Raw genomic sequence first — 72,089 nt, forward strand, 5'->3', positions numbered from 1 at the left:
CAGGGGGGAGGGGAGATGCAGCTCTGCGACCTGCATGCACCATAACTTAACCCCATTATGACCAGGGGGTACTTTACGTCTTTGTGACTGAGATGCTGGCCAGAGTTTATCTGATTCTGTATTTTTTTTTCATTTGGCTACTAAATGATTGGACACAGTGTAGCAGGCTGTCTCTGTAAGTAGGTGAATATCCGCGCTCAGTTAAACTTAAACAACTAACAGCAGCTGGACGCAGATAACCCAGATATTGGGCACAGAAATGCAAAGAAAAAATAAAGTGCAGCGCTTGTTCAGTAAATAATGATTAAATAATCACACAAGTGAAACATGCAAAAATGGTGACAATCCAAAACCAAATTAAAGTGGCATTCAAACTAAATCAATATTAACATATAAATGTGCAATAAAAAAAATTATAAAAATGAATTCATATGTAAGTCCATAAATCATAAATAAATGTCCATAGAAATATCAAAAAAATCCAACAGATAGTGTGACTTGATTGAATAAAAATAATAATAATATACTTGACCACGTGGGACCCGTCGCCTTTAATCACCACTAATAAGATGGGGGCTTACCATCCCTGTTTAAGGGAGGTCAATCAGCGCGTATAATGTCACAAATTCCGGCTCCAGACGACCAGATGTGAAAAAACAGACTCCATGGCAGCCAACATGTGGGTTTAGTCCCGCCTCCATTACCCTATAGGACAATACTCCCATAAATCTTTGCTCCCTGCCAGAGGCTGTGTTCTTTTTTTGTCCTCCTCCAAAGGACCTAGCATGTGTCTTTTTGTACCCTGAAGACTTGCATTTTCTTCTGCGATGCGGACCGGCCGAGTGACTTGGAGTCGCATATTTCCAATAAGCTCTAGCTACTAGCGGAGTATGGAAAGGGGCATATGGAAGAGGCGCTGAAGAGGTGTATTCCTGGTCACTGACAGGTTAAACCGCGTTTTAGTCGTGAGCCTAGCTACTAGCGTACTTTCTCTCACGAGTCCACTTGGACAACAACGAGTGGACCCTTCACGAAGATGTCTTTCAGTGGGTTCTAACCCTGGGGATTTCTCCAGAAGTGGAAGTGGATCTCTTCGCCTCCCGTTACAACAGGAAGCTAACAAAGTTCTATTCGAGGTTCAAGAATCCGCAAGCCTACGGGATAGATGCCCTAACAGAGCAGTGGTGGTTCCAGAAGGCATATGCCTTCCCTCCAATTCCGATTGTTTTTCAGTTTCTTACCAGATCACCAGCGACCCCTGTTTAAGGGAGGTCAGTCAGCGAGTATAATGTCACAAATTCCAGCTCCAGGCGACCAGATGTGAAAAAACGGGTGTCTCCTATCTGTAGACTCCGCAGCTCAGGTGATCAGTCACCGCAAACTTCCCAAACATTTGCCAGCGTGAAGGCTCATGCAAAATAAAAAGTGCTCCGAATCGTGTGATATGGTTTAACACCAAATTTTTTTTTCTTTATTGCATAAAGTCAGATGCTGTAAAAAGGACTCCACCGAGTCTCCAATGTACAGATAGCGTTTAAAATACAAACAGCGTTGAAAACGAAAAATAAAACTGCTAGCAGATAAAAAAAAACCTGTATGTGGTTTTAAATTGCGATTCAGAGAACTTTTTATTTTGCATGAGCCTTCACGCTGGCAAATGTTTGGGAAGTTTGCGGTGACTGATCACCTGAGTTGCGGAGTCTTCAGATAGGAGACAATAGAAAATTTATGTCAAAATACTTACCATAATTTTCCTTTCCTGATGGACTCCATGGCAGCCAACGTGTGGGTTTAGTCCTACCTCCATTACCCTATAGGACGATACTCCCATAAATCTTTGCTCCCTGCCAGAGGCCGTGTTCAGTAACTATCCTACTCCAGCCATTTGGGAGGGAACTCCTGCTGCCATGGAGTCCATCAGGAAAGGAAAATTACGGTAAGTATTTTGACATAAATTTTCAGTTTTCCTGACAGACTCCATGGCAGCCAATGTGTGGGAAATAACTCGCCAAAACACACCCGGGTGGGCAAAATGCTGAATAAACAAAGATTTATTTGACACCGTCAATCGACAAAACTTTAACACCAAAGTCAACTGAGGATAGAGCCGCCGACTCAACACAATAATGAGACATAAAGGTGTGTATTGAAGACCACGAAGCCGCCCTGCATATAACGTCAGGAGCCACATGGTGAGAGGCCGCCCACGAGGTAGAAAGACTTCTGGTTGAATGCGCCGTTACCGCCTGAGGAGGAGCCAAGCCCTTTTCTCTGTATGCCCACTGGATTGCTTGAACTATCCATGCTGCAATTGATCTGACTGATGCCCTGGTGCCCTTGTTCTTCCCACAGAACAGAACGAACAGGAAATCCGACAGACGGAATGGAGCTGTAGCTTCCAAGTATAGCTTTAATGAGTGACCAACATCAAGCGGCTGAACCTCCGAGGAACCCGAGGACCTGAATGTGGGCAGAGAGATTTCCTGATTCTCGTGAAAAAGCGAGGTGACCTTAGGGTTTGACCCCAACATTGGAACTAGGACCACCCTGTCCGGGAAAAATGTTAGAAAGGGTTCTTTGACTGCTAGAACCTGGATCTCTGATACCCTCTTTGCCGAGGTCACCGCCACCAGAAAGGCAGTTTTCAAGGTGAGTTCTCTGATGGAAAGAGACTTATTAAAATGAGAAAAAAAGTCCAGAACTAGTGGTAGGTCCCATTTAGGGAACCTGGGTTTCCACTGGGGTCTCAGTCTCACTGCGCCTTTGAAGAACTGTTGGATAAGGGCATGCTTGGCCCACCAAACCCCTGTAAATGCGGAGATAGCAGATACTTGAACCCGAAGGGAACTAACTGACAAGGGTAAGTCCAAGCCTAATTGCAGAAAACCCCAGACGTCTTAAACTGCAGGTGATGCATAGGAATTAGTTTTGAAGGACATATAGGATACAAACTTAGCCCAGATCCGTTCATATACTTTATTAGTGCTTTGTCTCCTTGCACTTAAGAGAGTAGGAATGGCCTCCTTAGGACAGCCTAGTGCTTCCAGCCTTCCCCTCTCAAGAACCAGGCCCTCAACTGTAGGTGAGCCGGACATGGATGGAGAATCGAGCCTTTGGAGAGCAGATCCCGTCTGGATGGGAGAGGAACCGGGTCCCAGAAACTGAGGAAAGATAGGAGAGGAAACCAAGGCCTGTTGGGCCAATGCGGAATTATTGCTAATACCTCTACTTCTTCCCATCTAAGTCTCCTCAGAAACTGAAAAAACAATCGGAATTGGAGGGAAGGCATATGCCTTCTGGAACCACCACTGCTCTGTTAGGGCATCTATCCCGTAGGCTTGCGGATCCTTGAACCTCGAATAGAACTTTGTTAGCTTCCTGTTGTAACGGGAGGCGAAGAGATCCACTTCCACTTCTGGAGAAATCCCCAGGGTTAGAACCCACTGAAAGACATCTTCGTGAAGGGTCCACTCGTTGTTGTCCAAGTGGACTCGTGAGAGAAAGTACGCTAGTAGCTAGGCTCACGTCTAAAACGCGGTTTAACCTGTCAGTGACTAGGAATACACCTCTTCAGCGCCTCTTCCATATGCCCCTTTCCATACTCCGCTAGTAGCTAGAGCTTATTGGAAATATGCGACTCCAAGTCACTCGGCCGGTCCGCATCGCAGAAGAAAATGCAAGTCTTCAGGGTACAAAAAGACACATGCTAGGTCCTTTGGAGGAGGACAAAAAAAGAACACAGCCTCTGGCAGGGAGCAAAGATTTATGGGAGTATCGTCCTATAGGGTAATGGAGGCGGGACTAAACCCACATGTTGGCTGCCATGGAGTCTGTTTTTTCACATCTGGTCGTCTGGAGCCGGAATTTGTGACATTATACGCGCTGATTGACCTCCCTTAAACAGGGATGGTAAGCCCCCATCTTATTAGTGGTGATTGAAGGTGACGGGTCCCACGTTGTCAAGTATAATATTATTATTTTTATTCAAACAAGTCACACTATCTGTTGGATTTTTTTTATATTTCTATGGACATTTATTTATGATTTATGGACTCACATATGAATTAATTTTTATAAATATTTTATTGCAAATTTATATGTTAATATTGATTTCATTTGAATGCCACTTTATTTTGGTTTTGGATTGTCACCATTTATGCATGTTTCACTTGTGTGATTATTTACTTATTATTTATTGAACAAGCGCTGCACTTTATTTTTTCTTTGTTTCATTTTCTGGCCATAAGGAGCAGAGGAAGGTAGATTTTTATGTAGAAAAAATGTCTTTCAATGCTTGGTTGTCAGTTGATCACAGTCAAATGACAGTGATCATAAGCTAGAATAGGAAATCTTTGACTTGCAGCACCTTCACTGTAGCTTTGCCTAAGCCAAGTTCTAGAACAGGGATAGGCAACCTAAGGCACAAATTCCAGGGAAGGCATGCAATGCAATTTTCACTGACACCTGGAAGATCGTCACATGGCATATGTGCAGGCTCAGACTGGCCCTGCAGCAGGACACTGGTGATCCTCTGCTCCCTAAAAATACAGCACCAGTCCTATAGGCTCACTAGGCTGTCAGTTTTACAAAGCCTGGGCAGACCCTCTGCTCTTGTAGCTTACCCACCTCTAAGACATTTCAGAGAGGCCCACCTGATGTCACTGGAGTTCATTTGGGTGCAACTTCCTCATCCTAGTGGAGCTGTCAGCTGCAGAAGATATGGATGTCAGACTCCTGAAATTAGGGCTGATTTGAGGTCTGTTGGTGCAGTAATTGGGGCTGATCTGAGTTCTGAAGCTGTAGAAATGTGGGCTTATATGAGGTCTGATAATGTAGGAATTGGGGCTGATTTAAGGTCTAATCGTGCAGGCTTTGGGGCCAATGAGATATCTGAAAATATATAAATTGATCTGATCTAAGGGTGCAGAAATTAGGGCTGATCTGAGGTCTGGAGGTGCAGGAACTCAGGCTAATCTGGGGTCTGTTGTTGCAGGAAATGGGGCTGATCTGATGTCTAAAGGTGCAGTTATTGGGACTTATCTGAGGTTTGATGATACAGGAATTGGAAGTGATTGATTTCTGAAGGTGCCAGAATTGAGGCTGAATTGTGGTCAGAAGGTGCAAGAAATGGGCAGATCTGAGGACTGAAGGTGCAGGATTAGGGACTGATCTAAGGTCTGAAGGTGTAGGTATTAAAGCGGGAGTTCAGCCATTTTTTTGTTTTTAAAAGTCAGCAGCTACAAATACTGCAGCTGCTGTCTTTTAAAATAAGGACACTTACCCGCCCAGCGTGCCCGCGATGTCGGCACCCGAAGCCGATCGCTCGATCGGCTCTCGTGTGCTGCCACCGCCATCTTCGGTATGGGAATCAGGAAGTGAAGCCTTGCGGCTTCACTTCCCGGTTCCCTACTGCGCATGCGCGAGTCGCGCTGCGCAATAAGGATGGTCCCTGCTGTCTCTGGGATCCGTGTGTTTCCCAGCAGACAGCGGGGGGCCCACAGGAAGTGGCGTAAATACCCGCAGAATCTGCGGCTATCTATGCCCGTAAGTGGGTGCAGATAACTGTATTATACAGGTATCTGCACCCCCCTCTCCCCTGAAAGGTGCCAATTGTGGCACCGGAGGGGGGGAGGGTTCCAATGAGCGGAAGTTCCACTTTAGGGTGGAGCTCCGCTTTAAGGCTGATCTGAGGCCTGTTGGAGAAGGAATTGGGGTTGATCTAATGTTTAAAAGGTGGAGGAATTGAGGCTAATCTGAGGTCTGATGGTGCAGGAATTGTCTAAAGCCTCGTGCACAAGGGCCAAGTGTCTGAGTCATCAGCCAGTTAAAAAAAAAATGGCGACATTCCACCCATGTGTATGCTACCCTGGTCGACAGAAGCTGGCCAGCTTCTGTCAGATGAGCATGCTGGAAAAACCAGCAGCCGATTGACTCCCAATCAGAACTCAGGAGGGGATATTGCTATACTACGTTCATATAATTAGTACATTGGCTCCGACCGCATAGTACCAGGCTTAAAGTGGTTGTAAACCCTTACAACACACTTTGACCTACAGGTAAGCCTAGATTAAGGCTTACCTGTAGGTCCAAGAAATATCTCCTAAACCTACATGGTTTAGGAGATATTTGCCGAAAGACAGTCACCGCTGTCTACGCACTGAGCGCACCACGGTCAACGGCGATATGCCGCGAGTGGCGGCTCCCGTGCGCATGCGCGGGAGTGACGTCATCACGGCTTCGCCGAATGACAGCGGCGGAGCAGCGAGACCCACCGAGAAGATGGATGCGCCGGACTACAGGGGACAGTGGTGACTTCGCTGTCTCCTGTGTCAGGTAAGTCACACATAATGGACTACTATGTGATGCATAGTAGTCCATTATGCTTTACCTTTGCAGGGAATGAAAGAGGAAGTAAACTCATCAGGGTTTACTTCCTCTTTAAAGGTGCAAGATCTGGGGCTAATCTAATATCTAAAGGTGAAGGAATCAGGGTTGATCTGAATCCCAGATAGCAAACAATTGTGCTACAAGTGTGAAAATGACTTGCTAAGCCATTGCTAGACTTGTCAGGCTTCACAAGTTTGTTGCACAATTGCAGCAAGTCCGCATTGCATGACTCAACTTTCTTTGCAAACATTCTGCAAGTCGGCTGCAAGTTCTGGTTCAGTTATGTTGTGCAATAGTCATGCCACCACAGGGGTCATTGTGGCTGAATTTTCATGCTTTAGACTTGCAGAGCTCTTGCTGTAAACTCACCACTGCAACTTTTCTCTTGCTAGAGACTTGCCATGAAAATTAGCTTGAAAGGGGACAACTAGAATTTGTGCTTCAAGTGCTCAGGAAGTGTACAACTTGCCAGTGAAAACGTGCAGCAAGTTAACAGACTTACAATTCAACACTGCCTCAAATTTGTGGCAAGTTATCCTTTGTATCTAGTAGAGATGAGCTCAGGCGTGTTCTCATGGTCCACGTGCAGAGCCCGCTAGGAAGTAGGCACAAGCGCTGCGCTAATCACAGGCAGTGAGACATTGCCCGATCTCTGCAGCTGCACATTGGGGCAATGTCTTACTGCCTGTGATTAGAGCAGCACTGTGCCGACTTCCTGGCGGGCTCAGCTTGTGGACCATGCAAATACCTCTGAGCTCATCCCTAGTATCTAGGATTCTGAAGGTGCAGAAATTAAGGATGATTTGACGCATGCGTGGCACTTTGTGCATCGGAATTGTATACACACAATCGGATTTTGTTGTCGGGAAACTTTAGATCCAGATCTCAAACTTTGTGTGTCAGAAATTCCAACGGAAAAAGTCAGATGGAGCCCATACACGAAGGGAATTTCCATCAACACAGTCCGATCGTACATTTTCCATCGGAAAGTCAGACCGTGTATACAGGGCATTATGGTGTAGGAATTGGACCTGACATAATATGATTTATTAAAGGTGCAAGAATTTGAGTTGATCTGAGGTCTAAAGGTGCAGGAATAAGGGCTGATCTGAGGTCTGAAAATGCAGAAATTGGTGCTGATCTGAAATTTAAAAGTACAGGAACTGAGATCGATTTAAGGTCTGAAGGAGCACAAATTAGCGTTAATCTGAGGTTTGGAGGTGCAGTAATTGGAAATGATTGAAGGTCTGAAGGTGTAATAATTGTAGCTGATCTAAGGTCTGAAGATTCAGGAAACAGAGTGGGTCTGAGGTCTGATAGCACAGAAATTGGAGCTGATCTGATGTCTAAGGCCGCGTACACACGGGCGGATTGTCTGTCCAACTTAGTCCGCTGAACCGTGTTTCAGCGGACAATCCGCTCGTGTGTGGGCTTCAGTGGACTTTTTCAGCGGACTGTCTGGCGAACAAAGTCTTACGGAATTTCCGAAATTTTGTCCGTTCAAACTTGGTTTTGTCCGTCCAAACTTGGTTTCAGCGGACAGTCCGCTCGTGTGTAGGCAAGTTGGACGGACTAAGTATGGCGCATGCTCAGAAAGGATTTACACGGCCGAAGGTTGCATTGCAGTGTATAGGACGTCGTTTTTCTAGTCCCGTCGTACGTGCTGTACACATCATCGCGCACGCTTTCAGCGGACTGTCTGCTCATCGTGTGTGGTCAAGTACGTTCATGCAAATTTTGAACGGACTGTCTGTCGGATTGTCTGACGAATCCGCCCGTGTGTACGCGGCATAAAGCTGCAGTAATTGGGGGCTGATCTGAGGTTTGAAGGTGGAGGAAATGGTGCTGATTTGAGGCACTGCATTTTTCCTGCACTGGACTGTACTGGAACACTGTAAAAAGCATGAAAAATGCACCAAAAATGCACTGGAGCACACATGTCCTTATTTAAGGTTAAAAAAAAAAGAGGGGGGGGGGAATGCACTGGACTGCATCGAAAACGCACCAAAAATGCACTAGAATGCATTGAAAATGCGTCAAAAATGCGTATGCAGAAAAGCATCTAGAACGCATCTGGACTGTGTTTCTATGGTGTGAACTAGTGCAGAAAAAAAAATTGCATGGAAATGCATCTGCTGTGAACTGGCACTTAAAGCAGAGATCCAGCCCCCCACTAAAAAATTAAAAGTCAGCAGCTACAAATACTGCAGCTTCTGACTTTTAATATTAGGTCACTTACCTGTCCAGGGATCCCACGATGTCGGCACCCCAGCCAATTTTTCAATCGGCTCTTGGGTGCTGCCACCGCCATCACTTGTGAGACAAACTTGCAGTGAAGCCTTGCGGCTTCACAGCCGGTTCACTACTGTGCATGCATTAAGCACTCTCAACTTTGCGAATGGCCCAGCGGTAGGGGTAGGAGGAGGGGGCGAACTTCCGAAGTGACCTCGCTGTGGCGGGATCACTGGTACCTGTCAAAAAAAGAAAAAAAAATTCCCAAATGTGGTAGTGGAGGAGGGGGGAAGGAAGCAAACAAAGGGGCTTCCCCGTTTGTAAACCCCAAAACAGGAGTCACAATCAGATTTCTGCTCTATTCCTGTTCCAATAACTCAAATTTTTAATGTTCCTGTCACTTTCACCGGGTCGAACATAGAAGGGTGAAGTGGACGATAGGATCAGCACTGGAGAGGGTGCAGTGGATGATGGGTTAGGCACTGGAGAGGGTGCAGTGGATGATGGGATCAGCACTGGAGAGGGTGCAGGGGATAATGTGATCGGCACTGGAGAAGATGCAGTGGATAATGGGATCGGCACTGGAGAGGGTGCAGTGGATGATGGGTGAGGCACTGGAGAGGGTGCAGTGGATGATGGATTAGGCACTGTAGAGGGTGCAGTGGATGATGGGATCAGCACTGGAGAGGGTGCAGTGGATGATGGGATCGGCACTGGAGAGGGTGCAGTGGATGATGGGATCGGCACTGGAGAGGGTGCAGTGGATGATGGGATTGGCACTGAAGAGGGTGCAGTGGGTGAAGGGATCGGCATTGGAGAGGGTGCAGTGGCTGATGGGATTGGCACTGAAGAGGGTGCAGTGGATGATGGGATCGGCACTGGGGAGGGTGCAGTGAATGATGGGAGGTGCAGTGGATGACGGGATCGGCACTGGGGAGGGTGCAGTGGATGACGGGATCGGCACTGGGGAGGGTGCAGTGGATGATGGGATCGGCACTGGGGAAGGTGCAGTGGATGATGGGCTCGGCACTGGGGAGGGTGCAGTGGATGATGGGATCGGCACTGGGGAGGGTGCAGTGGATGATGGGATCGGCACTGGAAATGGCGATTTTGGCACTGCAGAAACTTCACACAACAATAAAAGTCTTTCCATATCCACCCTGCGTATAATTGTTCTCTTACAAAGGTGGAAGTGATAATGTCCCACTGGCTGGCACGGAAGCCTGCACCGGCATAAGATTTTGTCTGTAATAGAAATAACATATTAAAAAACTGCAAATAAAATATAAGCAATTCATACAACTTTTTCCGTGTGCACATTTGTAGACTTAAAGCGAGTTCCACCCATTTAAAAGTCAGCAGCTACAAAAAGTGTAGTTGCTGACTTAATAATCAGACACTCACCTGTGCCACGGTCCATCGATGTGGCACTGGCATTCTAACTGTGGGCGCCTGGCTTTAGCTTCACAGCCGTGCACGCACTGCACATGCGCAAGCCACGCTCTGTGAATGACCGGGCAATCTTCTGGGACCTGTGACGTATCCCAGAAGATTGCAGGGAGGGAGGAGGGGTGATCTTCCTTTCCGGGGACCATGGAGCCAGGGGAGAAAGTGGGAGCTAGGTGCATGTAAAAACAGGGTACCCGCTCCCCCCCCCAAAAAAAAATGCCATGACAAACATAGCATGTCAGGGGGTCACCAGTGCTTATTTTTGGGTGGAACTCTGCTTTAAACTTTAAAATCTACCCAACTATCCCCTGTAAAAAATGAAAAGAAAAAAAGCTTTCTGCTAAAAAACATAACTACAACAAATTTGATTCATAAATATTGTCCTAAATATATTCTGCTACATGTTTTTGATAGAAAAAAAAAATCACAAAACATGTATATCGATTAACTTTCTTGATAGTTATAGCAAGTACAAACTATGGGATATGTACTGGACATACCATTGAACTGTAAAAAAAAATTGCATAGAGATCCATGTGTGTCTGTGCATGAAGGTGGGGCAATGAGCTTGTGCTTAGAAACATGTATTGCATTCTTCTTCCAACATAAACCTCCATCATCACCAAAAATGGATGTTGTTAAATGTTAAACAATTGCTTTTACAAACAAATATAGTTTTTATGGAGAGCACTTTAACAGAAACTACAAACCCTACCAAACAATATATTTTTATTTCTGCAAATATGGCTCAGTATCTGCTGCAGACTTCAGTCACTGGAGCTCCACTCTACACAGAATTCATGTACAGGAAACAAGTAGCCTCCACTTCCTGTAGTATAGTCTATTTATTGTTTGTTACATTAAAGTTGATTTAAAAATAAAAAAGGTGGCGTTGTGGAAGCCACATGTTTCCTGCGACAATGGAGCTCCAGCTGTAGATATTTACAATAAAGTTTTGTAAAAAAAAAACTGTGGCGGCCACATGCTTCCTGTTTTGGTAGAGCTCCACTCTGCAGTCAGACCCCTCTCGACCCCCTTGCTTTTAGCGGAAGTTTTGATGCGGGAACGCCCCGCCCACCGCCGGAAGCAGGAAATCCCGGAAGTTCCGGTGTGTTTGTGGAGGGGGGGGGGATAAACAGGAATGGCGGAAGCAGCGGCGGCACCTGTAGCTCTGGCATCAGTGGCGGCAGGGAAGAGCCCGCTGCTCCAGTTCCCGGACAATCCCCCCGCGGGCGGCTGGACGAGGCAGGTGACCTGCAGGTAGGAGGAGTGGGCGGAGCTATTGGAGGACAGGTTTCCAGGGACCTTCCGTTGTTTATGTCCCGGAAATGTCATGTGTTGTGGGACGTGCTCGTGTTTGGTCATAACTCTTCCTGACAGTGGTCCTGGCTGCTTACATTGGCCCCATACAATACACCCGGCCTTTCATACTATTCCCTAGAGGAACACTCGGCTGGCCTCTTTAGTCCCTGGTAGGGCGCTTGGGTTCTCGCATTGGTCCCTGATCGGGTGCCCCCATTGACCCTCCTGGGTTTAGCCAATGCCAGCCCCCTATAGGATCGTTTGAGTGACCCATGAGTTCCTGGAGGGAGGCCCAAGTTATTCCTTAGTGGGGCCCCATGTTCCTGGAGGGGTGCTTGGGTGCCAATTTTTGTCCCTGGTGGGGTGCCCTCATTATTCCCTAGAGAAGTGGTGGGGTGCCCTCATTATTCCCTAGAGAAGTGGTGGGGCACCCTCATTATTCCCTAGAGAAGTGGTGGGGCGCCCACATTGGTCCACTGGGGCACACCTACATTATCCCCCTGTTGGGGTGTTTTGAATTTCCATATTATTTGCTGGAAGCTTGCTCCCCTTAGTCCTCAGAGGGGTGCCTACGTTAGTTCCTGGAGGGTCCGTTGGATACTCATATTTGTCCCTGATGGGGCGCTCACATTATCCCCCAGTGGGGTGCACACATTGGTCCCCTGTGGGATGCCAGTGTTGGGGCACCCAGACAACCTACAGGGGGCTATTAGTTCCTGGCGAGAGGTCTCCATTAGCCCTCAGAGGGTTGCCAATGTTAATCCCAGGGGAGGGTACTTATATTGGTCCTCTGGGCACACCAGCCTTAATCCCTGGAGGGGCACTTGGGTGCCCATGTTAGTTCAACGGAGGGGTGATTGGATGCCCACATTAGTCCATATTGCCCCCCTAAAGGGGCAGTTGAGCTCTTATGTTAGTCCCTGTAATTTAGCTTGCTCTAATCTTGAGGAACGTTTAGGTGCTCCCATTTGTCCCTGAGACACCTGTGTGCTCATGGTACCCAGAGATGCACCTGTCTGCTTCTGCTGGAGGTGCCTGGGTGCTCATGTTAGGGACTTTCCTATCTGATCGGAGTTCTTACTTGCTATTATGCACTGCTGGTGAGTAATTGGTACCCAGTTCTTATCCCCATGTAAGAGCCACTGCCATGTCATGGAACTTGGACAGATCATATCCTTGTAGCTGAATGGAGCAGTGGGGAGGCAAGTATACTCTGCTTTTGTGGCTGTTCTTAAAGTCGGTCTGTTTGTCTTGTCATTTATGGACGTCGGGTTGACTTTAACCTCCCTGGCGGTACAATTATTTCGGATTTTGGGTGCTAAAAGCGGTACAATTATTTTGCATGAAAATTTGTCGTTTTATATTGTAGTCCTGTAATTCTTAGGAATAACTCTCTTAAATCTGTCCAAACCAGAGTCTAGCAGACATCCCGGGTATAATAAAGTTTGAAAAATGAAATCATAAATTATAATATAATAACTATACATAATTGTACCAAATAATAATATAACAATAATAAAAATTATTCGATAATGTAATCAAATCCAAAACACTGAAATTTGCTCAGTTGCAGAATTGTAACTGTCATTACTTTTCAGTATTTGATGACGGATCTCCCCACAAATCGCTGTCGCTCAATTCTGCAAGTGATTCCAATTTATTATCGCTGTTTTCTAGCTGGTCTAAAACCATTTTTGATGTAAAGTGACAGTTTGGTTGCTATGGACAATCTCCAGTTTCCAGGCATAAAGAACAGTTTTTATTATATAAAACTGCATGCAGGACACTGGGCAGATCACTAGGGACAAAGGGGATGTGAAATATTTACATACAGCAATGTAATCTGTAAGATTACATTATACTGTATGTATACTGTGTGTTTCACTTTTTGAATTTGGTGCCGATCTCCGTCCCCGTGCGTCGTAACGCTCGCAGGGAACGGAGATCGGCTCCGTGATAGATCGAGCGAGACACGGCTCGCTCGTACAGCGGGGAGACAACGCTGGATCCGAGGGAGAAGGTAAGTAAACCTCTTCCTGGATCCAACGATGTAGTCCCAAGTCTGGCTCGGGGTTACCGCTAATGGTACAAAAATTCCACCCCGAGCCAGACTCAGGAAGACCGTCAGGGGGGTTAAGGTGTTATGTGAAAAGCTGAAGTGGGGAAAATAAAATGGAATCCGACATTGGGAAAGTTTGTGCAAATCTGTCAAAATGAAGATTTGAAAAAATTGCCTAAAACTGCTTCATAAATGGGACTATCCTGTCAGAATTGAGGTTTTTAGTGTTGTGATAGTTTGACTGACACTTACTCATGGAACACTGCTCCCCCAATTCATTTTGTTATTGCTATGATGGATGGGTAGAGGTGTGTTTTTATTTTTATTTTTTTTTTTTTTTTTGTTTCTTTACTAAAGACACAGACCAAATGTGGTTGGTTACATTTACTTTACATTTATTCAAATGATCCCCTAACCACTGGCACTTTACCCTGCCCCCCAGCCAACCTTGAATCAGTATATAATGCAGTGTTTACAAACATTCAATCCAATCACAACAGAGGAAAGGGAGCTTCCTCCTTTGCACGTGGCTTGAATGTTTGCAATCACTACTGGCGTTTACACTTGTGATGGCCATTATTGGTTTACAGCCACTCTGGCTGTGTACTTTGAGCGCAGATCATAGTCATTTATGGATGCACTGGACACTCTAGAAAACGTACTGAAGCGCCATTTATAAATCATTCTCAAAAAAACACAAGTAGATGTAAAGCCTTGACCCCCCTAAAAGCGTATCAATCAGGAGAAATGTATTAACCGTTTCCTAACCACACCCCTTACGCACCCATTTCAGTGCATATCCGGCATGCAAAAATGCTCTGTCCCAAAAAAAAAGATAGAGTTCACGAGTACAGTGTTGCATGACCGCATAATTGTCATTCAGAGTGCGACAGCACTGAAAGCTGAAAATTGGCCTGGTCAGGAAAGGGGTATAAGTTCCCAGTAAGCAAGTGCTTACACATTGTTGTATAAAAGAAAATTCCATCAAATACCCTTTTTTTTCTTTGTATTTAAAGGGGGTCACGTAACCACTATGTCCTAGGGGTCGACCGATCTACTTTTTTTTTTTTTTTTTTTGTTTTTTCCAGGACCGATGCCAATTTTTCTGCTACCTTTCAGGCCGATATCAGGTGCAGATATTCTGTAGATTTAATTAATTTTTTTTTTTTTTTACACTGTCCTTAAAAAAAAAAATAAAAATTGCTGTCACAAGGAATGTGAACATCCCATGTGACAGAAATAGGCAGTGACAGGTACTCTTAATGGAGGGATCTGGGGTGTATTATACCCTAAACTTTCCACTGCACTGGAATGTATTCAAAACGCCAAGTTTAACTTTTTTTATTTATTTTTTATACTTTCTATTTTCTGTGGTCTCGATCTCCTAATTTTTTTTCCTGTGCACCTATGGTGAGCCTGCTGTGGAGAAAGCCTATATGACATGCTAAAGCCCCATATACACTATCAGAGTTTCTGCTGATATTTTTTTTCCTTCAGATTTACCAAAACCATATAATATGAGGTCAAACCTTAGGAGTTTCAATTTGTATGTAATCAGGCAGGCCCCCTGCACTACATGGTTTTGGTAAATCTGAAGACAAAAATGAGCAGAAAATCTGATAGTGCGTATGGGGCTTAAAGAGGAAGTAAACTCTCCCACTCTGATGCTGCTTTTCATTTAGTCCATTATAATAAGCAATTATCAAAGTATAGCCACTGTAATCCAGCACAAATTGCATATTACTTACTGTTTAAATAAACTTTCAAAAAAAAATTGCTTCCGGGGGTTAGGCAGTGCCATCTTAAGTATTGTTTTCTGAGTCCACAGTGGAGTGTATTTACCGCCCTTACATTAAGCATTTCCTGTACTGTTAACCAAGCCTCCTTCTCAATGCAATGTTTCTATGGCAACCCTGCTTCCCTGTTCATGGCTGACTTGTTTTATTTCATAGTATTTACTTGTGCTGATTACCTAGTGTTTGCCTGTATGAGTCCTATTGGCTTCAGCTGATAAGACTGCAGTACTGCTGTTCCATTCCCTGGTTTACACTGTATATCTGGTCACATGGTGTGTAGAAGGAAGCTCTGAGTGATTAGTAGCCTCCTGGGAGTTCAATGGTGTGTGCAGTAGAAAGTCCTGATGACAGATGGATAAGACATAGTGTGCCGTAAATCAGGGGAGATCTGGGCATGCTCAGTGATGTTTTTCTACAGAACAAAAAGGATTACAACAATACTAAGCAAGTAAGGAGATGTCTACAAGCAGTGTTCATTGGGTTTTTTTTATGCTGATTTACATGGGACAAAGTTGTGGGGGAGGGTTTACAACCACTTTAAGAGTTCTGACCTGGCAGTTAGTGGTTCTAAACCCTTTACAAACACTTTAAAACTACAGGCAAGCCTCTAAATATTTTTTTTTTTTTTTAGCAGCGCCCCAATTGTCACCAGTTCACAGTTATTAAGTTTCTTTTTTCAGATTCTTTCTAGGGAGCAGCTATAAAAAATATCACCATACTCTTTAGTTGTCTAATTTTAAAGTAATTATAATTAGTATCACAAGAAATCTAGTAAGTGGCACAGAGTTTATTTCAGCTGTTATCAGCTGCATGTACACAAGCCTATAATTAGGCTTGCCTGTAGCTGCACTGGATATCTCCTAAACCTGCAGTTTACAAGATATCCCTGTATTTGCATGTTCCGATGTCATCAGTGTGTCTAGATCAACTGACCTGGTATTTCAGAACATGGGTATCCTGAAGGATCCCATGGATAAAAGAATGAATGGATCAACAACTTAAAGTGGTAGTAAACCCGCTGAATATTAGATAGAAATTTTTTGACCTGCAAGGGAAAAGGCATAACGAGCTAGTATGCACGTCGATTGCGCGCGGAAGATTTCTGTCCGGCATCTGCTGGGCTTGCAGCCGAAAAATCCCCTGTGTGCAGGCGCCGCTTCAGTCAGCGGCGCATTGCAAGGGGAATATCTCCTCCTAAACCATACAGGTTTAGGAGATCTATTTATATTGTGTTTTGTAAATTTTTTTTTTTTTTTTTTTTTTTAACCTACAGGTAAGCCTTATTATAGGTTTACCTGTAGGTAAAATTTAAAAAAAAGAACAAACAGTATACAACCGCTTTAAGAGGGCTTGGCAATCCATCATGGGCACTCTCAAACCAGCTATGGCAACTACTTGCGTGTCTAGAAATCTGGAGTACTGGATAAACCAACTCAAAGCCCACGTCATGGCAGACTCTCCTAAACCAGAGATCCTTGACTCATTTTCTACCCTATCCATGGCTGTGGCTTACGTTGTAGATGTGTCCGCAGAGTCTATAAGGATTATCAGCAAGATCTGCAGCCCTAGCCAACTCTGCCAGGAGATCTCTTTGGTTGAAGTCCTGGCCGGGAGACATGGCACCCAAAAGAAAACATTGTGGAATTACGTTTTTAATCCTGATTTTAGATTCTATTCTTGATAGGACAGCTGACAAGAAAAGATAATTTCCTTTTTAAAAAGAAAAAGCAACCTATTAAACGTCTTTCAACTTCAAAGGACTCGGGGACAAGACAGCAAGCATCAAGGGAAAAGGAACTGTCAGCGCGAATGACAAAAGGCACACTTGACTTGTCATACACAGACACAATGACTTGTCATTGCCGGTAGGAGGAAGACTTCAGGGATTCCTCCCCCAATGGGCAAGCATGGTGAAAAATCAATATATTTTAACCTTGCTGTCCCAGGGATACAAGATCATTTTTGGAGTTTCCTTCAGAAAGGATTCTTGGGCACAAACCCTCCCAAAGGACACAGCAAAAGCCCTGGCTATGAAGGACCTGATGCTACAGGGGGTAGTGATCCTGGTGTCATCGGAAGAATGTCATCAGGGATTCTATTCCCATGTCTTTCTGGTAAAGAAGCCATCTGGTTTTCATCTCATCCTCAACAGGTTGGTGACGTACAAAAGATTTTGTATGGATGCTATCTTCAGTCAGGGATGCTTCATGGTGTCAATAGATTTAAGAGATGTGTACCTTCATATTCCTATATCTCCCAGAGGTCCCTCATCTGCAATTCAAAGCCCTCCCATTTTGGCCTTTCTTCCACCCTGCAGAATTTTAGAAAAGTAATGGCAGAAGCTCTCGTCGCACTTCGTCTTCAGGGGATTGCAGTAATCCCACAGCTTTTCCTTCCTTCCTTCCTTCCTTCCTTCCTTCCTTCCTTCCTTCCTTCCTTCCTTCCTTCCTTCCTTCCTTCCTTCCTGGAGAGATTTCAAGATTTGCTCAGAGCCCACAGTCCTTTGGAAACTTAGCATTGGCTGACTTCTCATACTACTTCCAGGAGTACCATGTACAGACAATGCCCCTAAGGTAGCCTACTGGGGCACAAGAAGCAAGGCCCTTCAGTTACTGGCAGCAAAAATCCTACAGTGGGCAGAAAATCGGTTGCTTTCCTTGTCGGCAGTCCTTCTCAAAAGCACACTAAATAGGGTTGCAGACTTTTTTAGCAGATGGACTTGTGTTCATCAAAAGAAAACTTGCTACTCCCTCAATTTTTATTTTATTATTTTCACCAAGATGAATGTTCGCTAGGGATAGATGCCTTGGCCCATCCTTGCAACTTTCACCTGGGTTACACCTTTCCCCCTTACTAGCTAATTCCATTGATATTGAGAAAGATGCAGAAGGAGAGCGTCTCAGTAATTTTAATTACTCCATTCTGTCCGAAAAGAGCCTGGTTCTCCATGGCGGGAGAAGCTGTTCCCCCTGGGAGAAGACAGTGATTACGACAGTGGCTATAGCAGGCCGGGGTTGTACCCAAGTTGATCGATTTGATCAACTTGATATATTCAGCCTGCCCATTAATGGTTCAAATCTCGACCAGTTCAGCAGGAACCGGCCGAGATTCAATCTGTTTGTGGCTGGCCTTCGGTTGATTATTGTGTCCTCCACCTTCAGCCTGCTGACTGGACAGTGAAAAGACAGCAGCAGACTGACCATGTTATCGCTCTGCTCAGTCTGCTCTTGCCTCTTATCAGTACATTCCCTGTAAGCACATTTGCATGCACCACACATAAAACGTCTTAGTGCTGCCCCTTCCTTTCCCAATCCATTGGAAGGTTAATATTATGTTAATGCTTGTACTGACTATGCCAAACTTTATTATTATTTTTTTTTTCTGTTGCCATAGTCTACTAAATCGTGTATATATTTCAGATATTTTATGCACGGCGTCTGCAAAGAAGGAAACAACTGCCGCTATTCACACGACCTCTCCACCAGCCGCTCCAGTATGATCTGCAGATATTATCAACGAGGGTGCTGTGCTTATGGAGACCACTGCAGGTGAGGGGCACTAGTGGTTTGATTTACACCTTTGCACCTTTACTGTACTTTGCAGCTATGAGCTTGTTTTAACAACTTGCAGTCCAGTGATGGATACATATATCTATTGCAGATGGCAAGTAACAGGAAACAAAAGCTTGCACCTTCAAAAAAAAAAAAAAACAATGCCAACTGATGAAGTATGCCTGAAACCAAACTTTTGTTTATTTTTTGCCCCAGAAAGGGTTATAATAACCCCAGTTAGATTCTGTCTGTCTGATTGCTGAGAATTTCCTTTACCTTCTGTCCTGAAGCAGCAACAGAGTAAATCTCATTTGGAAAATTTCCCCTCAATTACTGTTTTGTTGACAACTAAGAATGTTTGAACTTCCCTTCACTTTCAGGTGTTTTTTTATATATTTTTTTTCTTGACAGTGATCACCAGGACACAAAAGTTAATCTCTAAATAGTGAGTTGTACAAATTTGTAGTATGCATGAAAGGATGACAACACTGCAGCTAAACTGAATAGGAGTTGTCATCCAAAGACAGAAAATGTCTGAATTCACTTTGCTGGTAGGATTTAATTGAGAGAAGGACATGTATAAAAAAATATGAACCAATATATGGTTTGGTTTAAATGTTTGTGTTTAGATGCACTTTAACTCTTCCTAAAGATGCACCGTTCTAATTTATTTGTTTTTCTTCTTCTCTCCAAGATATGAACATATAAAACCACTAAAGCCAGAAGTTATCAGCGATACCTCTGTAGCACTGATCTGCCCCCTCAACTCCATCCCGGAAACCAGCGGCAGCATAAACAGTAAGGCAGCTGACTTGGCAGCTAGTGACCTGGCAGCAGGGGTCTCAGAATCTGAAGACTGGGTCAATGCCGTGGAGTTTGTACCGGGGCAACTCTACTGCGGACGTGGTAATCATTTGGGAGGGGGTGTCTTTCATGTAGTACAGAAAAAAAATCAAAAAAAATCTCAGGGCTAGCATTTAAGTTGGAACTCCAGCCAAAAATCATAATCTAATAATATACAAAACTGCGGCGTAAATAAATAAATATTGCAGTGATGCTAGTGAGACCCTTGCATAACCAAAATTTTTTAAATGGATATACAACACAATATTCTCCATAATCTGTTATATGCTCCACATAGCTCTGAGCATCTTCTCTGTACAATTTAAACACATGAGAATCTATTATTGTAGCATATACAGCCTCTTTTCCAATAAAATGCCTTCATGCTTGTAAAGGTTTTCATTCCCACTTTACAGCTGAAATTGAATCTTATATTTTGGTTCCTACTCGCCTCTCACCAAAATGCTATTTAATTACATACCGTATGTAGGTGGATTATGGCTGATGAGGACGCAGTAGTAGGGTGTCAGGTAGGAAAGCAAGAAGAAAGGAAGGGGGGGGGCACCACCTCAAAGTGTGGTTTATTTAATAATGTATTAGAAATTCATATGTATTCACTGAGTCGCTGGAAAGGTGAAATGCGGCGATGTCACAAGCAGAGCAATACAGGAGAGCGTCCGGGGCTCCAAGCACTTCTTTACTTCACATGCACCCTGCTTTGGGGCGTGGCTACATGTTTCAGGGCAATCCAGGCCTTTTTTTCAAGCCCCTCAATTGTTGGATCGACCTCTTTTGCGTGGGGACAGCCATGGCTGGAGCCAAACTTCGATCCATCTATGGGCAGCTTGAAGTGAAATCTCTCTAAAGCCCCATACACACTATCGGATTTTCAGCAAATTTTTTTTTCCTTCAGATTTGCCAAAACCATGTAGTGCAAGGGCCTGCCTGAGTGCATAAAAATTGAAACACCTAAGGTTTGACCTCATTATGTGGTTTTGGTAAATCTGAAAGCAAAAATCAGCAGAAAATCTGATGGTGTTGTATAGGGCTTGAGGGAGCCCCGATTGCATCTAACAAACCAACAGGAGTCCTAATCCATCTCCTCCAAAACATTTATATTTTTAGTAAAGTGTATATAAATATTTTTTTGCTGGACGTGCACTGTAATTTGCCACTGTCCATCAAGGCTGGAATAACTTTTTTGTTCTGTATTTCTATGTAATCTTTTATGCTTTGCCTTTGGTAGAGACAACACAAGTCCTCAGTGTTTTGTGCTCTTTTACTTGCGTTTATACTATTTAGTAATATGATCTGTGGCATTCATATAAGGATACGTTTGTGAGAAAATATGTCAAGAATGTGGGTGGGGCTATGTAAATTGTGCCTTTTTGTTTTTGCCATTCCAATATGGGTCATTTTCCTATTATAACATTTACGTGCTTAACTTCTTTCTTGGGTATGGGAAAAGGTTCCAAATTTCTTTCAAAGAAACAGCCAGTTTTAGTATTCCATTTATTTGTATTCCTTTTTAAAGTATATTTCCACTTTTCTTAAAAAAAAAAAAATAACTTTAAGAAAACCTAGTATATGTTGGTTGTGTATTCTTTCACACAACACACTTTGTTTTTAAAGGGAAAAAAAAGTTCTTCTTAGGAGACGGTATCATGGCTGGTTGCAAGTATTTTTTTTGTCAGTGAGTCTGTCTTAAGGGTAAGATGAGCTGCCTCTCATTAATATACAATGCAAGAAGCCAAGTGTGTGTGTGTGTGTGTGTGTGTGTGTATGTATGTATGTATGTATATAATTTTATATTTTTGTGTGTGCTCGCCGCTACCTACCGCAACTGGTTTTTGTTTTCACTTCCCAATCCCACACTGAGCTGTCCATGGAGGTGGGTGCAGAGGACACATCCGGCAATGGTAGCTCCATAGTAAGTCTATAGGTCAGGGATGGGCAATTAGCGGACCTCCAGCTGTTGCAGAACTAAAAGTCCCATGAGGCATAGCAAGACTCTCACAGCCACAAGCACGACACCAAGAGGCAGAGGCATGATGGGACTTGTAGTTTTGCAACAGCTGGAGGTCCGCTAATTGCATACCCCTGCTATAGGTGATGTAATTTCACAGCCGTTGTATGCTGTGGTTCCCCTCTTTTACAGGGCTAGATAGGCTAGTGTTAGGTCATGGGTGTCTATAGATGCAGGGATTTTAGCATGGGCTTGCACTTTTAAGGTTATACAATGGAACATCTAAAAATGTTATGCTACAGTGCCTTAAAGTATTCATACCCCTTGAAATTTTCCACATTTCTAAAATGTATTTTATGTGATGGACCAACACAAAGTAGCACATGACTGTGAAGTAGAAGGAAAATTATAAATGATTTTCCTTTTTTTTTTTTACAAATATATGAAAAGTGTGGCGTGCATTTGTATTCAGCCCTCTTGAGTTGATGCTTTGTAGAACCACCTTTCGCTGCAATTGCAGCTGCAAGTATTTTTGGAGATGTCTCCACCAGCTTTGCACATATAGAGTGAATTTTTTATTTTTTTGCCCATTTTTCTTTGCAAAATAGCTCAACCTCTGTCAGATTGGTTGGAGAGCATCTGAACAGCAATTTTCAAGTCTTTCCTCAGGATTTAGGTCTGGACTTTGACTGGGCCATTCTAATGCATGAATATGCTTTAATCTAAACTATTTAATTGTAGCTCTGGCTGTATATTTAGGGTCGTTTGTCCTGCTGGAAGGCGAACCTCCACCCCAGCCAAGTCTTTTGCAGACTCTAACAGGTTTTTTTTTTCTAAGATTGCTCTATTTTGCTCCGTCCATCTTCTCATCAACTCTGACCAACTTTCCTGTCCCTGCTAAAGAAAAGCATCACCACAACATGATGCTGCTGCCACCACCATGTTTCACTGGGATGGTGTGTTCAGGGTGATGATCAGTGTTAGTTTTCCGACACAAATAGCACTTTGCTTTTAGGCCATAAAGTTAAATTTATGGTCTCCTTTTGACCAGAGCACCTTCTTGCATGTTTTGTGGCTTCTCGCAAACTGCAAACATAATGTCTTATGGCTTTCTTCTTGCCACTCTTCCATAAAGGCCAGATTTGTGGAGTGCACGACTAATAGTTGTCCTGTGGACAGTTTTGCCACCTGAGTTGTGGATCTCTGCAGCTCCTCCAGAGTTACCATAGGCCTCTTGGCTGCTTCTCTGATTAATGCTCTCCTTGGCCAGTCTGTCGGTTTAGGTGGATGGTCATGTCTTGGTAGGTTTGCAATTGTGCCATACTCTTTCCATTTTCAGATGATGGATTGAACAGTGCTTCGTGAGATGTTCAAAGCTTGGGATACTTACTCCAACTTTATCCCTGACCTGTCTGGTGTGTTTCTTGGCCTTCATGATCATGTTTGCTCTGTTTAAGATTCTTGAAGTTTCACAGAACAGCTGTATTAATACTGAAATTAAATTGCACAGAGGTGTCCTCTATTTACTAATTAGATGAGTTCTGAAGGCAATTGGTTCCACTAGATTTTTTTCAGAGGTATCGGAGTAAAGGGGGCTGAATATAAATGCACACCATGCTTTTCAGATATTTTATTTGTAAAAAAAAAAAAAAAATGTAAATAATTTTTCTTCCACTTAACAATTATGTGCCACTTTGTGGTGGTCTATCGCATAAAACCCCAATATACATTTACGTTTTTGGTTGTAACGTGGCAAAATGTGGGACATTTCAAGGAGTATGATTTTTTTTTTTTTTTTTTTTTTTTTAAGGCACTGTATGAAAATAACCATTTTAACTATTATATAAAGTAGATGTTATCCCAATTTCGCTGCAAAAGTGGAAATACACATTCAAGATTACTTGTGACCTGTTGCAATCTGTCCGCTTTTAAAAGCAGGTGCATTACAATACCCGTCTGCATCCTTCTTTCATTTAGAACTATCCCTGATACCCTGAAAACTATCTGTACTTTATTACAGCAGGCAAGGACCACAGCTTTCGTTTGTGCTGTAGTCCATCCTTTCCTGCAGATTTTCATTATATTGGGGCACTGTATGGATTGGTGTGCAAACAAGCATCTGGAGCTGCCCGTATTGAAGTTTAGCTGCACCTATTGATATTGTAATTCTCTCAGCCCCCTCTGCTAGTGTTAAGCCCCGTACACACTGAGAAAGTCAGAGGAAAAAATTCTATGAGGCACGACCGTTCAATTTTCGTATAGTGCGTACACAACTTTCAAAATCCAGTTCCGACTTTGTAAAAATTTCTGAAGGGATAAAAGCCAATGTTGTGTGTGTTTTTTTTTTTTTTTTTTTTTCTAGTACGTGAACAGAACTAACAACAATTTTTGTTTTAAAGTGTACCGTTTTTCATACATGGTTTGGGGTGTTTTTTATTTTTTAAGAAATGTTTGGTATGAAAGACTGCGTATGATCGGAAACGACAACCAAAAAAAATTGTCATGTGAGCAGTTTCGTATATGTTTCTTCTATCCTCGATTGTGACTTGCTGTGAAAGGTCAAGGGAAAACTGGCCAATCGCCCTATATAAATTTTTTATTTTTGTTTTTTTTATTTTTTCTTCTTGGTGTGTACCCCACTTTAAGCTGGCCATAGACAAGTAGAATTTTTCAAGCAGAAATTCTTAGGAAAAGGGGTGTGGGATGTTAGAAGCAAACCCTTTCGAATGACAAACTAACGTTCTGAGAATTTTTGTTTGAAATTCTATCTGTGGCCTGCTTTAGGGTGTACTCGCAGTAGGCAATCTGTATTGTGCTAAAGCATGTTTGACCATCAAAATCCGTGTGTGTGTGTGGTGTGTTTGGGGGTTTTTTGTTTTTGTTTTTTTTCTTCCCATCAGTGTGAGAGATTTTGTACTGGGCCCTGTCCTGCTTGAAGCATTGGGCATAGTAGACTGGTGTCTGTACACACTTGTGTGAGGCAGAGGTGATGACCTAAATATGCTTGTAAATGTAGCCCAGCATCACCAACATGATCTCAGTTGCTTGCAAAAATATTCCTCTGTTACATGTAGAGGTGTACTAGGTTTTCCCCTTCTTCCATTCTCTGGGAAAGCCAGTACTAGTAGGAATTTCAGCTTCCTTCAGGGTCTTTTTTTTTTATTTTTTTTTTTTTATTTTTTTTTTTTTTATTGAATTTTACAGGGGAAAAAAAAAAGTTTGGTCCCACCACCTTTTTAGCCTCCCAAGCTTAATTACTAGTCAGTGGCCACCCATCATATTAAATGTAAGGTGAGGAGAGCCACTGGGTTAAACTGAACTGGCTAGATCAGATTTTTTGAATTTCTTTCCTCCAATCAGTTTCTGTATGCTCCCTGGGACAGGAATTGTGAGCAACTCTCCAAGTGGCGCACAATAAGAAACCGACAGTGCCTCTAACGCTCTCTTGCCCTGTCCAAGCTAAAACTATAGGGTAGGGTTTCATGACGATGCAGCTTAGTTTTGCTTGCTATGTCTCTCCCATTATTCATTTGTTTCTTTGCTTGCCTCGGTACAGAGTGATTTGTAAATGATACAATTTGTGAATGAAACCTGAGGAGAATTAATTTCTTTCCAGCTCCGTCTGGCTCAGACACTGACACTCAGGGAACGTCACAACAAGAGGAGGATAAGGAGCAGCCAGCAGACCCCGAACTGAAGAAACAGCTTTGTCCCTATGCCGCGGTGGGGGAATGTCGCTACGGAGAGAACTGCGTCTACCTACATGGAGACCCATGTGACATGTGCGGGCTACAGGTCCTTCACCCCACTGACATGTCTCAGAGATCAGACCACAATAAGGTACTAGGCAGGCATGTTTTAAAATGATTTCTGGCGGACCTCAACGTTTTATCTGAGAAGTTATTTCAGTAGATGGAAGATGAGATGATTCAGCTTTTCATGTCTTTTTAACTCTAAGGGTCCATTCACACTTTGCATGCTTTTAGGGTATGTTGTGTTAAGACGGAGACTGTCTATTATGAATTGGGGGCGGGGGGGGGGGTCAGCTTAAAGTGATTGTAAACCCTTAACAAATTCAGTGAAGTGAGTGGCCTCAGGCGATACAGAGATGAAATATCCTCTTAAATAAGTTTTTATTAGCTGCAGTCTTTTCTCTACATCTGTTCGAAGAGCTGTCAGAAAACAAAAGGGGGCGGAGAGCTGAAGTTGTACTCTGGAAAGCTCTTGGAGCTGATTTGGAGGAAAGGGACACCCCCCCCCCCCCAACCCCTGCACACAGGATCAGAGCTGAGGCTGTCAATCACCTCCCCTGTCACCTTATTTTATTTTAGTGTTGGGAAACCTTGTCAGAAGTGACTCGTGCTGATAGCAGAAGAATAAAGCAGCAGACCGAAATGGCACTTAATGCAAGTACCCACTTTAGAGGGATGTGCTTTATTCATATTTCACCTTTTTTAAAGTAGTTGTAAACCTCAGACATAAATCTAAAGTCTGCTGCTGGTCCCCATAGCTTTAGCTACAATGTTTAAAAGATGCAGCATTATAAGCACACTATGGCAGACTCTTCTGACAATGCTCCCCCTCCAGCAATGTGGAATCTTATCTCCTTTTGATTCTCCATCGCCGCGGATGACCTTTTTCATCTGGCTGCCTTCAGATTTTTAGCATCTTCACTCATCTTGATTGGGTGGACAAGGATGACCTAATTCCTGCACATGGGAGTTAATTCATCCCAGCATACCAAGAGCGTTCACTGAGCTGCTAATGCATGACACTGTGTACCTTCTGATGAAATATTGCTATAAGGCAGAGAAGCTTTTATTGTAAAAGACAGTCTCTCCTGTAATAAGACTACCGACCAGCAATTTTCCTTTATATAGGGCTATAAGGCTAATGCTATCTAGACACCTTACTGCAGCAAAATGTGACAATGGTGCAAACATATTACAGCAATGGCTCTTTACACTACTGATCTGTTGTAGTGCTTTGAAGAAAATAACCTGGCTACATTTTCCTGAGTTGTGGTGCATATTACAGGCATGTCACATTTGTACAAAAATACAATTTAACTTATAAAGTGCACTGCAACACAACGCAGTCTGTTTCAAAACTGGAAAATCAACGCCCATGCAGTGTTGGTCAGTATGAAGCTTTTGTCGAGGCTTCCCATAAACGCCAAAATGCATATATACTACCATGTATATGACGCACGGCCACAAAATGGCACTTCATGTAAAAGCCACATCAGAAATGGTTCAGATAATGGGGAAAGCTCAAAATGTTAGTGTTACTAAACACACAACAATAAAATCAGTCTGTATATGCAGTAAAGCATGCTTGATATATACTTGCTGTGGTACCTAAGGAGTTAATCCTGCGCATTGTGAAAAATAATGCAGCCTCATAGGACAATCGGAAAGCTTTACCAGACACTAATATCAGTCTTGCGACTATATACTGTTGATGAGAAAAGGTATTTATCAGTTTATATTTACTTAAATAATTGCATTTCTGTGTACTGTGGGAGACCAGATACAGTGAATGCAGGGTCCTGGGTTTATTAACACTTTAGATAAAAAAATTTGGTCTAGTTTCTCTGTTAACGTTTTTTTTTTTTTTTTTTTATTTCCCCCCCACCTAGTCCTGCATCGAGGCGCATGAGAAAGACATGGAGTTGTCGTTTGCCATCCAGCGCAGTAAGGACACTGTGTGTGGCATCTGCATGGAGGTGGTATATGAAAAAACAAACCTCAGCGAGAGGCGTTTCGGCATACTGTCAAACTGTAACCACTCCTACTGTCTAAAGTGCATACGAAGGTGGAGGAGCGCTAAACAGTTTGAGAGCAAGATTATAAAGTGAGTATTCTGGTTGTGTATGTGTATACCCTGCTAGCACATGGGGCAGAACAGCACACCATAAAAAACACTCCAGACTTATTAAAAACCTGTTTCATTTGTATCGCTAAACTTGCTTTGCATGATTCTAATTGTAAGTATTGCAAATGATCAGACCTTATAAATATGCACCTAGAATATTTTATGCCCACCCCAGATATTTTGTAAATGGATAGCAGCCTGAGATTGCAAATATTCAGAAGTCTGCTTCAAATCTACTTTAACCCCTTTTTGCTGCCACCGACCTACACCATACTTCAGCTGCAGTGGAGGGACACACACACGCACGCATGCGCTAAACCGGAATAGCTGTATAGCCATCCATATACAATAAATGTTTGGGGTTTGCGCCTCCTTGTGGTATTCCCTCCTAAATATGAAAAAATTATGCTTATTCACTTGTAAATAATCACTCTGTGCTCTCAATAAAAAATCATCACCCAAAATAACATCCTACTAATCAAAGAAAATTCTATATAGTATGAACCATGAATTCCGTGTGTCTATATATGTCACTAAATCATAGTCCTTGTGATGCAATGGTAATTTCAATCGGGTTCCGCTGTCTCAATTCAATTCCCGTGCATCTTCTGGTGAATAATCCACAAGTGTCACCAAAGGAAAAACAAACTCGTGCCACCACCACCTTTAAAGAATGGCCACTCATCAGACTTTACCATACAATGAGCCTTCGGTTCATTCAACGGATAACCAATCCTTAATCAACTCTCCTGTTAGCAATTCCTCAATATCCGTAAGATCATACAAAGGTAAATAAAACCAACATAGTTCATGGTTCATACTATATATAATTTTCTTTGATTTAGTAGGATGTTATTTTGGGTGATTTTTTTTTTTTTTTTATTGAGAGCAGAGTGATTTACAAGTGAATAAGCATAATTTTTTCATATTTAGGGGGGAATAACACAAGGAGGCGCAAACCCCAAACATTTATTGTATACTAATTTCCAACCCACAGGGAGGGGGGAGGTTTATTTTGGTTTTGTTTTGCAGCGCACCTATAAAGGGGTGGGGGGGGGGGGGGGTAGGTCTGAGCGCCGGTACAACTGGAGTGTATTTTGTTTTCTGTATAGCCATCCAATTGCTTCCATAGACCACTGGTAGTGTGACATGATCTGCGCTCCATTACCTTTAGTGGAAGGCAAGTGAGACTTTACGGGTTTAATAGACCCCTGGTGTCAAATTTTAAAGGGAACCTGTTACAACAAAATGCTATTCATGTTTGAGACGGCGGACTGGCACCGATGTAATCACAAAATGGCTTAACTGGTGGCGAGAAGAATCTTTTACTAGATGACTGCTTGGTTTAAGTTTTTGGTAATTTTGCCCAGCACCATGGTTGAGAAACGCTGCACTAGATAATGCGCACGTGTGATATGATGCTGAGTTTCCATGCGTGATATAACTAAAATCCAGTGACTGAAAGGGGTGGGTAAGGGGCAGTCAGGCTAGAGAGGAAAAAGCCTAGGTGATGCTGGGTATCCCTCCCGCCAAATCTGACTTGTTGCAGCTCAACATGCAGTGAAATCAGAGTAAGCAATTTAAGTACAACTCTGGGGGACTGAAGGGAGGGCCGGTGTTCCAATTTGAAAGACCGTCGGCAAAGAGTTTGAGATAATAATGCTGATGCATGTAATTTATCTTCATAAATGTTGCTGCAGGTGCCACGCCAGTCCCTGAAACACTCTATTGTGCTGATTTTTCATGTGGTCATGCATAAAACAGATTGTAGTGTGGGTTGCTGCTTCGAAACACTTATTCATAATTTTATTTTTATATTTTTATTTATATACTGTGCTTTGTTATTCAGGTCCTGTCCAGAGTGCCGAATCACCTCAAACTTTGTCATTCCTAGTGAGTACTGGGTTGAGGAAAAAGAAGAGAAGCAGAAGCTAATCCTGAAGTACAAGGAGGCTATGAGGTAAATGTTCTTTCACTTTCTGGGTCCTTTGATGCATTTGCTTGGGGATGCAACGGTGTGTTTGTGGTGGTTTTTTTTTATTTTTATATTTTTAACATGTTTTTAGGCCCATGCGGGGTGAGTCCCAGTATCCTGGTAGCTTTAAAAATTAAAGCTTCCTCTTCCTCTTCCTCCTCCTTTCTTTCTTCTTCCTTCTTCCTTTTTTTTGTGTGTTAGTTAGTATATCTTGTCAAAGCAGCGGTTCCATAAAGGGGTTTTCCTGCATTTTAATGGACAGACGCGTGGGGCTGCCATTCATCTTTAAACCACTTCAATACAGGGCACTTTTACCCTCTTCCTGCCCAGGCAAATTTTCAGCTTTCAGTGCTGTCGTATTTTGAATGACAAGTGCGTGGTCATGAAACGCTCTATCCAAACAAACTTTCAATTTTTTAGACCGCTTTATTTGGTGGTATTTAATCACCACTGGGTTTTTTTTTTTTTTTTTTTTTTTTTTTTTTTTTTAACAAACTAAAGAGCGAAAAATTGAGGGTGGGAAGAAAAGCTTTTCTTATTACAAAATTTTATAATGGAAACAAATTTTTCCCCTTCACTGATGTGTGCTGATGAGGAGGCACTAATATGCGGCACTGTTTGGCAATGACAGGCATCCCTGATGGGGCTGCACTGATAATCATTGCACTGATTTATCTGTACAAATATCCGCACTGAGGAAAGCTGCTGATCGGTTCTCCTCTACTCACACGCTGTCGGCATGAGTGGAGGAATGCCGATAACTGGCGCTTCCTATTTACACTGTGATCAGTTGTGATTTGGACACAGCTGATCACATGGTAACGAGCCTTCGTCACAAGCTCTTTATTGTAATCAGAGATGCCGTGTGGTCAAGGGACATGCCGAACCAACGATCAGCGTGCTGCATGAGCGGCTTGTTATGAAGAGTATGTCATGTGACGTCCACTCGGAACAATGAACCAACCCCCCCTCCCCCCAACATTCTGCTATAGGCCAGGCGGGAAGAGGTTAACTGTACCCCCCCCACGCATCTAAACCGCAGCACATTTAAAGATGTGGGAACCGCTGTGAAATTTCCTAGTTTCTACGGTTTAAAAATGGTACAGTAACCTTTTGCCAGCATGAAACGGCAAGGCAGCCCATTCAAATTAATGAGCTGTCGTGCCTGAGCAAACGCGGCTCGCAAATCTTCTATGCATGAAGGGGAAAAACCTTCTGTGCTGCCCCCCCCCCCAGAGGCCCCGTTTTACTTGCCTGAACCTGTTCGTTCCAGCGTTGAGGACAAGCCAAGTAGCTCCAGCCTCTATCTCGGGTCCTCATTGGATAGATTGATAGCAGCGGGAGCCATTAGCTCCCGCTACTGTCGATCAAATCCAGTGACATGGAAGCCGAGGGGGGCAGGGCCGAGTCTTTATGTCAACGGACGCAGCAGGACTGGGGAGCGCACCTGCACAAGTGCCCCCATTGAATGTGGCTCTCTGGGGGGATGCTCGATGAGGAGCTGGAGCCAGGAGTGCCGTTCATGCACGCTAGAAGAGGAAGATGGGGGGGCCACTCTGTGCAAAACCCTTACACCGAGAAGGTAAGTATGACATGTTTGTTTGTAAAGGTTCATTTTTTTTATTTTTATTTTTGTTATCACTTTGAGCTAAAGCCATCCTGCTAAAAATACAGTGCGCTTCTAACCTTGCAGTTTTCTTCTGCTGGACTACTGAAATCTTCTCTCATGCTTATTTATAATAATTCCATTACATGATTGGGGTGTTTTTGTAAACCATTGGCTAAAAAAATTAATGAACATATTAACCACTTAAGGACCACCTCACGCCGATATACGTCGGCAGAATGGCACGGCTGGGCACAAGCACGTACAGGTACGTTGCCCTTTAAGTGCCCGGCCGATCACTGGACACCGGCGGTGATCGGGTCCTGCGGCCACGGAGCTCAGGACCGGGCCGCGAGTGTGCCGCTGGCGGCGTCACGCGCGCGACCCGATCGCCGCCTGTGTCCAGTGATCGTGTCACAGAGCTGAAGAACGGGGAGAGGTAAGTGTAAACAAACCTCTCCTCGTGCTTCCTAATGAGCCTGTCACTGATCGTCTGTTCCCTGTCATAGGGAAAGACTCAGTGATGTCACGTGCCAAGCCACGCCCCCTACAGTAAAAAAAACACACACACTTAACCCCTACACTGCCCCCTAGTGGTTAACCCCTTCACTGCCAGTGACATTTTTATAGTAATCTGTGCATTTCTGATCGCTGTATTAATTCCAATGGTCCCAAAAATGTGTCAAAATTGTCCGACGTGTCCGCCATAATGAAAAGTAAACTATCGCTCCAAGATAGCCCTCAAGGGCAAATGCTCTTCCTCCTATCAGTGAGCCCCAGGTGCTGGCTGATACAAACACAATGGGCAGGACAAAACTCTGGATGGCCGTACAACGGAAAGACTTAAAATCCTGTATTTTATTGAAAATCGTAGGTCACATCACATCAAATAATCCACAGCAAAGGTGCAAAAAATGTTGACTCGTTTAGCACTGGAATCAGTGCTTATTCATAGCTCATTTTTGCACCCTTTTCCTTTGCTGTGGATTTGATGTGATGTGACCTACGATTTTTAATAAAATGCAGGATTTTTTTCCAGTGTGCGGCCATCCAGAATTTTGTCCTGCCTAGTATCCGCCATAATGTCGCAGTCACAATAAAGATCGCTGCCATTACTAGTAAAACAAATTATAGAAATTCCATAGAACTATCCCCTATTTTGTAGATGCTATAACTTTGCGCAAACAAATTTTTTTTTTTTTTTTTTTTTTTACCAAAAATATGCAGAAGAATACGTATCGGCCTAAACTGAGGAAAAATTTTTTTTTTTTTTAAATATTTTTGGGGGATATTTATTATAATTTTTTATTTTTGCAAAACTGACGCTCTATTTTTGTTAGCGCAAAAAATAAAAACCGCAGAGTTTTAAACTACCACTAAAAAGCTCTATTTGTAGGAAAAAAAGACGCCAATTTTGTTTGGGAGCCACGTCGTATGACCGTGCAATTGTCAGTTACAGTGATGTAGTGCCGAATTGCAAAAAAGGGGCTTGGTCCTTTTTAGCTGCAAAATGGTCCGGGGCTTAAGTGGTTAATGTGTCAAAGGGGTGGGAAACAATGCATGCAATATATTTGTAGTTTTACTGGATCCTAGGAGTTGTTACAACACACTGGAAAAAATGCCAGGTCTGTACTACACAGTACTCCTTTTCTGTTCATCCTAGACATGGTAAAGAATGCTGTCCCAATTTTGTAGTTCAGAGGCTTGTTTGTCTTATTTCCAGCAACAAATCTTGCCGGTATTTTGACGAAGGCCGCGGCACCTGTCCATTTGGAGGCAACTGTTTTTACAAACATGCATACCCTGATGGCCGTATAGAAGAACCACAGCCAAGACAAAAAGGGGGCATGTCCAGCAGGTATCGGGTAAGTTGCCCACACATTACGTTCTGCTGTTCTTGTCACATTCTCTTCTACCAGATAATACTCTGTTTTTAATGCTTGTTACTTTTTCAACAGATGTTCATGTAAGCAAGTAGAACTGTAGTCATACTATATAAACATTTGAATATGTACAGTGAATCCGAAAAGTATTCACAGCGCCTCACTTTTTCCACATTTTGTTATGTTACAGCCTTATTCCAAAATGGATGAAATTCATTATTTTCCTCAAAATTTTACAAACCATACCCCATAATGACCACGTGAAAGAAGTGTGTTTGAAATCTTTGCAATTATTATTTATTATTTTATAAACTCACATGTACACAAGTATTCACAGCCTTTGCCATGACACTCAAAATTGAGCCCAGGTGCATCATGTTTACACCGATCATCCTTCAGATGTTTCTACAACTTTAATTGGAGTCTACTTGTGGTTAATTCAGTTGATTGGACATGACAAAATGTGGAAAAAGTGAAATAATTGTGAATAATTTCCGTTTGCACTGTACAACTTAATCGATGTTTGAGTGAAATTCAGGCCTAAACATAACTATTCTTATAAATGCCTGATACCCCCTTTTTATGCTGCATTCCCTGTTTCACAAAGATCTGTATATGTATGTGGTGTGTTTGTTTTTTTTTGTTTTTGTTTTTTTTTGTTTTGTTTTTAAGCCCAGTCTGGTCATGTGATCCTGCAGTTCTGGCACCCCTGTGTTGGAGAGCAGTTGGCTGCAAAGGAGAGGAGGGAGTGCAGACAGCGACTGGGCTATGGGAGCCTATGGCTGACCTCACCATTTCCAGCCGTTGTCGAGCACTCCCTGAAACAGTAGCTGGAGCTGCAGGATCACGTAAGCTGGCTGAAATGAGGAAGGTATACAGACCTTCCACTTGCATGTATATCACAAGGGAAAAATTGCCTGCCCAAAGCACGTGGTGTTTAAATCTTTTTCTGAAGTCTTTAGTGGGTGCATGGAGTGTGGCCGTGGAGGATAATGAGTCTCTATCCTAAACTCTACATATGCAGCATTTTAGAGAATTGTGATGCACCATAGGGTGTACCACAGGATGTAAACGTTTCTCAAAATGGTTACATTCAACGCTGACTGTAAATTGTAAACAATTTATATTTCCAGTGGTGTTGTGTACTAAATATTACATGTCTGTGCAAATATAAAGGAAGAAATTAAATCTTCAATATGTCCATGCAATGTTCAGGAAAAAAAAGTAAAATATCAGATAATTAGACCCTCATAGATAAATTGGTTATATCTGACATTTGTACATTTTCACATGGCCACCAGGTGTCACTTTTCCTCTTCTTCACATATGCATTCTATGTCTCTGTTTTTTTGCTTCTGGTTTCCTCCCTTAAGTGAATTTAGTTCTTGGTCTTCAATCATAGTGTAGTATGTCAAAATGTATAAACACATTTTAATTGTGCTCACATAAATATAAAAGTGCGCAATGTGAGTTGTAACTCTAATCTCTGGGAATGTATTGTTTATAATTGCAGAACCTATCTGGGGTGATAGGGTGACTTCAGTTGCTGGAGTTTAATTTGTTCTAATGGGGGGCTGTACAAACTGCTGCTTAAATATCTCCAAATATGCGGTCAATGATAACTGTTACAGTTACTAGGGTGCTTATGTTAGATCTCAGTTGAACTGTCAAGCCATCAAATGGCTGATCACATGTGCAGCGTCATGGCCTCTGTGGATCAAACGCAAGCTAAGATGGCAACTTCCTTGGTTGTAAAGGATAGGAGGTTTTGCAGCTTATTAATTCTTAGATGACTAAAATTGGCAGGTAAGCATTTACCACTGACAGGGGTGTTTACAAAATCTTTACTTTTGCCTAGCAACACTAGGGTTGTCCATTTGCATCCCAAACACGGAACTACCTGCACTGAGTTTGCATGTTCTCCCTGTGCATGTTTCCTCCCACGCTCCAGACATGCTGGTAGGTTAATTTTGCTTCTGTTGTAATTGGCCTTAGTATGTGAGTTAGGGGCCCTTGGATTGTAAGTTTTTTTTCTTAAGAGCAGGGACTGATGTGACTGGGGAAAAAAATGGATATAGATATATATCTGCCTCTTTTATGTCTTGCCATCTACTGGCTCTAGAAGATTTTGGCTAGAGTCCTACTTTAACCCTTTAAAATCTACAATCTTTAGATTACTGTTCCTCCTGCTGATAGACTGTTAACCTTTTTGTTTTCTATTCACAGCTTGGCTCCCACAGCTCTGCGTTCTGCTGTGAAACCCAGCCGTTACTGTCAGTGTGGTTCCTGATCATGTGATCGCCACGTTGGCTATGACATGTTCACAGCTTTGTTTTTAAAGAAAGCTATGTGAACACTGAAACTGTTCTCCTTTCTAGATGCAATTACGGAGATATATATATATATATATATATATATATATATATATATATATATATATGAGAGAGAGAGAGAGAGAGATCTCATTCCTTTAAAGGAGACTGCTCACAAAAAAGTTTGGTGTGTTAAAGCCATAATGTTTGTCACCATAACTAACTGTAGATGCATGTTGCGCCTCAGTTATATCCAGTGCTCTGCATCACAGAGATATATGCTCTGTGCATTGCACAAACTGATTTCCCAAGGCTTCTCAAAAGAGAAAGTGGTGGCTTTATTCACCTGATCTTCAGCTCTCAGCAGCTGTTCTTCTAGGTTGAGTGACTTTCAGCATCATTCAACCCACTTCTGTGAACCCAAGGTATCATGACTCTGCCCCCTGCCTTGGACTTAAAGGAGCATGCCGCAGAGGGCATTGTGTTTTGTGGCAGCTCTTTTTGCAGCATTTAAGAACTGCCTATTACGGAGGCAGACCTGGTGTCATTGAACTTGGACAAAGATTTAGGTTGTGAGGTTGCAAATGGAAGGGAGGACTTGATCCCAGCATTTGGGTTTAGCAATGGTAAATGTATTTAGCTAGGCAAATTCATTTGTTGTGAAGTTAACTGATGCCTACTGTTTTTTATTTGGTCTAAACATCAATTTTCTGTCCTCACAAAGAGGTTAAGGCCCTTCTACTGACTCCTTCACTTTAACCCTTTCTAGGCCCAACGTAGGAACCGGTTTTGGGAATTTGAGGAGCGTGAAGGTGGGGATCCCTTTGACAACGATGATGACGACGACATGGTCACCTTTGAACTGGGCGAAATGCTTCTTATGCTGTTGGCAGCAGGTGCTGATGAAGACCTAACAGACTCAGAGGATGAGTGGGACTTGTTCCATGAAGAGCTGGACACTTTTTATGACCTGGACCTATAGCGCTAGTCAGAGGAGTTTGGACTGTCTGGGCCGTGTCAGACAGTAGCTATTTCCTGTGGTGTTGTGGCAGTGCCTGTGTTTCTCCTAGGCAGGCCTAAAATTCCAGGTGCTGTTGTAATAATTTTTACCCTGATGTCCTGTCTTCTTATCCCCCCCCTTACCCAGCGTGTTTGTTTCTCTGTTTCAAAATAATAAAAGGAAAAAAAAAAACAAAATCTAAAAAAAAAAAAAACCCACACAGATGTAAAAAAATGAAATCAAGCGCACATGTGTGGATTTGTCATGAGCATTAATCCTGCTGCTTATTTTAGTCCTTACTGCCTATATTTTCCCCATTTGTAAACTAGGGACAGATTTGTGAGGAAGTCTGTTAACATGCTTTTGTGTTTAAGGGGTGCCAGACAAATGCAGGAAAACCCATGTTTGGGCTTTGAACACAGGATCTAGTGCTGTACAAATTGATGTAGCTTACCCCTATAGATGACCTTTCTTGTTTTTTTTTTTTTTTTTTTTTTTTTTTTTTTTTTTCCCCCCCCCTTCTGCTAATGTCTTAGGAAGGTATAACTTTGATCTGTTCTGCTACCTGCATGCAGTGATGTTTGCCAGCTCTTGCCATCTGGTCCTCACCCAGTACCAGCTATCTGGGCTTTGTGAGTAGTTGAGGCCTTAACGCCAGCATGTCTGATTCTAGCCACAGGGAAATGGCCCTGCTGTGCTAAGTACCCCCAACTCGCAACCAACTGCTTACTCTGGAAATGCTTACAGCCTACCGATGTAGCCTGTAATCTATTGTCCTCTGCTCATAGAGTCCATCTTTGGAGTCTTCCTTAGATCTGGCAGGTATGGCTGCCTCCCCTGCCCTCTTGGCTGAGGTTTTTTATTAGTAATGCAAGACTTAAAGGGGTTGTAAAGTTAATTGTTTGTTATTTAAAAATACAATTTTTTATATTTACCTCCCACTGTCCAGATTGTTTTGCACAGTGTGGCCCCGAACCTGGTCTTCTGGGGTCCCTCGGCGGCTATCTTGTCTTCCCCCTTCAAGTACTTTGCACGTTCATGCGAGCTCCCTCGCATGGTGAGAAGCACTTGCAGGCACGCTCCCGTGATGCAGCCGGCAGCTATAGCTGCTCACTGTATCACTTGGCCCCCACCCCCAGCGCACCATGTCATTGGATGTGATTGACAGCAGCGCGAGCCAATGGTTGCGCTGCTTTCAATCCATCCACTCTAGCCAATCAGCAGCCAGGTTGAGCAGCGAAGAGAATGTTGGAGGCAAGCGCTGGACTTTCAAGGGGTCAGGTAAGTAAAGCTGGGGGCGCCGGCATTGTCAGATGTTTTTTCACCTTAATGCATTAAGGCAGGGATATGCAATTAGTGGACCTCCAGCTGTTGCTAAACTACAAGTCCCATCATGCCTCTGGCTGTCATGCTTGTGGCTCTAAGAGTCTTGCTATGCCTGATGGGAATTGTAGTTCTGCAACAGCTGGAGGTCCGCTAATTGCATATCCCTGCATTAAGGTAAATTTTATTTATTTTTTTATTTTATTTTTTTTAACCTTTACAACCCCTTTTAATGGCAATCACCTAGTTATTTGCTGACTCTGACCACAGAGGCCCCCAACCCCCCTCTCCCTCTTCCTTCCACAGATATATTATCTGATCTACTGGATAGATTAGTACGTCACTAAGCCCTCCCTGGGCTTCTGCATCATAGTATCATTGTTCAAGTTTCTGGTTTTGCTCCAACATGTTCATTGCTTCCAAACCTAAAAGGTGGCATCAGTCCCATCTTGGATCTAGAAGCACTGCATGTTGTCATTAAAGCTCAAACTTTCAGTTCACCAGGTGTCATTGCCTCCCCATGGGAAACGTTTTAGCTTTGGTGAACATTAAAGCATAACTCCATTGTTGTTGAGGGGGAAAAAAAAGTACCCCCCCCCCCCCGGTGATCTATGTACATTGTAATTATAACAACCTTTGTTGCAGATTCCTACCTTTTTGTTATTCTGAAGTAATCCATGTGTGTTTGTCTGCCTCTGTTCTGAGTGGGTCTAATGAGAGTAGTTTTATAATTAACTGTTAGATGTGCAGCTGCAGGTGCACTAGTGAGGAAATCTGTCGGGCCTGCATCCCTGTAGACGTGCTCCTATTGAAAGTATCTCTCAAAAAACATAATTTTTGTTGCATGGGATGCCTGAAATCTGACTTGAATCTTAGGCAGACTTCTGGGAATACTGGTGAACCAATCACACAAGCAGGAAATTGTTTCTTGGAAGTGGTCAGTACATACTCTGTGAACAGAACTCCATGTAGCCATATTGCAAAACATTCTCAGAAAATTACGGCAGCTGCAGATTGAAAAGGTAAGGTCATTTTTAATAACATTCAAATACAATATTAGTGTCATAATTATGTGCTATATTTTTTTCATTGCTATTTTTTCTCCCCACGAAAGGGCAGTTACCCTTAAGGATGTGCACCAACAGGTCCCATCTTTCCAGTGCAGTGGTCTCAACTGCAGCCTGGGGGCCCATATTTGGCCCTTTGCTTGCCTTTATCTGGCCCTTGGGGCACTATTCCACCAACTAACATCAATGATGAGGCACCTTTGCCCTCATACCATTAATGGGGGCACTATTTAGCCCATTGAAACGAATGATGGGACACTGATGCCGGGGTGTATTCTACACCCACTAGCCACAGTCCGGCCTCTCTAAAGACTGAAGGACAGTAATTGGTACCTTTTTATGCTTAGAAAGTTTGGAGACCCCTGTTCTAGAGCAATTGGTGTTTGCTGTAGGGCCCCTACCAATCTGGCCATGCTCACCAAGGTGAGGCCTCCATTCTAGTCTTTCTGTGCTCTTGTGGCATCCCTATTGTGGGATATGTAGATCAGTGGTTCTCAACCTCCGTACTCAATTACCACCCTGTTTTCAGGTTTTCCTTTACTTTGCACAGCTGCTTTAAATCAATATCAATGACAGTGTATTGATAAGAGCGCTATTTCTCAAATCGCCTTTCAGGACAACCCCGGAGAGAGCGTAGCTCCACCTTCTTCTCAGGAAACGCATGCCCACTTTAAAAACACCTCCTCTTCCCCCGTGGCTTCAGTTATTGTGTTTCCTCCATGGGGGAAGCATGTGCGTGGAACCAGGGGAAAGCTACACTCTCTTCAGGGGAGTAAAGGCTTACCTTAAGGTGCTTGTTTGTTTGGCTCCCAGCAGCATCTCCAGTGGGAGAGGTCTCCTGGAGCTCTTGGTCCCGCCATCTCATGGGAGTAAGGACCCTTGGAGTGTCTGCTGGACAAGCGCAGGGCGGGCTCTGTTGCTGGCGGAGGTCACTGCGGGTCAGTGGCGTGACTCAGTTTTCAGCGTTGGGTCCCGGGCGGCGACAGCGTCGTTTACGGTGACGTGCGGGCTCTCTGAAGGGGCGTGGTGACGTGGTTCAAGTGCCTGGAACGCAGGGACCATGGGGCGGGTCCGATGACCGAGCGCTTCCGGCCAGCCCTGATGACGCGGCAGGCTGGGAAAATTCAAAAGAATGGCGGAACTGATCGAAAGATGCTCTCTTACTCGACGAAATGGAGGAGTGTAAGCCAGCTATGGTGGAGACAGGCGCCCCTAGCACCGGTCCAGCCCAGGTATGTAAGGTGCAGCGGCACCCTCTGCTTCACTATTGGGCTATGCTTGTGGTTTGTCTGTTTCCCCCCCCCCCCCCCCCCCCCTCTTGGGGGGCCTGTCGCTGCAGGTCAGAGGTGACTTCGCTCTGACCCTTGCAGCTTAGTTCTGGGGTCTTACTAGTGGTCTGTTTGGTGATGGGTCTCTGCACTGGCTTGGTGTTAGCAGCTGGTAGTTAAAACATTTTAGTGAGTTGAACCTGCATGTCGTTTCAGGAAAGGTCACTAGGAAAAGCTAAACCAAGCCAGAGGAAATGTCCTTCTTGCAAGAACTCCCTCAGACTCGTGGCAGAAGGCAATGTGCAGAGCTTGTATCAGGGAGTTGGTGGAAGAGGAAACATCTTAGCAGTATAAGGAGTGGTTTTCTTCGGTTAAAGAGCTGACAAACTCCTTGAGTTCAGTCAGGTCCATCCTGGTACAAAACCCTTCCGCACAGACCGAGCCTCAGAACTTGCCACCTAGGCCCAGGGCATTGTCGTCCAGACAGGTGGAGACCGAGGATTCTGGAGACGAAGGGGGTAGTACTCTTATCTTCATCAGGGATTCTGAGGAGGAGGAAGAGGAAGAAGATAGCAGGGGCTCTCGATACAAGCTATCGCTAGAGGAGGTAGATGACATCCTTAGAGCAATCTACACAACTCTAGAAATTCAAGAGGAAAGGGTACAACTGTCAGTTCATGATAAAATGTACCAGGGGTTGGACGAAACAAAACAGAGTTTTTCCAGTCCACAGGGTCCTCTCAGATCCGGTGAGAAAGGAGTGGAAGGACCTAGAAAAAGCCCCTTTTTTCTCTAAGGCTCTCAAGAGAAGGTTTCCCTTCGAGGATAAAGACTTGGAGGTGTGGAACAAAAAAACCCAGAGTCGATGCAGCTTTCTCGCAGGTATCTAGACTAACGGATCTAGCCCTTGAGGATATGGGGATTCTAAAGGACCCAATGGACAAGAAAGCTGACTCCATCCTCAAGAAGGCCTGGGATGCAGCGTCAGTCAGTCTGAAGCCGGCTATGGCTGCTACGGTAGTGGCTAGGAACCTGGAATGCTGGGTGGAGAAACTGAAGATCCATATTGAAGCGGGGACGCCCCGCAAGGATCTTTTAGAGTCCTTCCCACTAATTCTGAATGCAGTCAAATATATGGCAGATGCATCAGCAGAATCGGTCAAACTGGTCGCCAGGTCCTTGGCTCTTGTAAATTCAGGAAAAAAAGGGAAAAAACTGCGCTAAGGTGAACCACAAATTAAAAATGGTAATAGGTTGGTCTCAAAAGACCAAGTTCAGCTGCGGCTTAGCTGTATTATATAACTACAGGAGTAAGACTAAAGAAAAAATATAAGCTGTGCTAAACCTCACATAAACCAAAATATATGTGAATATATAGAGTGACAATAGATTATGGGCTTTATCAAGCCCTTAAATAAAATATATGTAAATAGTGTAACACTAGAACATACATTCTATTTATATTACACAATTAAAATGATAGAAAACACCCAGTGAATGAAATTAAGAAGTCTCTATGCAAATATCGAAACAGTCCTTGTATAATGAATCAAATGTGAATAAGATCCTCCACAGATGAACAGTGCTCAATCCACCACTGAATGTCTGTCTGAATTTGCCTCTTACCGAAAATTCATTACCCCCCCCCCCCCACTACAGAGGATCACAAAAGATGTGTAAATATATGATTGTCTCCCACTCCAAAGAAGTCCTTGATGCTCTCCTTACACGACCGCTTCAGTGTATAAATTGCTAAAAACGCTTCCACAGGATCTCTCCCATAAATTTGAAGGGGCTCAAGAGGGATGCACCTGACAACTGGAGTCTTTTATATTTTGCCTTATTTCTGTGTACTATTACAGTTGTAAATGCGATTGCTATTAGGACAAGGATGGGTATTAGGATATATAATGTTCTTGTATTACTTCGGACCTCAGCATTTAGCGGTGGGTCTATCTTCACTGGAGTCATAGGAGTAGGAGTTTTTCTGTCATCAAACTTTTCTGAGCATGTAGGATCATCTGTTTCTGTCACTGGGAGGTCACTTGTCCCTTTGTGTCTGTCTCTGTCATTGGATTCTGTGCTAGTATCTGATTTATCTCCTGTCTGGAGATCCAGTGATGTCCTCACCTGAGCCGATTCTTCAATTGGGTATGGGTCCAGGCGCCGGCATCTTAGCCTACGCCTTATTAACACAAGACAGAAAGGCATGGCTGCCGTTCTTTCTGTCTTGTGTTAATAAGAGCACCCTGTGCACAGCAGTAGTAAATCAGCTGCGAAGCTGGAAAGTTTCACTCCTAGTTTCCATTAGCTAAGATGCCTGGACCCATACCCAATTGAAGAATCGGCTCAGATGAGGACATCACTGGATCTCCAGACAGGAGATAAATCGGATACTAGCACAGAATCCAATGATGGAGACGGACACAAAAGGATAAGTGACCTCCCAGTGACAGAAACAGATGATCCTACATGCTCAGAAAATTTTGATGATGACAGCAAAACCTCCTCTTCTGTCAATTCCAGCCCTACTCCTATGACTCCAGTGAATATAGGCCCACCGCTAAATGCTGAGGTCCGAAGTAATACAAGAACATTATATATCCCAATACCCATCCTTGTCCTAATGGCAATCGCATTTACAACTGTAATGGTATACAGAAATAAGGCAAAATATAAAAGACTCCAGTTGTCAGGTGCATCCCTCTTGAGCCCCTTCAAATTTATGGGAGAGATCCTGTGGAAGCGTTTTTAGCAATTTATACACTGAAGCGGTGGTGTAAGGAGAGCATCAAGTACTACTTTGGAGTGGGAGACAATCCTATATTTACACGTCTTTTGTGATCCTCTGTAGTGGGGGGGTCATGAATTTTCGGTGGTGGATTGAGCACTGTTCATCTGTGGAGGATCTTATTCACATTTGATTCATTATACAAGGACTGTTTTGATATTTGCAGAGACTTCTTAATTTCATTCACTGGGTGTTTTCTGCGTTTTTTTTTTTTTTTTATCATGTTATGGTGTAATATCAATAGAATGTATGTTCTAGTGTTACACTATTTACATATATTTTATTTATGGGCTTTATCAAGCCCTTAATCTATTGTCACTCTATATATTCACATAAACTAAATTTATATGTGAGGTTTAGCGCAGCTTATATCTTTTTCTCTTGTAAATTTTAGCCAGGAGGGCAGTTTGGCTGAAGACATGGTCTGGGGACACTGCCTCTAAGGTCAAATTGTGTGGTCTGCCCTTCTCAAGTGACTTGCTCTTTGGCCCCGATTTAGAGTCAGTGCTGGATAGGACGGCTGATGAAAAGAAGGCCTTTCCAGCCAAGAAGAAGCAGGTTACCAAAAAATGTTTTCGTGCTCTTCAGCGGTCCCATAAAGACTAGGATCGCAAGAGCAGATGGGGTTCACAGAAGGGCAGAGGCAGGGGTGGAGTCCTCTTTAGCTCTCCCCCAGCGCAGACCTCCAAGAGCAAGTGACAACCTCTCCCCAGTAGGCGGCGGGGGGGGGGGGGGGGGGAATGGACTGTCAGCTTTACAATGGGATAGGCTGTCTCCAAACCTGTTTGTGAAAAGTGTAGTCGATCAGGGGTACAGGTTGGAATTTTCAGAACCACCCCCGAGCAGGTTTTATGTGACAGCATTGCCAAGGGATCAGGAGAAGGCCTCTGCAATGAAGCTTTTATTACAGGAGCTGATACAGCAAAAGGTTCTAATTCAAGTCCCAGTAAACCAGCAGGGCAGGGGTTTTTACTCGCATATCTTTCTGGTGAGGAAACCCTCAGGAAAGTACCGTCTAATCCTGAATCTGAAAGTTCTAAATGGGTTTATACGGTACAAACATTTCATTTTTTTCCATCACGAAGCTGTTGACCCCAAACTGTTTCATGGCATCCCTGGATCTAAGGGATGCCTACCTTCATATACCCATTCATCAGGCGTCGCAGCAGTTCCTGCGCCTGGCATTGAATTTGGGGAGTTCGGTGTGGCACCTCTAATTCAGGGCTCTGCCATTCGGACTCTTGTCCTCTCCCAGAGTCTTTACAAAGATTATGGCAGAGGCTCTGGAGCTCCTGAAGTTAAAGGGGATTTCAGTCGTCCCTTATCTGGAAGACCTTTTTGTTTTTTGTGGATTCCAGGGAGCAGGTCCTAGTCAATCTCCAGATGGCCCAGTCTCACCTCGAGGGCCTGGGGTGGCTTCTAAATCTGGAGAACTCAAACCTGATCCCCTCACAGGAGATGAAATTTCTGGGGTATACGATAAACTAGATTCTCCAGAAAGTTTTCCTGCCACTGGAGAAGCAGGAAAAGTTGCAGCTAGCGGTAAAGCATACAGAGCAACCAGGCAGTCGCGGTCAGGACGGCTATGGCAGTTCTGGGCCTGCTTACGGCAGCAATCCCGGCTGTTCCATGGGCCAGGTTCCATTCTAGACCCCTTCAGAAGGAGATTCTGTCAAGCTGATCCTATCGGGATCCTTTGGAGAAGCAGTTAAGGATCTCGTCGAGGACAAAAAGGGCTCTTTGATGGTGGAGAGACCAAGCAAACCTCTCAAGGGCTCTGGTGTGGACTTTTCCCTTGGACAAGCGACTGACAACAGACGCAAGTGCCTGGGGCTGGGGGGCCCACCTGGATGGTCAAACATCTCATGGGGTCTGGTCCAAACAGGAAGCCCAAAGATCGTCCAACTGGAGGGAATTGAAGGCGATCTTTCTGGGTTTAGTGGCCTTTCAGCAGATTTTGAGAGGTCACCATGTCCAGGTGTTGTCAGACAACACAACAGCGGTTACCTACATAATGAAATGGGGGAAGCAGGAGCCTGATGAAGTAGGCCAATCTGTTGTTGGCCTGGGCAGAGCAGAACACGGCCTCGCTATCGGCGGTGCATCTGAAGGGCTGTCAGAATTTGCGGATCTCCTAAGCAGACGGAATTTGTTAGAGGCAGAATGGAGCCTGAATCAGGTGTTCCTGATGATTTCAGAGGCCTGGGAGGGTTCCACAGATAGACCTTTTTGCCAGCCAGCAGAACTCAAAGGTGGACAGATTCTTTTCGCTTCACCGAGGAGATGCAGCAGTAGGGCTGGATGTGTTTGCTCACCCCTGGCACTACCAGCTGTGCTACGCCTTTCCCCCCTTTTCCTCTAATTCCACTAGTTCTGAGGAAATTCAGAGAAGGACGGACTTAATACTAGTCACTCCTTTTTGGCCAAAAAAACCTTGGTTCACGGGACTTTGAAACCTAGCCTCGAAACCTCCATGGGGGTTACCAGCCAGAAAAGATCTGTTATCTCAGGGGGACGGTAAATCATACAGAAGTGGAACTTCTACAGCTAACCGCCTGGTTTCTGAGGAAGACCTCTTAAAAGCGAAAGGGCTCTCAGATAAAGTAGTAAAGACCCTGCTATCTAGCAGGAAAGCAGTCACCCAGGCAATTTACATGAAGGTCTGGAAGAAGTTCAACTCCTGGTGTAGTTCCAGTGAGCTCAAGGTCAAGAGCACTGTGTCTGTCTTGGAGTTTCTCCATGAAGAAATGGAGAAGGGGCTAGCAGCCAGCACCCTGAAGACTCGGGTGGCAGCCTTATCAGTTTTCTTTGAAAAGACTTTATCAAAAGAGACTTTAATTTCTAGATTTTTTTTTTTTTTTTTTTTTTTTTTTTTTTTAGGGCTCTCGCTCGAAGTAGACCGGTAGCCCTCAAAGACTTTCCCAGTTGGGATTTGTCAACAGTTTTGCAGGGTCTCTCGGGAGTACCATTTGAACCCATACAAGAAGCCTCTTTACAGAAGGTAGTTTTGAAAACAATCTTTTTAGTGGCCATCACCTCGGCCAGAAGGATCAGCGAGCTGCAAGCCTTGGCTATTACGGAACCTTTCCTTAGAGTCTATCTAGACAGAGTAGTGCTGAGGACGGATCCAGCATTCCTACCGAAAGTATCCTCAACTTTTCATCGATCACAGGAGATGGTGTTACCTACATTCTCTGCAACCCCAGCTAATTCAGGAGAGGAAGTTTTCCACACATTGCATGTGAGAAGATGCTTGCTGCAGTTTCTGAAGATGACTAAAGACTTTAGAAGATCAAACGCCCTTTTTGTGATATTTTCAGGATCACGCAAGGGGGAGAAAGCTTCTAAGAGTACGCTGGGTTGGTGGCTTAAGCTAGCTATAGCAGAAGCTTATAAAGCAAAAAGGAGAAATACCTCCCTCAGGTATTGCTGCACACTACTAGATCCACGGCAGTTTCCTGGGCTGAAAGGGCCGGTGCAACGCCTGAACAAATCTGCAAGGCTGCCACTTGGTCCAGTTATTCGACATTTCTCCAGCATTACCATTAGATCTACTGTCTGTGGCAGATCAGGCCTTCGGCAGGAAGGTAGTGCAGGCAGTAGTCCCACCCTAGGGTAAGTTTCTCGGTTATCCTCTCTGGGGTTGTCCTGAAAGGCAATTTGAGAAAAACTGAGTTAGACTTACCGGTGACGGTATTTCTAAGAGCCTTTCAGGACAAACGTTACTTCCCTCCCTAGGTTATTCTTAGTAAATGTATTAAGTTCTACCATGGTGTTGTGCTTTATTTTCCAGTGTCGGAAGGCCACAATAATTGAAGCCATGGGGAAGAGGAGGTGTTTTTAAAGTGGGCATGTGTTTCCTTAGAAGAAGGTGGAGCTACACTCTCTCCGGGGTTGTCCTGAAAGGCTCTTAGAAATACTGTCACCGGTAAGTCTAACTCGGTTTTTTATCTAAGGGAAGTTCCAAAATGTGGCCTGTTGGGAAGACTGAGAACCACTGATGTAGATGACCTGTTCAGGGAACATTTTGGCGCAGGCTCTGACATACAACATAGTTTTGACTGTACAGACATTACATTGGTTTGGATGGGTCCTAAACCTTCAGAAACTGCCTCTGGCACTGGCTCATCATTTGGAAAATCTGGGTCTAGGCCTTGACACCACTAAGCCCAGAGTTTCTTCCACAGCAGAAATTTCAGCCTCTACAGTCTTGAAATTGTCTGACTCTTGGCTTTTGCATGACTCCTGGTAGCCTCTCTTGGTACAGTATTTGGGATCCTTTTATATGCCTCCTAGAACCTCTTGTATTCTGGATCCCTGCTGTGTCTTCCAGGATTCCCATGACCTCCAGTCTTCACAGGGTCTCTGCTGGGTCTTCCGGGATTCCTTGGACATTCAGGACTTCTAGAGTTCCCTGAAACGGGTCAGGGCATGTGCGGTGACCAGGTAGATATTAAGGGTATCTTAGTAACATCCTTTAAAGTGGTGAGTGCTGTCAGATCACCAGCTACTGACCTAAAACACTTTTCTGTTAGTTGCCAACCCAGCTTGACTACTCTTGTTTACCACCTGCTGTGACCCCTGCCTGGACCTAATGCACACCACGGATTGTCAATTGCGACCAAATCTTTATTGAAGAATGATCACATCACAAAAGACAATGTTTTGGAGCTGTGCAGGACCCCTTTGTCAGGCACGTGATAAACAGTCTTTAAAGTGCTCTCCACCAATCAAAAAACAGAAAATAAAGCAACACTCCGTACCTGCTGATGTCAGAATCCCACCAAAACCTCTCTGAAAATTACAGCAGTAATCCGTATTTATAAAACAAATCAATATATTATGACAGAAACGCGTGTGTGGAACATGGCCAAGTAACCGATGTACAGGCAAAATCTTTCAGTGTAGGCTGCATTCCAGTGCACAATCGGCTACTAGAAGCCGTCTCAATCTGGCATACAGCAAACAATTCTGCCACGGCTGCCTGCAGTGCAGACCGTGCTCTCTGATGTGTTTCCCCTAAGGATGCATCAGCTGGGATTAGTGATGACCTCTAATCCCAGTTGATGCCTCCTTAGGAGAAACATGTCAGAAGGAACCAGAGAGGACGGTCTGCACTGCAGGCAGCCGTGCCACAAATTTTTGCTGTAACATTTTTTTAACTGCCTTTTTTAAAATAAATCGATTTGTTATCAAAGATAATGCCTTAGTCTTTCAATTTTTATTTTTTTTTTTAAATCATCCATCATTTGCTGTTGATCGGGAATTCACTTCAGCTCTCTGAGGAAGGTATAGACTCGGAATCCATTTTATCAGCCTCAGATGAGCACCCATGTTTACTCATCCATTCGGGTATGCAGGGAGCTGTTGTCCCATTCGAATCTCTGAGATTTGGTAGATAGAGGAATGCACTCCTAAGCTGTGGATCAGCAAACACGCTTGTGACCTATGTGGATCTAGTAAGCAGCCAATTTTATTACTGTTGAGCACGGTGGTGTCTTCATACTAAATGGTCCACAAACCTTTTGCTCGGCATCTGTTCGATTTGTGACTTACAAGATAATTGGATGTGTTTTCAATTCGGCCCATTCACTCTGCTGAATTTGATTTGCTTTCATATAAACTTTTTGTAACCTGAGAGAGACTGTTGATATACAGTTGTGCTCATAAGTTTACATACCCTGGCAGAATTCGATTTCTTGGCCATTTTTCAGAGAATATGAATGATAACACAAAAACATTTCTTTCACTCATGGTTAGTGTTTGGCTGAAGCCATTTATTATCAATCAACTGTGTTTATTCTTTTAAATCATAATGGCACCAGAAACTACCCAATTGACCCTGATCAAAAGTTTACATACCCTGGTGATTTTGGCCTGATAACATGCACATAAGTTGACACAAAGGGTTTGAATGGCTATTAAAGGTAACCGTTCTCCATCTGTGATCTGTTTGCTTGTAATTAGTGTGTATAAAAGATTAATGTGTTTCTGGACTTCTAACAGACCCTTCTATCTTTCATCCAGTGCTGCACTGACGTTTCTGGATTCTGAGTTATGGGGAAAGCAGAAGAATTGTCAGGATCTGTGGGAAAAGGTAGTTTAACTGTATAAAACAGGAAGGTGATATACAAAGAGATCCAATGAATTGAGAGTGTTAATCAGCAGTGTTCAAACTCTAATCAATAGGTGGAAAATGAGGGGTTCTGTTGAAACCAAACCACAGTCAGGTAGACCAACTAAAATTTCAGCCAAAACTGCCAGAGAAAAATTGTTCGGGATGCAAAGAAAAACCCACAAATAACTTCAGGTGAAATACAGGACTCTGAAAACGGTGTGGCTGTTTCAAGATGCACAATAAGGAGGCATGTGAAGAAAGATGGGCTGCATGGTTGAGTCGCCAGAAGAAAGCCATCACTACGCAAATGCCACAAAGTATCCCCCTTACAATATGCCAGACAGCACAGAGACAAGCCTCAAACCTTCTGGCACAAAGTAATTTGGAGTGATGAGACCAAAATTTGCGTTTTGGCCACAACCATAAACGCTACATGTGAAGAGGAGTCAACAAGGCCTATGATGAAAGATATATGGAGGTGGATCGCTGATGTTTTGGGAAAGTGTGAGCTTCAAAGGCACAGGAAATTTGGTCAAAATTGTTGGCAAGATGAATGCAGTATGTTATCAAAAAATACTGGAGGAACGTTTGCATTCATCGGCCAGGAAGCTGCGCATGGGGATGTACTTGGACATTCCAACATACAATAATCCAAAACGCAAGGCCAAGTCAACCTGTCTTTGGCTACAGCAGAATAAAGGGAAGGTTCTGGAGTGGCCATCTCGGTCTCCTGACCTCAACATCACTGCGTCACTCTGGGGAGATCTCAAGCGTGCAGTTCATGTAAGATAGCCCAAGAATTTACAGGAACTGGAGGCTTTTTGCCAAGTGGAATGGGCAGCTTTACCATCTGAGAAGATAAAGAGCCTCATCCACAGATAACATCAACAACAGCTTAAAGTCTTTTGTGGTAACAGGCAATACACAGTATTAAGAACTGGGGTATGTAAACTTTTAATCAGGGTCATATGGGTAGTTTCTCTTGCCATTATGATTTAAAGAGTAAACACAGTTGATTAATAATAAATGGCTTCGGCTAAACACTAAGCATGAGTGAAAGAAAAGTTTCTCTTTCGTTCATTGACAGACATAACCCTACGGTCAAGATTTAAAGGAGCTATCACGCCACCTTCAGGAGGGGACTAGGCAGAACATGTAACATATGTAAAAACAGCAAGACTGCATAGCTCCGCCCAGGGGGTGGTCCCTCTGGCTATAATCACTCAGCCTGCTTCCTGCAGCCTAGTGAAGAAGGACCTGGCTCCCTGATGGAGACCATTGGTCTTATGAATTTTTTTTTTTTTTTTTTCCACAAGATTTTGATCCTGTGATCTACTGGGTGAAATCCTGGATAATTATAAATCCTTGTAGTCTCCCCAGCCTGGTCATTGAGCGTCAGCAGGCCCTAGCTATGCGCTGGGTCGGCCACGACATGCCCCTGCTGCTCTAGGGGTGACCGGTGAGCTACATGCTCCGGGACACACACATGACCGGGCTTCTGCTGTCTTTGTCACAGTGTGCCATGGCCAGCAGCCACCCTATACTGCTCAGGTGATAGGTCTGTGGTGGGATGCGTCCAGCTATTCCAACCGGATGGGTAAGTACAGCTCTCCCTGCCTTAGCAGGATAGAGCAGCTGGGCAATCCTTGTAAGGTTGATTAGGGGGTCTTTCGCTCTCTTTCCTCTCTTCCTATCCCTTTTTCCCTCCTCCCCCTGCAGGGGCCGCTACATGACTGGGCATGAGGTGCGGTGTATGTACCTTGGGCAGGGGGCTCTGAACCTTGGCAGGGGCTGCGCTTTCTATTTTGAGTCAGTTGTCTTTCTGCCCCTTTGCTCTGTGGATGAAGTGCCTATGTAAATTTTACCTCAGTATGTGCTGCTGCCATTTTCCTGTAGCTTTTTTTTTTTTATGCAGAGTATGGCTGTCAGCCATTTTCTTGGTGTTTTTATATAAAAAGGACCGGTGTCCATTTTCTTGTAGCCTCAGCGCAGTTTTACCTCCTGTTCTGGGTCATTTTACCTCAGAACAGCACATTTTTATTTTCACTCTGGGCACCTGTGACTGGGCACAGAACACGTCGGTCAGTGGCAGCACTCGGTCAGGGTGATGAGTCCTGCATCCTGGCGCTTCTTCCCCAGACATCCCTGTAATTGCAACTGGCTCACCTGCAAGTAATGCAGTGCCTATGGACGCTTTGTCTGCGTTCCTGGAAATGTTTGTTGCCAGGGTGGAGGCGGCGTGTGGGCACGAGGGGGGTAAAAAAAGGGCTCCGCAGCACTGGCGGCCCCTGTTCTGACATGTCAGAGGATGCAGACCAGGACTGTTCGGACAGCGAGGATGATTCCGTGTCCAGGTCAGCGCTAGTAGGAGCACTTATCACTGCTGTGCGGGATACCCTGAAGATACAGGATGCAGGTAAAGGTGTTTCCGTATTTAACTTATTTTGATAAGTTCATCTACAAGGAATGGGGAAGCCTTTTCAGTCCCAAGAAGAATGGCGGTGCATTACCCCTTTGAGGAGAGCCTCCTTAAAAAATGGACGCTCCTCCCATCGTTGACCCCCCCCCCGGTATCCAGGTTAAATAAAGTAACAACGATTCCAGTAGAAGGGACTCCTGCATTTAAGGACCCTACCGACAGGAGAGTCGAGGCAGTGGCCCGGTCCATGTTTACGGTAGTGGGGTCAGCATTACGACCTGTACTGGCCACAGCCTTGGTGTCGCAGACACTTACTAAGTGGGCAAAGTTATTGCACCGTGAATTGGAGAAGCAACAGTCTCCCCCGGTCTGCATAGAATTGGCAGATCAGTTAGTGCATGGCCTTAAGTATGTCTGTGATGTGGCCCTGGGTATAGTCCCCCTGCTCTCTAGAGCATCGGTATCGGCAGTGGTGCTACAGCGTCTGATTTGGCTAAAATGCTGGTCTGAAGACCAAGCATCTAAAAAAGCACTGGCGGATTTGGCATTTCGGTAAATATTTTATATGCAGGGATACCTTAGATTGCATTAATTGGCATATTTGCACTTTAAGAGAATAAATTCATAACCAGAGATAACAAAATCGATTAGGGGTCCACCCTAAATAGAACCATTTGACCTCAACTAAAATGGCCACCAAGGGTTTGCGCAAGCACGCTAAGGACACTACACCCTATATAAGATGAGAGGTGTAGCAATATGGCCGCTCCAGATGACGTTTTGATGACGAAACGCATAGGGAGTGGCCATAGGACGTACCCTCTCTCTCGTTTAGAGCTGTGGAACTCGGCGGCAGCTGTAACAATATTGCATGCTAAACATATTGGCAAATGTGAGTACAACTCTTAATTCAATAAATCATAGTTTTAAAACGATACTGTGCTATGGATACTCCTCTTTCTTATATGGAATAAACGGACTAGGTGGCTGTCACACGTTGAAATACGAAGGTCCCAGGGAAACGCCATATAGCAACACAGGGGCTTACACTATGAAGGCGCAATTGCCCCTATAGGGGTAAGGCATCTGGGGAGTGCAAAATCACTACTTGCATGGAAAAGCGCACTGGCACCTTCTTTCAGCACGATAAGGATCGATTACAACACCCTTCATATTGTGCACAAGTCACTTTTTTTTCATGTCTATGGACTATAAAAATTTTTTATTTATATATATATATATATATATATATATATATATATATATATATATATATATATATATATAAAACATTTTTTAAGCTTATTTCGTTTATCTAATTTATTTATACCAAATATATTAATATAATGTGTGTATGTATTTATACATCTATAATTATTATTATTATTTTTTTTAGCACGTTTAGGAATCCACTGGTTGTTTATGAATTTTTGTCACTTTGTGGTTTATTGTTTATAATATAAGCTAGCACACTTGGGTCGGGCAACAACATTAAGGCTATTTTTTTTATGTTTATATTTTTTACCACTGAAATTCTAAAACTATTTCATCAGTTAAGTAAATAGGCCTCTGTCATCAGAGGCATTTTTTCCGTTGCGGTTCCCAAATATATGCACACACCCTGGTTGGCCCATTTAAATATTTATGGCTTGACAATTTAAAAACCCATCACAGAGGGTCTAACACAAACACCATATTTTTTTACATAAGGTACACTTTTTGGAAACACATAAAAGGCATTGTTTAGGGGAAGTACAGAGGTTTTATTTATATCTTTAAAGGGTCACACATAACACCGTTCATCAACACCTGACAGAGGATCGAACACAGCACATTGGTTTAAAGCACCGGAAAAAATATTTTTTATAATTTTCTATTCTTTTGTATTTTAATCGAATTTAAGGACGTTATATCCTGATAGCAGAATTTGGTCAGTACACTTTTTTCTTTAAACTACTAGAGGGCAGCGCCATTTCTACTTTCTCCACACTTTATTCTACCCACAGGTAGAAGTAAATTGTAGAGGCAGCTACAACCCCCTGGTATATATAAAAGACCTTTCCAGTCATTTATATAATCCGTAGCGCAGTACCACTTTTTCTTTCTTTTTTTAATACTGGCGGATTTGCCCTTCCTTGGTGAGAGGCAATTTGGAGCTGTGCTGGATGACATTATTAAGAATGTTACAGGTGGGAAAAGCACGTTACTCCCACAATCCGGGAAGGTTAAGGAGCCACGCCAGAGACCAGGGCCCTCCTTTTCCGCTCAGAAACTGCTTTTTCGTCCGCCCGGGTTGACAGGTAAGTGCAGTCCGACAGGGCGTCTGCTGAAGGACAAAAGCGTCCTTGGGTTCGCAGGCCAAACAAGTTTGTGAGCAAAAATGCTACTGCATGAAGGTTTGCCCCTCTGGACAGTCGGGTGGGGGGTCGCCTTTGGGAGTTTGCAGCTCGGTGGACCTCACCGCTGTCCGACCAATGGGTCTGTGAACTGGTTTCATTGGGCTACAATATAGTTTCTTTGTTGTCGACCAACCAGATTTTTTTTTCCCTCCAGCATACCATTGCTCCCGGCTCACCGGGAAGCCCTGTTAGGGGCAGTAAAGGACCTGCTCCTACGCAGGGTGATAGTGCCTGTTCCGAAGCTAGAAAAGTTTCAGGGATTCTACTCCAATCTGTTTGTAGTCCCCAAAAAGGAAGGGGTATGTCCAATCCTGGATCTAAAAGCCCTCAACTGCTTTGTGAAAGTACAAAGGTTCAGGATAGAATCAGTTCGCTCTGTGGTCGCTGCACTCCATCAGGGGACTTCCTAGCGTCTCTCGATATCCAGGACACGTACTTGCATATACCCATATGCCTCAGGCATCAGAGGTTTCTGTGATTTGCAGTTGGGGAAGAACACTACCAATTCGTAGCTCTCCCTTTTGGCCTGGTGTCAGCACCTCGAGTCTTTACCAAAGTGTTAGCTCCAATTCTGGTGCTGTTAAGGCAACATGGGATCGCAATCGTGGGTTACCTAGACGACCTCCTTCTGAGAGCAGCTTCTGCCGCAGAATTAAGGGAGGATGTGGCGATCGCCATGCAAGTGTTCGTGCCGACTCAACGCCTGGAGTACCTGGGCTTACTGCTGGACTCTGTGGAAGCGAGAGTTTTCTCCCTTAAGACAAACTGCAGACGCTCCAAGCCGCAGTGAAGATGTTGATGAACCGCAGGCGGTCGTTGCTGCACTTCTGCATGCGAGTTCTGGGCCTCGTATGCCCAATTTCACACTCGAGTCTTGCAGGAGATCCTGTCCAAATGGGGCAAATCTCTGTTATCCCTGGATCATCAGATTCAGGTGAGTCAGGGATTCCCTTCTCTGGTGGCTGAGGTCTCCGACCCTTCGGTCCGGGAGATCGTTCCTTCCTCTCCAGTGGACGGTGATCACAACAGACGCCAGCCTAACCAGTTGGGGTGGAGTGCTGGGGGTACAATCGACCCAGGGCCTTTGGTTGCGGGAAGAATCCCAGGTACCGCTCAATGTGCTCGAACTTCGGGCGATCAGGCTATGCCTCTCCACATGGTCAACGAGGCTACAAGGTTGTCCAATCAGGATCCAATCGGACAACGCCACACTGGTGGCATATGTCAACCATCAAGGGGGAACAAGGAGCTCAGGGAGGTCGATCGCATCCTCCAGTGGGCAGAACAAAACGTGTCGGCCATATACATGCCGGGCATAGAAAACTGGTAGGTGGACTACCTAAATCGCCAGGACCCAGGAGAATGGTCATTGCATCCGGAGGTATTCGGGCTACTTTGCCTGCCGTGGGGCACACCAGATGTGGATCTCTTGGCTCAATTGAAAGGTGCAGAGGTTTGTGTCCAGGACAAGAGACCCCTGGGCGGAAGGGGTCAGACGCATTGGTGGCTCCATAGGGGCAGTATCTGCTGATTTATGCCTTTCCCCCCACTCAAACTGTTACTACGTCTGCTACGCAGAGTGGAGGCCGAGGGGATTCCAGTAATACTGATTTCCCCAGTTTGGTCTCGGCGTCCCTGGTATGCTAACCTACTAAGCCTGGTGGCAGATGTTCCTTGGCGGTTGCTGATGTGAGAAGACCTTCTATGGCAAGGTCCGATACTCCATCCTGCTTTACCGTCGCTGGTTTTAACATCATGGCGGTTGAGGTCTGTCTGACACGGTAATTTCCACTATGCTGAGATCACGGAAATCTTCTTCTCTGAAGATTTACCATCCTACGTGGAAGGCCTACATCTCTGTGGGAGGAGATGGGATGACGTCAGCGCACTTATTCGGTTTCCAGGACCTTGCTGTTTTTACAGCGAGGAGTGGATCAGAAACTTGCCTTAAGCACCATCAAGGGACAGATGTCGGCCTTGGCTGTCTTTTTCCAACGCCTCTTGGCATCTCACTCATTGGTAAGCACCTTTTGTACAAGAGGTTCAACATATAGTCCCTCCGGTTCGATCACCCCTACCTCTGTGGAATCTGAACCTGGTGCTATTGGCGCTTCAGAAACCGCCGTTTGAGAACATCAGGGAGATTCCCTTGTTGACTCTTTCCCAGAAAGTTGTCTTTCTAGTAGCTATTACATCTGCCAGGAGGGTTTCTGAGTTGTCGGCCTTGTCTTTGCAAGTCGCCCTATTTTGTTATCCACAAGGATAAGGCGGTGCTATGTCCGCAACCCTATGTATTACCATCCCTTTGTCCTAAGACGACATATCCAAAAGAAGTTGCCCTACATTCCCTGGACGTGGTCCAGTCTGAGGGTATATCTGTCTGCTATGGCTCCCTTCCAGAAGTCAGACTCTCTGTTTCGGTGACTGGTCCGAAAAGTCTGGCGGTCTCGTCGACCCACCATTTCCCGGTGGATCAGACAGATTGTGGTCTAGGCTTATGCCTTGAGGGGGCATGTGCCCCCCTTTATTGTCACGGCCCATTCCACCAGGGCAAATGGGACCTCCTGGGCTTTCCGACATCAAGCGTCTGTTTCCCAAGTGTGTAAGCAGGCCACTAGGTCGTCCGTTCACACTTTCACAAAATTCTACAAAGTTGATGTAAGCTCAGCTTTGGATGCTTGCTTTGGCCGCAAAGTTTTGCAGGCGGCTGTGTAAAGTTGCAATTTACACTTTAAAAAAAAAAAAGTTACAATTTTGTTGTAAATGCATTTTTGATGCATACATTGGCCGCAAGTTCTAGTGCGGCTGTTTCAGATGGCAACTCCTACCTTGAGGCGTTCTCTGGTTGTGGGAGAAGTTATGTTTTACTGTTTCCACCCCTCGTTTTGACACTGCTTGGGGACGTCCCTACAGTCAAGATTTAAAGGAGCTGTGTCCGTCAATGAAAGAGAAAATAGGATTTTTTACTCACCGTAAAATCCTTTTCTCTGAGGTTATTGACTGACACAGCACCCACCCCTCCTATTTTACATTGTACTGAGCTGCACGAAGCAGGCTGAGGGGTTATAGCCAGGGGCACCGCCCCCTGGGCAGAGCTACAAAGTCTGTTTTTACATATTATTACATGTTCTGCCTAGTCCTCGCCTAAGACCCCTTTCACACCACACCGCCCATAGTGTGGGCGGTAAAACGCCGCTATTATTAGCATTTCGGCCGATAGCGGGGCGCTTTTACCCCCTGCTATCGGCCGAGAGAGGGTTAAAACCGCCAGCAATATGCCGCAATAGCGGCGTTTTGACGGCGGTATTACAGCGCTGCCCCATTGATTTCAATGGGGAGAAGCGGTGGAGGAGCGGTAAACACACCGCTCCTTCACCGCTCCAAAGAAGCTACTGGCAGGACTTTTCCCTGACGTCCTGCCAGCGCACCGCTGTAGTGTGAAAGTTCTCGGGCTTTCACACTACAAACAATGGTGCAGCTTTTTTAGGGCGGATTGCAGGCGCTATTTCTAGCGCTATAGCGCCTCCAAAACGCCCTGGTGTGAAAGGGGTCTTAAGGTGGCGTGATAACCCTACGGTCAAGATTTAAATGAGCTATGTCAACGAGCTAAAAAAAAAATCCTATTTTTTGTGTTATCATTCATATTCTCTGAAAAATAGCCAAGAAATCATAAATTCTGCCAGGGTATGTAAACTTACAACTGTATATATTTACCCTCTTGTCAGCTTTTTTTTTTTTTTTTTTTTTTTTTTTTCCTTTTCAGATTATATACATGTGTTTTGAATTGTATTGTTTATTTTTTTTGATTATGCACATACAGTTTTAAGATATATTTTGCCTATCCACATGTGTACAGGTCGATATAAACCACACACTTGTTTCCAATTTACCTGTTGTGTTCACAGTGGTCAACATTTATTGTGCATTCTATTTATACCACTGTGGGTTTTCCCACCATTTACATAGAATCAGTGCACCGTCACACTAGCAATGTCCCTGGCTTAGTGGCCCAAGAATACAGGTGGTAGATTTGGGGGAAGTCCTTCCTTCCATTTTTGGAAGATCCTCGTGACAGATGCCAGCTTGTTGAGTACTGAGCACCTTGTCAGTGCAATGAGCTTAGTCTTGTCTCCTGATCAGGTGATTTGGCTGTCTGCAGTGTTGGACCATCCTGATGGAGTGTCATTTGAGTAAGATTCAGACAGACATTGCCACAGCTATGGTGTACATGAGCCATCAATGAGAAACTATCGCTGATTTTAAAATCCCAGCCATAGAAGTTGGGTTCTGAGAGATGTAAGCATTTCTAAATTGGTGACTACTTTTATGGTAAAATATTGAAAGTCTACCTTCCACAATGTATCTGGGATTCCATCCTAGCTGTTTGTGTTGTATTAAAGCCTTCCTACAGTTGGAACTGGAGCAGTGTTTAGTTCTCAGGGCAAAAAACTGACCTTTTGATAGTACTTTCTATCTTGTTTCAGAGACCATTTGCCTATAACTCCTTGACTATGTTTTTTTTTTTACAGTGAGTTTCCTGTGTGAACCCCCCCCCCCCCCCATCTCATGCCACCTTCAGCTCTAGGGGCCTTTAGGTGGCTGTTTGAGCTGCAAACAGTCCCCAGTTCTCTGTTGATCTTGGATTGTTGGCCTTTTTCTGCTGCATTGCTCATCCCTCAGACTGTTTTGGATGTCCTGAAATAGAATCTGTGTTCTGCTATGGATAAGAAAGAAAACAGGATATTTGCAATCGCTGTAATTCCTTTCTTGTAATCTAATGGGGAACACAGGCTCACCCCGCTGTTTCTGATCATGCTGTTGGGATGGTTTTTGCTTCAAAACTGAGGCCTGCTAGTAGCAGGAGGGGTTTATTCAGGACTGGCCTACAGTTTATATGTTTGCCAGTGTCATATTCTCCCCTAGGTGACTATGTAACTTGGAAGTGAAATCTATTTTTTATTTTTTGCCATTTGCCAAGACGGCAAGTCTTAGAACGAGGAGGCGGAGGAAGAAGTGCTACGTACACCAGCGCATAGAAATATGGGTGACAACATGTTTCAAAGATTGAAGTAGCAAAAGGAGGGTGATTTTTTTCAAAGTTCAGGCTTGTAGACTACAAGTCCGTACTACTGGTGGATGGCACAAGAATATCATAAAAGAGAAGTATGCCAAAGTTTTTACAGTATGGCTCTACTTCTGTTGAGTTACAGGAGTGCACTCACGTTTGCTTTCCTGTGACCCAGAATCTGCCTATAGCGGGCTATTGCCCGCTGTCAGCTGATGTGGCAGAGCTGCTCTAGCCTCAGTATGGATCCTGACAATATTGTCAGAATCCACCCTTCTGCCTTATTGACTGTTGGCTGAAAGCTGAAACCAGCTGGGCCTGCCCTCTCTTCTGTGAGACTCTCAGGGAGGGACACAAATAATGTAAAACAACAACAATATAGTACATCTTCATGTGTTTATGATGCTATCATCTCACTACAGGGGCAGACACAGATCCTATAAAAGAACAATATAATACATCCTGCATGCATCTGTGATGTTGTTGTCTCACCCTAGAGGAAGCCATAGATCATACAAAAGAATAAAACTATAATACAGGCTCCATGCATCCATGACACTGTCCGCTCATACCAGGGGATGAGGCAGAGACTGATCTCCAGAGAGAAAGAGACGACAATCGCCCTGCAAGGCACACCTCCTACATTGGGAGCTACTAGATCCGGGCCAGGTGGGGGTTGGGGTTGCATACACTGCACTCTATACACAGCACACCCCTGAAATCTGCACCGCTAAACCCCGCATCCTGTATACAATGCACCCCTGAACTCTGTATGTAGCACACCCATGGACTCTTTACACAGCGCACCCCTGAACCCTGCACCCTGCACTTTGTACACAGCACACTTCTGAACCCTGCGCTCTGTACACAGCTCACCCATACACTCTACACAAAACACCTCTGAACCCTGTCCTCTGTACACGGCATGCTCCTGAACCCTGCCCTCCGACACTGTGCGCTCCTGAACCCTGCTATCTGTACATGTTGCGCTCCTGAACCCTGCACCCTGTACATGGCGCGCTCCTGAACCCTACACCCTGTACACGGCGCGCTCCTGAATGCTGCACCCTGTACACGGCGCGCTCCTGAACCCTACACCCTGTACACGGCGCGCTCCTGAACCCTACACCCTGTACACGGCGCGCTCCTGAACCCTACACCCTGTACACGGCACGCTCCTGAACCCTACACCCTGTACACGGCGCGCTCCTGAACCCTACACCCTGTACACGGCGCGCTCCTGAACCCTACACCCTGTAGACGGCACGCTCCTGAACCCTACACCCTGTAGACGGCACGCTCCTGAACCCTACACCCTGTAGACGGCACGCTCCTGAACTCTACAACCTGTACACAGCGCGCCCCTGAACCCTGCACCCTGTAGCATACTCCTGCAACCTGCACTCTGTGTGACACTTCTCTTATCCCAGCGGAAGATACAGAGCATCTGAAAGTGATCTATAATACATCCTCCATGTGTCCAAACATATCTTATTATAAACCCAGTGATGTCATCACTGTGTCTCTATGCTTCTCTATGTAATTCTAGGCTGGTGGGAGGGGCCAGCAGGGTGCTGTACCCATAGCGCCTTGCTTCAGTACACCTCTTAAGGGCCCTGTCTGGGCTAGCTCTTGTGAGAAGCTGAAATGGCAAAATGCCTTGATTTGTGAATGTCAATCTGTAGAAGAGGGCATTCTTTAGAAGACTGTATTTACCCCCACGACTGAAAAAAATGAAATCCAAAGAGCCAGGTGTAGTCAGTCTTGAGATGAAAAGAACTATAGTTAGACTGAGTATGAAAAACTGTCACCCTAAATATCTTGGATTTACTAATAATGCTAGTTAAAGATATACAGGTGAGAAGGTTATTACCTCTGTCCTGTTGATTGAGTGAAGTCATCCTTAGGTTTATAACTGAGCTGGGCAAAGGTGAGTTACAATAAGCTCTTGGGAAAGAGGAACCAGGTTAGCCATATACACAGTGACAGATATCCTTAAAGGAAACCTGCACTAAAATAAATTCATAGGCTTACATCGCTGGCCTACTTCTGAAAATGCTGGTTGCCTAGCTTTCTGATGTCAATATTTTTATGTGCAAGTGTGCAACCGGTAAAAGCAAAACTCGCGGCTGGATCTGTGTACATGTTACAGCTCTATTCTACTCAGTATAGGGTTTCTTTTAATTCAGTGAGGGATTCCCTGTCATTTAGCTGAAGTCCATCGCAATGTGCAGCAGTGCGATTAAATGTTTCTTGCATATTTTGTCCGAGTGCACATTAATAAAACATGTTGGTGTGAACTGTAAACTGGCAAAATAGAAAACAACTCAAAAAAACACAAATAGGTGCCAAACCACATAAGATGCCTTTCATTTAGCCGCTTGACATCCGCGCTATGGCCAAATGACGGCCACAGCGCGGATCTGAATTCCTGGGACACGCGCTCCCTGCACGCACTGTGATCACTGAGTCACTGAGGCTCGGGTGATCACCGATCCGAATAAGGGGCCGGTCCCAGCCCCTTACCATGTGATCAGCTGTCAGCCAATGTCAGCTGATCACATGATCAAAACAAAAGCTCATGATCTTTTTTTTTTCTCCTCACGCTGACAGCGGAGGAGAAAAAAAAAAGCCGATCACCAGCTCATCTTAAAGGGACATCGGTCCCGAAAAGGAAGAGGCAATTATGCCTCATTTATGCCATCTGACAGTGCCCAGAAGTGCCACCTATCAATGCCCACCAGTGGGGCCAATCCTTGTAACCGATCAGTGCCCATCACTGCCACCTATCGGTGCCCATCAGTGCTGCCTCATCAGCATACATCAATGACGGACAAAAATTACCCGTTTTTAACATTTTATAACAAAATAAAAAAATAAATGTTTTTTTTTAATCGGTCCTTTTTACATTTTTAAAATAAAAAATTGCACAGGTGATCAAATACCACCAAACGAAAGCTCTATTTGGGGGGAAAAAAATGATAAAATTTTAATTTGGGTACAGTGTTGTATGACCGCGCAATTGTCATTCAAAATGCATCAGTGCTGAAAGCTGAAAATTGGTCTGGATAGGAGCGGTTTAAGTGCCCAGTAAGCAAGTGGTTAATGGAAGTATGCATATGTCATATCTGTAGGTCCACTACTACAGTGCCCCCTGGGTCCTGTGCCATGCAGCTGATCTACTGCATAGTGAAAACAGGGAGTTATTCTCTCAGCACAAATTTACAGAACACCTTGCATTTTTCTTAACCACTTAGGCCCCGGACCAATATGCAGCTAAAGGACCAAGCCCCTTTTTGCGATTTGGCACTGCGTCGCTTTAACTGACAATTGCGTGGTCATGCGACGTGGCTCCCAAACACAATTGGCGTCCTTTTTTTCCCACAAATAGAACTTTCTTTTGGTGGTAGCTGATCACCTCTGCGGTTTTTATTTTTTGCGCTATAAACAAAAAGAAAGTGACAATTTTGAAAAAAAAATGCAATATTTTTTACTTTTTGCTATAATAAATATCCCCAAAAATATATTAAAAATGTTTTTTTTTTCATCAGTCTAGGCTGATACGTATTCTTCTACATATTTTTGGTAAAAAAAAAAATCGCAATAAGTGTATATTGATTGGTTTGCGCAAAAGTTATAGCGTCTACAAAATAGGGGATAGTTTTAAGGCATTTTTGTGAATATTTTTTATTACTAGTAATGGCCGCGATCGGCGATATTTATTTTTTTATTTTTTGTGACTACGACATTATGGCGGAAACGTCGGACAGTTTTGACACATTTTTGGCACCGTTGGCATTAATACAGCGATCAGTGCGATTAAACATGCACCGATTACTGTAAAAATGTCACTGGCAGTGAAGGGGTTAAGTGTGTGTGTGTGTGTTTATTTTTTTTTTTTATTTTTTTTTACTGTAGGGGGGCATGGCTTGGTGTGTGACGTCACTGATCGTCTTTTCCTATGACAGGGAACAGACGATTAGTGACAGGCTCACTAGGAAGCACAAGGAGAGGTTTGTTTACACTTACCTCTCTCCGTTCTTCAGCTCTGTGATCTGATCACGGGGCACCGGCGGCGATCGGGTCCCACGGTCATAGAGCTCAGGACCGGGTCACGAGTGTGCCGCCCGCGACCTACGGCTGGGCACTTAAAGGCAACATACCTGTACGTGCTTGTGCCCAGCCATGCCATTCTGGCGTATATCGGCGTGAGGCGGTCCTTACATTTTTAATGAATGCAAGGCATTTGGTGATTAGATTAGGTAGAGGTTGTGACCTCACTGCCTACCTCTCCAACTTGTCGAATCAGAGAAGGCGTTGTCTTCATTGAGAAAAAGGTAAAGCTGTAAATATTACCTGTGCTTTGTAAGTGATCCCCTGTGTTCACAGGGCAGACACACACTCACGCTGATGTCACATTGGGTGTCCATGCAGCTGCTGTGTCCCAATAGACAACAATGGGACTGCCAGCATGGAGATGCATGGAATACCTGTGCATTCCAAGGCCAGCAAAACATGGCCCTGCATAGGTCATGCATGTAATTGCTTCATGTGAATGAGGCCTTACACAGTTTTGAAACTAGGAACTTCCTTATTTTGGGTACAACAAACAATGGATTTACGAAGGAGGTGTGTCTGATATACAAGCTTATTGTGCCAAAGGTTCTGTGTCCTCTATAAGGTCAGTCTGTGCTTCATTTTGAGGAATGTAAAGGACAACTGTCCTAAGAGAAATTGTACAGGAGCAAAGGGAAATTATCGGTAGCTCAATCACTTACCAAAAGGCTAAGTTCACCTTCCAGAACGTGTTACATATTCCACCTGTTTTTAGTGAACATGTAACATATTCCTGCTCATAAAGCCAACTGGCAATCTTCTGCCTCTGTGTGTCATCAGTACGAGAAGAAGTTCCCTGTACCAGCTGTCACTTTTTGAAAAGATCGTGGCTGCGCGAGGCTCTGTCCACTAGGCCACGTCATTCAATCACGTTCGTGAATGAATGAATGAACTACAGCTGTCGGCTTGTAGTTCTCAATGAACTATCAGTGCTGTGATAGTTCATTGATTCTTCCCGTCAGTGTGTAACTGCCTGCCTGTACAATGTATGATTTACGATGTATAATGTATGGGCTGACAGTCTGCAGATGACCAGCATGGCACCAACTAATCTACTGATCACTGTTTCAATGCTCCTAAAAAATAAAATAAATGCACATTTTCTTTACCTGCAAAAAATGCAGTGTTTTTTAAATTATTTTTTTAAAGTTAATCTCAAGCCAAGTACAAACGTGTAATGTATTGGCGCATATCAGTCCTTAGATGTGGTGGCTGCATTAGGTTTCTTTTTTTTTTTTTTTTTTTTCAGGCTCATTCCCTTTGTTTTCACCTGATGATCCTGCCAGTAACACACTTCCTTGTCCTAGGATGATAACACTCACAGTGTTACCTATGAAGAAGCAGAGTTGTCACTCTAGAACAGCAGAACTGTAAACACCTCCTCCTCTCCTCTTCTCCATAACATTGGAGGGTGTACTGAAGTCCTCAGACATCGCTGAGAACAATGTCACTGATAGGGTTGCCACCTTTTCTTCAAGTCAAACCCGAACACTTTAGCAGCGCATGGCAATTTTTTTTTATTGTACAAATTATACATAGATTTTGCTATTAAATAACATTTCTAATCACATGAAGTTAATAACAAGAGTCCCCCTTTATATCAGAGTTCCCCTTTTACATCTTAACTCGCAGAGTTCCCTTTCACTGTAAGGGAGGACTCTGCAGACTCCTATGTACAGGAGAACGCTGGGGACTTTAACATAAGGGATGCTATGGGAACCCTGATCTAAGGGGGAACACTGAGAACTCTGATGTACAGAGAAGACTCTGATTTAAGGGGGAACACTGTGACCTCTGATGTAAGGGGTGCTCTGAGAACCCTGATTTACCTTTAGTGTACGTCAGAGGCAGGAGAGAGAAGGGGGGGAGAATTCAGTCACAGACAGGGATGGATGGTGAGCTCACTCACCCCTTGGCAGTCAGCAACTCTCATCCCGATGTATCTGAGGCTGCTGGACTTCAAATTTCCATCCCGCACTTTCTTTCTTTTAATGGCACAGCGCCAGAGATTGGAGTGTGGGCAGACACAGGAGTAGGGGGGTGGGGGGAGGAGGGAAGAGGTGCAGACTGAGCCCTCTCTCCTCTCCTCTCCTGTCTGTTTGTGGAGGGGGGGTGGTTGTTAGAGTTGGCTTTGGGCAGTGTGAAGGAGGGTAACACACAGTCTCAGTTTAGACAACTGCAGCCAGCAACGCTGCTGGGAGGCCATAGTCCATTCTGAATAATGTGTCTGGGTTTCAGGCAGTCTGAAACCCAGACGCATGATTTCAAATTTGAACTGTCTGGGTGAATCCTGGATAGGTGGCAACCCTAGTCACTGATGAGAGTGCGGCACGGACAAAGTAAAAATTGAAGTGCCAGTTCACCAGATTTCTGGCAGAATCAACGGGTATATATATATTTTTTTATCAAACAAATATAACAAAACACTTTCAATTATATATTTAAAGCCCAACTCCTGGAAAATTGAACATAATATAGTGCAAAAATTTGCAGGGGAGGGGAGAAATGGTTTCACTTCCATGATCCTCTGCTCCAGGGGTAAAGAAGCTGCAGGGACCAGCCTAGCTGTGGGGAGAAGTGCAGGACCGGGCAAGTAAATCTTCTTTTCTTGGCAGAAAAGGAAAGTTGCAGTCAATATTTTATCCAACTCACAGTTTTCCTGGTACCAACATGGCAGCATACTATATTGGCCAGGAAAGGAAAATGACAGTAAGTATTTGCTATAGTATAATCTTATTTCCTTTGCCAGACCATATTATATGTTTAGGTACCTCAACCCTAATGAAATAGTATGTACAGAAACATGGAATGGGACTTTCTATAGGCACCCAGAGCAATAGAAGTTGATAAAAAGATAAAAGTGATTGTAAAGTCTCTGTTCCTTTTTTTTTTTTTATAACAAACATGTTATACTTGCCTGCCCTGTGTAATGGTTTTGCACAGGGCAACCTGGTTCCTCCTCTTCTCGGGTCCCTCTTTGTTGGTCCTGGCCCCTCCCTCCTGTTGAGTTCCCGCACAGCAAGCAGCTGGCTATGGGGGCACCCGAGCCGAGCTGCAGCTCCCTGTGCGTCCCATCAGACCTGGAGCTGCGATTCGGCCCTGCCCCCTCTCCTGAATGGATAACTGATTTTGATTGACAGCAGCGGGAGCCAATGGTGCCATTGCTGTGTCTCAGCCAAGCAGGAGGGAGAGTCTTGGATGGCTGTAGACATCACTGAATAGAGATGGGGTCCAGGTAAGTATTAGGGGGGCTGCTACAGAGAGAAGGCTAGTTATCCTAATGCATAGAATACATTAAGATAAAAAAATACCTTCTGCCTTTACAACCCCTTTAAATTCTTTAATTGATACAGACAAAAAGCTATGACATATATATAGTAAAAGATTGCAATCCAGTACATCAAGAATATATGACATGTCTAAATTCCATCATGCGGACATATCTTCAGTGACAATCTGTCAATGGTATTGAACCTCAATGCGTTTCGACTCATTAAGAGTCTTCATCTGGAAGTAAACAATAAATATATATAAATGAAATATAAATATACATAAATTCCAACAGTAGTCACATTGCTTTACTTAAGTTTAGACATGTCATATATCCACCCCCTTGGAGAAGGTTATTGGGTAGGCCAGGGCTCCCAGTACTCCTGAAGAGTAAGAGCCGCCCCCTGCCCATGCCAGACATGACTTCACGACTGATCAGAAGATTGCTAGATTTTAGGTATGTGAGGGATTTAAATAACAAATGATGATCAGATGTTTTTGTTATTTTGACAAACAGCACAAGTGTGAATCTAGAATGTCCCGCTATGTATAAAGGCATTTAAAAGAGAAAATGTGCCGGTGATGTAACAGCAGTGGCTTATTCTAACACAGATAACCTGAATGGGTTTGGTGATCAGATTATAAATCTTTAGTCTGAAAATATCTTCTTGAATTGTCAGAATGCAGTTCCCGTGCCTCTACCTTACCGGTTTAACCAGTCTACCAAACAAAGTTCAATGTATTCATTCAGGCATCCCTTTAGTACAAATACCTGACTGCTAATTGTTCTATAATAGGAAACCAAGGGTGTCTGAGGCTTTATGGGTTTCTGAAGTTTTAAAGAGCAAGATTGCAAACATGTCACCCACCACCTATAAAATGTAGAGGTCAGTCAACCTAAATTGGATATTTGGATAAAGGTGGACCAGAGACAGTGGCAATGCTTTTGAAGGGGCAGGGGATTTAAAAGTCCCAGCATGCCAATTTAGAGGTTGAGAAAACTAATAGTATCAGCATGTCTGCCTCTAAAGGTCAAGAAGAAATATAAGTCCCAGCATACATGCTTCTTAGGGGTATGGAGAACTAAAAGTCCCAACATGCCTCTTGCGGTAGGGGCAGTAGGAATGGCAAGTCTCAGCGTGTCCCTTTGGTCAGTATGTCCCAGAAACATTACATATGTCAAAATAAATTTTACACTGTTTTTAATTTCATCGCTCACTTTTGCTAAGTGCCTGTTCAATTCGTTTTAATCATTTGTTTCTAAAAAAAAAAAAAATCACTACTTCTAATAAGTGATTACTGTCTATATCAGGGGTAGGCTTCCCTAGGACTGATGCTGCAAGCAGCACATGAAACCCTTTTGCGGGCACTCAACTCTCTCCCCATCAGCAGAGCAGTGCAGGGAAGTGTTAGTGAGACAATTATGCATTCCAATTTCAAAGTTCCCCACATTGCACCTGCACTGAGGGGGAGGCACTGTGCCCCCACACATTGTAAAACATGGGAAACATTGTTTGGTTCTCTAACTTTGCTGTAGCTGTGATCGTCAGCTTTTGTGATGGGGAAGAGAATGGGTGCAGTTCTGGTAGGGGTGGGGGGGGGGGGGATTATCACTGGCCACTGCTAAAGCCAAACACAGTCCTGCTAGCCCCGTCCAACATCTGGAGGAAGATGACTCACTTGGTTGCCACTACCAATCTCAGAAAATAGGATTTTTAAATACAGCTTACCCGTAAAATCCTTTTCTTGGGAATACATCACGGGACACAGAGGCTTGGTAATTACTTAGTGGAATAGATATTACCTTCAGGTGATTGGACACTGGTAACCCTAATTACGAGTTGAGTTCCTCCCCTATATAACCCCTCCCATATGGAGAGTACCTCAGTTTTGTAGCAAAGCAATAAGTACCCCACGTATAATACCGAAGAAGGGCGGGAGCTCTGTGTCCCATGATGTATTCCCAAGAAAAGGATTTTACAGGTAAGCTGTATTTAAAAATCCTATTTTCTTGTTCATACATCACTGGACACAGAGGCTTGGTAATTACTTGGTGGGATATCTTAAAGCAATGCCCAAATTGAGGGGAGGGAGATGCAGATCAGAAAATACATAGACCGCCAACAGACAAGAGGATCTGTACTGCTGCCTGCAGCACACTGTGCCCGAAGGCGGCATCCTCATGCCCTCTTTACATCCACCTGATGGAATCTAGTGAATGTATGGACTGAAAACCAAGTTGCATCCTTGCAGATCTGAGCCATGGAGGCCTGGTGATGCACTGCCCATGAAGCATTAACCGCTCTAGTTGAGTGTGCCTTAACCCGAAAAGGAGGAATCTTCTTCTTTATACCATAGGCCTGAATAATGACTTGCCGAATCCATCTATAAATAGTGGATTTCGATGCTGCCTGGACCTTTCTGTGGCCTTCTGGCAGAATAAACAGACAGTCAGTCTTTCGTATCTGGGCTGTTGCCTGCAGATAGATACTGACTGCTCTTACAACATCTAGAGAGTGTAACAACTCCTCTTCTGCGGACTGTGGATCTGTAGGACCATATCTTGATTCAGATGGAATCCTGAAACCACCTTGGGTAAGAAAGTCGAGTGAGGACGCAACACCACACTGTCTTTGTGAATAATCAAATATGGCTCCTTACAAGAAAGAGCTGCCAATTCTAATACCCTTCTAGCAGAGGAAATGGCTACCAAAAAGACCAGTTTCTTTGTCAGAAGAACTAAAGAGACATGGTTCAAATGGTTGTTCTTGCAAAACAGACAAGGCCAAATTCAGATCCCATGGGCACACAGGAGGTTTGACTGGCAGATTCAAGTGCAGTGCCCCCTGAACAAAGGCCCGGACCACGGAATGTGAGGTAAGTGGTCTTTGAAAGAAGGAAACTTATGCTTTCCAGATTCTGTAGTAGATGAGCCTGGAGGCTGGCTTCCTAGCGTTAACCAGAGTGAAAAGGACTAATTCTGAGAGCCCACTGCTTTTCAGAATGTGAAATGAAATGAAGGTCTTCCCACTGCCATCTTTATGATCTCTGCATACCAAGGCCGTCGGGGTCACCAGAATGACTGACTTTGCTTCCCTTTTGACCCACCAAAGAAACTGCAGTATAAGTGGAATTGGAGGGAAGGCATAAATCAGAGAGTACCGATCCCATGAAATCGTCTGACCCTTGTGTTAGCAGATCCTTTGTTTTTGACGCAAAGTTGTCCAGTTTTCTGTTGAACCTGGACGCAAACAGGTCTACATCCGGAGTACCCCAATTTTGACATATGGTCTGAAATATGTCTGGGTGTAGAGACCATTCTCCTGGGTACAGCTGCTGCTGGCTTAGAAAATCCACCTGCCAATTTTCTACCCCTGGAATAAAGACCGCAGACAGGCAAGGAATATGCCTTTCTGCCCAGAAAAAATGTGATTCACCTCCTTTTGGGCATCCAGGCTCCTGGTGCCTCCCCGCTGATTGATATAAGCCACAGCTGTTGCATTGTCAGACTGTATCTGGACAGGATGACCCTGTAGTCTGAAAAGTCCAGACCTTGAGGGCTAGACGAATTGCCCGAATTTCCAGAATGTAGATGGGCAAGAGCCTTCCGGATCTGGACCATCTTCCCTGGGTGGAAGCTTCTTCCAGCACTGCTCCCCAGCCTGTAAGGCTGGCATCTGTGGTTACGAGTTTCCAAGTAACTGGGACAAAGTACTTTCCTTGTAGAAGATTCCTGGTCCATAACCACCAATTGAGGCTCTGGCGTACCCCTGGGGATAGGCACATTGGAAGATCCAAGGCTTGAACCCTCTTGTTCCATGCAGAGAGGATGCTGCTTTGTAAAGGCCTTGAGTGAAACTGGGCATAAGGGACAGCCTTGAAAGTGGTGACCATTTTCCCCAATAGTCTCATGCATAGTCGTATGGAGGGATTTCTCCTTGCTGAGACTACCCAGACCAAATCTTTTATGGCCCTGTCTTTTGATCTGGGTAAAAACACTCTGCTTTGGACTGTGTCTATGACCATGCCCAAATACTCCAGCCTTTTTAGGGGCTGCAAGGAGGATTTCTCTAGATTGAGGACCCAGCCTATGTATTCTAAGTACTTTACTGTACAGAGCACATTGTGGCTTATGCGTGTTACAGACTGTTCTATGAGTAGCAAATTTTCCAGATAAGCTGTCACAGTTATGCCCTGAGCCCTTAGATTTGCCAGGGGTGAGGCTAGAACTTTTGTGAACACTCGAGGAGCAGTAGTAAGACCAAAAGGAAGGGCCACAAATTGAAAGTGACACAGATCCACCGCAAACCTTAGGAATCTTTGGTGAGCGGGAAATATCGGCACATGCAAATATGCATCTTTGATATCTATTGATGCCAGTATTTCTCCCCCCTGAAGGGTGGAGACTACTAAGCGGATAGACTCCATGCGGAAAGGACAAATGTCTAGAAATTGATTCAGGTCCTTTAGAGCCAGAATAGGTCCGACAGCTCTGTTTGGTTTTGGAACCGTAAAGAGGTTTGAGTAGAACTCTGAGCCTTGCTCTTCTGGCCACCTCTATAATCACCTCTTGAGATAATAGATGTTCTAAGGCCAGAAGTAAGGGCCTTCTTATTTCAGGATCCTTGGAGACTCTTGACCTTAGGAAACGAGATGGCAGAAGCTCCCGGAGCTCTAGCTTGTAGCCTAGAGACACAGTGGAGACTACCCATCTGTCCTCAGTCTCTTCCCGCCAGGTGCCTGCAAACTGCTGCAGCCTTCCCCCCACTCGGCCAAGCAGGGGTGCCCCTTCATTGGGGGGCTTTGGGGTTCTGTTTACTAGATCTTGGACCCCAAGGTTTCTTTTGCCCTTGGGCTTCACCTTGGACCTTTCCCCTAATATTTGATTGGGGAGGCCGTCGCCACCGCCTGGAGGATGAAGCTCCAGGAGTTGGGGACAGAGAACATCTAAATGAAGGACGTTTACTCTTCCTTTTGACCAGTAACAACGTGGATTTACCCCCGGTAATCTTCTGGATATATTTGTCCAAGTCATCCCCAAACAAGCGTTCTCCGCGAAACAGGAACCCAGTTAATTACTTTTTGCATGATGCCTCCACTGCCCAATGTTTAGGCCAAAGGGACCTGCGCATGTGTACCAGCAGAAGAGTGAGGCGAGATGCTTGCTGAGCAGAATCCATAATGGCATCAACCATAAAACACAAGGCTTTAGGAAGGTCTGCATAAACCTCGGCCTCCTCAGTTCTAAAGGAGGTTAAGCACTTGCTTCATTTGTTCTGTGAGGAACTGGCACATGCCAATTGCTGCGACCGTAGGCTGGACTACAGCACCCGCCACAGAGAAAGAGGCTTTAAATAAGGTTTCCAGCTTTTTGTCAGTTGGATCCTTAAACCCTTGAGAATTGTCCACAGGACAGGTCATGCTCTTATTCACAGAAGAAACAGCAGCATCTATGGCTGGGACTCCCCATTTCTTGGTGAAACTTTCCTCCTCTGGATAAAGCATAGAAAACCTTTTAAGAGGAGAAAATAGTTTATCTGGGTGCCCCCAGTCCTCATATAACAATTCATCCAGTAAAGGATGAGTTCGAAAGGTGTACGCAGCCTGTGGGGATTTCCGGGACCCCAGGGAGGAAACAGGGGAAATGGCAGCCTCAGTAGAGGGCAATCTGTATGTGATATGCACCAATTCAGTATAGTATTGTACCTGTGCTTTGAGGGCCTGGGAGGTAGAAGAGAGCTTCTCCTCTTCCCCTGATTCATCCAACTGCACCTGATCCCTATCCTCAGATAGGGATATTTCTTCATTATCAGAATGCTCATCCGATAGGGAAACCAAAGCAGAGGGAGAGGAGCTACTGTGGCAAAAGTAGTAATCCTTCCTTCTAAACCATCCAATGCAGCCTTTAAAGCATCTTCTATGACATAAAGAGGGACTGAAATATTGGGAGAGGCTGCAAAACCTGACAGGGGTAGAGACTCATGCTGTGAGGCTGCCTCCAGTCTTGCAGGGGGT

The 72,089-nt window shown here is 44.2% G+C and overlaps 1 protein-coding gene across 2 annotated transcripts; it reads left to right on the forward strand.

Annotated features, from left to right (window-relative positions):
* The first annotated feature begins 11,159 nt into the window (after positions 1–11,159).
* Positions 11,160–36,435, forward strand: MKRN1 (makorin ring finger protein 1). 2 transcript variants are annotated; one of them, XM_077469280.1, is made up of 8 exons: positions 11,160–11,328; positions 18,645–18,773; positions 19,471–19,682; positions 25,202–25,425; positions 27,227–27,441; positions 29,312–29,422; positions 32,767–32,908; positions 36,008–36,435. In XM_077469280.1, exons 1-8 carry the CDS (start codon positions 11,210–11,212, stop codon positions 36,218–36,220), a joined length of 1,365 nt encoding a protein of 454 aa, XP_077325406.1. In that variant the 5' UTR covers positions 11,160–11,209; the 3' UTR covers positions 36,221–36,435. The 2 variants fall into 2 exon arrangements, with proteins under 2 accessions (XP_077325406.1, XP_077325407.1); XM_077469281.1 differs by having other exon boundaries at positions 19,471–19,574.
* Positions 36,436–72,089: the final 35,654 nt, after the last annotated feature.

This window comes from Lithobates pipiens, unplaced genomic scaffold (assembly GCF_037356315.1).
Source record: "Lithobates pipiens isolate NorthernLeopardFrog02 unplaced genomic scaffold, aLitPip1_a1.2 Scaffold_8, whole genome shotgun sequence".
NCBI lineage: Eukaryota > Metazoa > Chordata > Amphibia > Anura > Ranidae > Lithobates > Lithobates pipiens.

Coding starts and splice junctions, on each gene's coding strand:
- MKRN1 (XM_077469280.1), top strand. CDS start 11,210: ATGGCGGAAGCAGCGGCGGCACCTGTAGCTCTGGCATCAGTGGCGGCA. Junction 19,683..25,201: donor GCAACTCTACTGCGGACGTG/GTAATCATTTGG, acceptor ATTTCTTTCCAG/CTCCGTCTGGCTCAGACACT. Junction 32,909..36,007: donor GCATGTCCAGCAGGTATCGG/GTAAGTTGCCCA, acceptor AACCCTTTCTAG/GCCCAACGTAGGAACCGGTT.